The sequence below is a fragment of the Pan paniscus genome, chromosome 12 (assembly GCF_029289425.2).
Source record: "Pan paniscus chromosome 12, NHGRI_mPanPan1-v2.0_pri, whole genome shotgun sequence".
Lineage (NCBI taxonomy): Eukaryota > Metazoa > Chordata > Mammalia > Primates > Hominidae > Pan > Pan paniscus.
In genome coordinates, this window is record NC_073261.2 from 48,299,324 (window position 1) to 48,371,412 (window position 72,089).

A 72,089-nucleotide genomic window follows, 5' to 3' on the forward strand; every position below is an offset into this window, starting at 1 on the left:
TTTGGGCTGACACCAGGTCTGTACCTCTCTGGGACAAAACTCCCAGAGGGAGAGACAGGCTGTCATCTTTGCTGTTTCACTGTCTTCACTGATAACAGTTCTATGTTCTGGGAAATCCAAGCTGACTAGGGACTGGAGCAGTCCCCAAGCATAGGAGGCCTGTGGAAAATTGGCCAGACAGTTGTGTGGGTGCCCATTCCCATATCTTATCACTGGGCAGGTCCTCCAGGCCTGGGCCTCCAGCACCTCTCACACCAGAGCTATTGAGCCGGTACCAACTAGGCAATGCCCCGGACAGAGCATCCAGGGGGAACTGAAAGATTTTCTGCCACTGCCTCTTCCACCCTCACCACCCTTGGACTAACAAAGGAGAAAAGACCCTAAATGCCTTATTTATACCTCCAACAAGCTGCAATTCACCCAAGAAGAGGAAGCCAGTCCATCTCCCACAGGTCCCACACACCCGCTCACAGCTCATCACCAGACCGGGAACCCCTGGTTTGGGTCTATAGGACAAACTCTCCATCTTGAGCTGACTGCACTGAGTGACTGCTGCCCTGAATCTCTCTGGGGTGGAGCCCCCAGGAGTCAAGAACATAACCCTTGGCCACAACCACTACTAAAATCTCTTCGTCTGCTGCCTCTAAGCTGGGGAAGAAACATAAAAACTGAGATTGCCCAGTACTGCAGTGGCCAGCCCAGGAGTGCCAAGTCATATATCATGGCCAGCACTCAAGGGGGAATGGAACACACATTTTCAGAGCACTGAGAGGGAACACAACAGTAATTGTGAGGAAACATAGGGGAGCCACACAACTAAGCAAGAGTCTACTGACTGACCAAGAAGCTTAAGTGTTACCAGCTGGGTTACACCCCAAAGCCTGAACACCAAAAATACCTCACTAACATACTCTTTTCTGAAATCAGAGACAAAAAATCAGCTTTAAAGAAAGAACTTCCACAAATCGTTGGCCTGGTGAAAACATCCAGAAAATAAGTCTATTGACTGTATTCAATCTACAATGCAGTTAAACCAGCACTCACATGCAGAGATGAGAAAGAAGCAACACAAGAACTCCAGTAAATCAAATGGCCAAAGTGTCATATGTCCTTCATATGACTGCACCAGTTCTCCAACAAGAATTTTAACAAGAATGAACTGGCTGGAATGACAGAAATATTATTTGGATTATAGATAGAAACAAAGATCATCAAGATTCAGGAGGATGGCAAAACCCAATACAAGGAAAATAAGAATCACAATAAAGTGATAAGGAGATGAAGGACTAAATAACTGGTGTAATAAAGAACCTAACGAGTCTGACAGAACTGAATAGCACAACAAAAGGATTGCACAATACAATCACAAGTATTAACAGCAGAATAAATCATGCTGAGGAATGAATCTCAGAACCTGAAGTCTGGTTCTCTGTAATAAGATAGTCAGATGAAAATGAAGAAAAAAGAATAAATACAAATGAACAAAACCTCTGAGAATTATGGAATTATGTAAAGAGTCCAAATCTGTGAATCATTGGAATCCCTGAAAGGGAAAGAGAGGAATCAAAGAACTTGGTAAATATATTTCAGGATATTGTCCATAAAAACTTCCCCAACCTTGCTAGAGAGGCCAGCAGTCAAATTCAGAAAATACAGAGAACTCCTGCAAGATTCTACACAAGGTCATCCCCAAGACACATAATCATCAGATCTTCCAAGGCCAAAATAAAATAAATTATGTTAAAGTCAGCTAGAGAGAAAGGGCAGGTCATCTACAAAGGGATCCCCATCAGACTAACAGCAGACTTGTTAGCTAAAACACTAAAGCCTGAATAGACTGGGGACCTATATTCAACATTCTTAAAGAAAAAAATAGATTTACCCAAGAATTTTATATCCAGCCAAACTAAGCTCCCTAAACGAAGTAGAAATAAGATTCTTCTCTGATTAGCAAATGTTGAGGGACTTCATTACCACCAGATCTGCCTTAAAAGAGATCTTGAAAAGAGCATTAAAATAGAAAAGAAAGACTGCTACTAGCTAAGACCAAAACAAACAAACAAACAAACAAAAAACAAACACAAAAACAAGTGTCACTGTAAGACAGCTCACTTCTATTCAACGTATATTGAAAGTAATAACCAGAGCAATCAGGCAAGAGAAGAAAATAAAGGGCACCTAAATAAGAAAAGGGAAAGTCACACTATTTCTGTTTGCAGGCAATGATTCTTTATCTAGAAAACACAATAGTCTTTGGCCAAAAGCTCCTTCAGCTAATAAATTACTTCAGCAAATCTGCAGGATAAAAAATCAATGTACAAAAATCACAAGCATTCCTAGACACCAATAAAAGGCAAACCAAGTGCCAAATGAGAAAGCTGTCCCATTCACATTGCCACAAAAAGAATAAAATACCTATGAATACTGCCAAGTACAAAGGTGAAATATCACTATAATGAGAATTACAAAATATTGTTCAAAAAAATCAGAGAAGACACAAACAAATGGTAAATACTCCATACTCAAGAATAGAAAGAATCAATGTCATAAAAATGACTATACTCCCCAAAGCAATTTATGGATTCAATGCTATTCCTATCAAACTACCAATGACATTCTTCACAGAACTAGAAAAAATATTTCAAAATTTACATGGAACCAAACTATAGCCCAAATAGGCAAGGCAATTCTAAGCAAAAAGAACAAAGCTGAAAGAATCACATTGCCTGGCTTCAAACTATAGTGCAAGGCTACAGTGACCAAAACAGCATGGTAGTGCTACAAAAACAGGCACATAGGCCAATGTAACAGAATAAAGAGCCAAGATATAAGGCTGCACATCTATTACCACCTTATCTTTTACAAAGCTGACAAAAATAAGCAATGGGGAAAAGACTCCCTATTCAATAAATGGTGTGGGATAACTGGCTAGCCATATGCAGAAGATTCACACGGGACCTCTTCTTTACAACATATACAAAAATCAACTCAAGATAGATTAAAGACTTAAATGTAAAACCCAAAACTATAAAAACCCTGAAAGATAACCTATGTAATACCATCCTGGATCTAGGGACAGGCAAAAATTTTATGACAAGGACACCGAAAGCAATCACAACAAAAGCAAAAATTGACAAGTGGGATCTAATTAAAGAGCTTCCACACGGCAAAATAAACTATCAACAGAGAAAAAGACAACATACAGAATGGGAGAAAATACTTGCAAACTATGCATCTGACAAAGGTCTAATATCCAGCATCTCTAAGGAACTTAAAGAAATTTACAAGAGAAAAACAAACAACCCCATTAAAAAGTAGGCAAAGAGCATGAATAGACACTTCTCAAAAGAAGATATACATGCAGCCAACAAGCAAATGAGAAAAGCTCAATATCACTGATCATTAGAGAAATGAAAATAAAAAACACTATGAGATACCATCTCACACCAGTCAGGATGGCTACTCAAAAGTCAAAAAATAATAGACGCTGGTGAGGTTGAGGAGAAAAGGGAGCACTTATACATTATTGGTGAAAGTGTAAATTAGTTCAAACATTGTGAAAAGCAGTATGGTGATTCCTCAAATACCTAAAAGCAGAACTATCATTCGACCCAGCAATCCCATTACTGGGTATATAATAAGAAATAAAAAACATCTACCCTAAAGACACATGTACATGAATATTTATTTCATCACTGTTCACAATCGCAAACACATGGAATAAACCTAAATGTCCATCCATGACAGCCCAGATAAAAATAAATGTGTGGTACCTATATACCATGAAATATTATGCAGCCATAAAAAAGAATGAGATCCTGTCTTTTGTGGGAACAGGGATAGAGCTGGAGGCTATCATCCTTAGCAAACTAATGCAGGAACAGAAAACCAAATACCACATATTATTATAAGTGGGAGCTAAATGATAAATTATGAATACAAAAAAAGGAAACTACAGACACTGGGGTCCATTTGATGAGAGAGAGTGGGAGAAGGGAGAGAAGCAGAAAAGATGACTAGCCAACCTCCTGTTGACTTCTATTTTTATTGTGCTGTGACCTGAGAGTGAGCTTAATACCTTGATGATGTAATAATATGTACAACAAATCCCCATGACCCATGTTTATCTATCTAACAAACCTTCACATGTACCCCCAACCCTAAAATAAAAATTAAAAAAAAGAACTAAAAGTAGAACTACCATTCCACCCAGCAATTCCGCTACTGGGTATCTCCCCAAAGGAAAATAAATCATTATATGAAAAAAAAAAACTCTTGCACACACATGTTTATAGCAGCAAAATTTGAGGTTGCAAAAATATAAAACCAGCCTAAATGCCCATCAGCCAACAAGTGGATAAAGAAAATGTGGTATATATACACCATGGAATACTCCTCAGCCATAAAAAAGAACAAAATAGTGGCATCTGGAGCAACCTGGATGGAGTTGGGAACCATTATTGTATATGAAATAACTTAGGAATGAAAACCCAAATATTGTATGTTCTCACTTACAAACAGGAGCTAAACTATGAGAAGGCAAAGGCATAAGAATGATATAACAGACTTTGGGATTATTCAGGGGAAAGGGTGAGAGGTGGGTGAGGGATATAAGACTGCACATTGGATACAGTGCACACTGCTTGGGGGATGGGTACACCAAAATCTCAGAAATCACCAGTAAGGAACTTAATCATGTAACAAAAATACACCTGTTCCCCAAAAACAATAGAAAAAAATAAAATTAAATAAAAAATACATGCTGGTGAGATTGCAGGGAAAAAGGAATCCTTGTACACTGTTGGTGGGAGTGTAAATTAGTTTATCCGTTGTGAAAAACAATGTGGCAATTACTTTTTTTTTTTTTTTGAGATGGAGTCTTGCTCTGTCATCCAGGCTGAGTGCAATGGTGTGATCTCAGCTCACGGCAACCTCTGCCTTCCAGGTTCAAGCACTTCTCCTGCCTCAGCCTGCAAAAGTAGCTGCGATTACAGGCACCCACCATCATGCCTGGCTAATTTTTGTATTTTTTGTAGAGACAGGGTTTCACCATGTTGGCCAAGCTGGTCTCAAACTCCTGACCTCAAATGATCCTCCCACCTCAGCCTCCGTGCTGTAGTCTCAGCACCAAGTGCTGGGATTACAGGCATAAGCCAGCACACCTGGCTGACAATTTATCAAAGACCTAAAAAACCCTAAAAAGACCTAAAAGACCTAAGCACAGAACTACCATTTGACCCAGTAATTCCAAAGAAATATAAATCATTCTGTCATAAAGACACATGCATGCATATGTTCATTGCAGCACTAATCACAATAACAAAGACATAGAGTCAACCTACATGCCCATCAATGATAGATTGAATTTTTAAAATATGGTATATATACACCATAGGAAACTATGCAACCATAACAGAGAATGAGATTATGACCTTTGCAGGCACATGGATGGAGCTGCAGGCCATTATCCTTAGCAAACTGATGCAGCAAAAGAAAACCAAATACCACATATTCTTACTTATAAGTGAGAGCTAAATGATAAGAAAACATGGACACATAGAGAGGAACAGACACTGAGGCCTACCACAAAGTAGAGGATGAGAAGATGGAAAGGATCAGGAAAAATAACTAATGGATACTAGGCTTAATACTTGAGTGATGAAATAATCTGTACAACAAATCCCCATGATAAAAGTTTACCTAAATAACAAACTTGCATATGTACCCCTGAACTCAAAATAAAAGTTAAAAAAAAGGAAGAGAGAGAGGAAAAAAAACTTAATTATAAGAGCCTTAAAAATATATATAACTGTCCTGAGACTTTCTACTCTAAAAGTGTTTTATTAGTCTGTTCTCATGCTGCTAATAAAGATGTACCTGAGACTGGGTAATTTATAAAGGAAAGAGGTTTAATTGACTCACAGCTCCACATGGCTGGGGAGGCCTCACAGTCATGGCTGAAGGCAAATGGGGAGAAAAGTCATGTCTTACATGGTAGCAGGCAAGAGAGCATGTGCAGGGGAACTCCCCTTTATAAAACCAGCAGATCTCATGAGAATTATTTACTATCATGAGAACAGTAAGAGAAAAACCTGCCCCTATGATTCAACTACTTCCCACCACATCCCTCCCATGACCCGTGGGGATTATTACAAGTAAAGGTGAGATTTGGGTGGGGATATGGAGCCAAAACATATCATTCCATCTGTGGCCTCTCCCAAATCTCATGTCCTCACATTTCAAAACCAATCATGCCTTCCAAAAGTCCCCCAAAGTCTTAACTCATTTCAGCATTAACTCATCATCTAAATCCAAAGTCTCATCTGAGACAAAGTACTTTCTGCCTATGAGCCTGTAAAAGCAAAAGCAAATTAGTTACTTTATAGATACAATTGGGGGTAGAGGCATTGGGTCAATTTCTCCCATATGGAAGAAACTGGCCAAAACAGAGGTGCTACATGCCCCACACAAGTCTGAAATCCAGTGGGGCAGCCAAATCTTAAAGCTCCAAAATGAACTCCTTTGACTACAGGTCTCACATCTAGGTCACACTGATGCAAGAGGTGGGCTCCCATGGCCTTGGGCAGCTCCACCCCTGCGGCATTGCAGGGTAAAAGCCCCACTCCCAGCTGCTTTTACAGGTTTTTATTGATTATCTGCAGCTTTTTTAGATGCATGGTGCAAGCTGCTGGTGGATCTACCATTCTGGGGTCTAGAGGATGGTAGCCCTCTTCTCACAGCTCCACTAGGCAGTGCCCCAATGGGGACTCTTTGTGGGGGCTCCAACCCTGCATTTCCCCCTTGCACTGCTTTAGCAGAGGTTCTCTATGTGGGCTCCACCACTGCAGCAGACTTCTGCCTGGACATTCAGGTATTTCCATACATCCTGTGATATCTAGGTGGAGGTTCCCAAAGCTCAACTCTTTTCTTCTGTGTACCTGCAGGCCCAACACCCACGTGGAAGCCATCAAGGCTTGGGGCTTACACTCTCTGAAGCCATGGCCCAAGCTGTATCTTGGCATCTTTTAGCCATGGCTGGAGCAGCTTGGACACAGAGCACCAAGTCCCTAGGCTGTACACAGCAGGGGGACCCTGGGCTCAGCCCAAGAAATTATTTTTTTTCTTTTAGGCCTCCAGGTCTGTTATGGGAGGGGCTGCCATAAAGATCTTTGACCTTCTCTGGAGGCATTTTCCCCATTGTCTTAGTGATTAACATTAGGCTCCTCATTACTTATGCAAATTTCTGCAGCCAGATTGAATTCCTCCTCAGAAAATATGTCTTTCTTTTTTATCACATCAGCAGGCTGCTAATTTTTTGAACTTCTGTGCTCTGCTTCCCTTTTAAACATAAGTTCCAATTCTAAACCACATCTTTTTGAATACATAAAACTGAATGCTTTTAACAGCACCCAAGTCACTTCTTGAACACTTTGCTGCTTAGAAATTTCTTCTGCCAGATGCCCTAAATCATCTCTTAAGTTCAAAGTTCCACAAGTCTATCGGGCAGGGGCAAAATGCTGCCAGTCCTCTTTGCTAACATATAATAAGAGTCACCTTTGCTCCAGTTCCCAACAAGTTCCCCATCTCTGTCTGAGACCACCTCAGCCTGGAATTTATTCTCCATGTCACTATCAACATTTTGGTCAAAGCCATTCACAAGTCTCTAGGAAGTTCCAAATTTTCCGACATTTTCCTGTCTTCTGAGTCCTCCAAGTCCCTAGGAAGTTCTAAACTTTTCCACATATCCCTGTTTTCTTCTGAGCATTCCAAACTATTCCAGTTTCTGCTTGTTACCCAACTCCAAAGGTGTTTCCACATTTTCAGGTATCTTTACAGCAGCACCCCACTACCTGGTACCAACTTACTGTATTAGCCTGTTCTCACACTGCTAATAAAGATTTACCCAAGACTGGGTAATTTCTAAAGGAAAGAGGTTTAATTGACTCACAGTTCCACATGGCTGGGGAGGCCTCATAATTATGGCAGAAGGTGAAGGAGGAGCAAACTCATGTCTTACATGGTGGCATGCAAGAGAGCATGTGCAGGGGAACTCCCTTTTATAAAACCATCAGCTCTCACAAGACTTAGTCACTCTTACAAGAACAGCATGGGAAAAACCTGCTCCCATGATTCAATTAATTCCCACAGGGTCCCTCCCATGACATATGGGGATTGTTACAAGTCAAGGAGAAAGTTGGGTGGGGACACAGAGCCAAACCATGTCAAGTGTCATCTTAGATATAAAATTTTACATATATTATTTTAGCTCATTGTTTCTTTAATGGTAAGACTGAATATGTAAAACAAAAATAGAAAAAAATACAGAATTAAAAATTTTATTTACGGTTTGTTGCTAAAATGGAATACTATGTGGCTATTAAAGTCAAGTAGTCAAATGACATTCAAGAACATGTCACAAATACTTGAAAAATGATGTTATTGGGAGTAAGAGAAACTCTAACAATACAGTCCTATATTTTAACATATATTTATTACCTATATTTATGTATTTATTTTCATATATTTATCTGAGTTTAACAATTAAACCATGTCTTTTTCCTCCTAGTAACACAAGGCTAATAAAAGTAAGTTGGAGAAGAGATGGAAATCCACATTTTCTGAGCACTTAGAACATGCATATGTCACAATGTGCTTTATACAATCAATCTCATTAAATCTTTATAAAGCTTTTTAGTTATTATTGCTATCAGAACATTTCAAGGGTTCAGAAAAGTTAGAAAAGCTACTAAACCTGGATGAAGTAGTTTTAGAGTTCAAATCTGGAGTTTTCTAGCAGTTAACCCCTTCCTTTTTCATTAGACTAATCCATTATGCAAGTGGTACCCATTATCAACTGGCAGCATGTCGTGCAAGATGGGCTGTCACATAAGACAATCTAAATCTAGAAATTGCAGTAGAAGAGCTTAATCCTTCTCAGTACTCCTTGAAGCCTGGTGGGATTCCTTAGAGCCTCCCAACTGTTACTGCTTCCTTCTACTACAGACCCAGACAAATGAAAACAAAATGAAGTGCAAAAGCAAAGAAAGGATAGGCTGAACTATGTGATATTTAGGAACATTGGACTATTGGGAAAATATTTCTCAAAAAAAGATTATAGATGCCACACAGAGAAACATCATCTCATTGCTAGAATTAAAACCCTTTGATTTAGCAGCATTTCTTTTACAGTGCAAATGCTTTACCTTTTTATGACTTAATCACCAGTAATGTAGCTAAGAAGGTCCATTTCAATGATAAATAAGGATCAACTGTGAAGGAAAGGAAGAGTAAAGTTAATGGACTGATGAGCAGAAAGAGATAATTTTAGAATATTGAAGTGAAGGGTTTGAATATGGGAAATTATGAAAGCTACAGACAGAACGGAGAGAGGTAGGGAAGCACAAACTGGGGCATTTTCAATATGTTTGTTCCAGTGCCCAAAGCATCCTGTCTTATTCACAGTACCATGAAGAGTCTAACAGAGCCTGACTGAGTTTGAGGAAGCTCTCTTTAGCATAAAATCTTATTTCTTCTGCAACTTTTTCACATATTCATACTAGTAAGAAAGTTGTCATTTCAGTAGGAAGAATTCAAAGCCAGAAAGAGGGAGATCTTTGTGGTACATTGACAAATAAGTTGGTAATTGGCTATACTGCTGCTTTTTATTTTTTCTTCAGTCCTTTATTTATTCCTTTGTTTGTTTCCTCCTCACTTCTTAAATTTCTTCCTTTCTTCTATTTTTTTTCCTCCTTTGGTCTCTCCCTTCGCAAATATTTACTTCCCTTGTGAAGTATGGTAGATCCTTTACAAGGTGCTGAATATGAAGAAGAAAACGAGACATTGTTCTTATGCCAAAGGAATTCACAGTCTAGTGTTTTTATTACTATAAATAAGTACTAGGAAGAAAAGCCATTTTCACCATATATTAAAAATAAAAGTTCTCAAGTTGGGTCTATTTTAAATTAAGTGAGAAATAAAATTATATGCATTTATTTTGGATTTTAACTTTTTAATGAAGAGTTTAAAGATGGAAATAAAAATCATCTAATTTTTAACTTTCACTCTGTATCCTTGGACCAGTGTCTCCCATTTCCTCCATCCCCCAGCCCCTGCAACCTCCAAAAATTATTTTTAATTAAATAGTACAGATGTTGTTTTCAGGATGTTTTCACTCTTCTTAATCTAATTCTGCTGTGTATTATTGTTTGGACTTATTATTGTTTATCTGCATAATATAATTTATATGCCAATAACACTTGCTACCTGAAGTCATGGAGGGGATCATACTCTAAGGCAAGGTTCACCAGAATCCTTGGCCTAGATGGAAGGATGGGAGTGGGAGGTGTTGTGGAAGGGAGGATCAAGGGAAATTAAAGGGTTGTAGTAGAAATGTGTGCTGTTTTTATTTGCATTTGCATTTTTTCCTATGGATAATATTTATGTTTTTCTTTAGATCATCAGAAAGGTCTGTGATTTCCCTAAGTTTAAAAACCATAGGTTTAAATTCAAATATAAATTAAATATGCTGCTTTTTATTTCATTGACCCTTTTACATATTTTTTTCAGATTGTTCCATTAACAGAGAACTTTGGCAAACACACCAAAAACAGAACAAAACAAAACAACTGTATTTAAATAAACACTTTTCTTCCCCTTTCAAACGCTTGCCTTAGCTTAGTTCTCTGTATAATATAGTTCTCTGTATACATTGTTTTCTAAAAATTAATTTTACATAATATCTGAAATCTACTTTGTACCAATACAATTATAGACATTAACATCTTTGTTTCTTTACAGGAAAATATTACCTTGAATATCTTATCCTACAGAGACATTTGACTTCTTACGGCTGAGAAAATGAGAATATCACATTGTTTGTTATCACCACCCCAACCCAAACACATTTTTGCCCAAAATCTGCAATTATGTCCACTTTTTAGTTCATGATATTATACCCATATCTACATTATCTAGTAAAAACGACCATGGCAGCAGCAGTAGTAGAAGAAAATTAGCTGGGTTGAAGAGAAATTAATTCTCCATGATTATTTAAATTTATTTCCTTAAAAAAAATTGGCACTTGTTTTTCAGTGTAAGCTTCAGAGCTGTAAGGAAATGCACAGGGCTGATTACTTAGGAATAGAAAAGCTATTTTGGATCTGAAGCTAATAGATTGCAAATAATCTAGATGCTGCTATATGTACTTCAGATAGATTATTGAAGTCCCTAGTGACACTACTTTCCTAGTTAGAGAAATGTTTTATTTTTTTAAACTGGGTAGATACTGCATTTTGAGAATATTCCTTCAATATAATTAAAGAATTATAGGGAAGAAATATCTACTGAGAGATTTTTTTTTTTCAATCTCAGAAATGCTGCTTGAAATTTAAAATCATGTAGAGTCAATTCTGCTCCTTGGAGTCTAAGAATCTGACACTAGGTTTTCATACATATTGTATTAGAATAAGATACTCTCTATATAGTGTGAACTGAGTATTAAAATTGACTCTTACACATAAAATGTTGTTCCTGCTATTTCACCACTACTCTGGTTTCCCACTTCTTAAGGCTTTGTCTTCAAAATATTTAAAGGTATGTTACTTGAGGAGAAACAGCTTTGGAAAATTTGGTGGGTTAATCTATCACTACATTTTTATCTAGAAAAACAAGGCAATTGCCCTACAGAACTAAAAAAAAAAAGAAGAAAAATAAATTTTAATTAAGCCACATGGGAGTATGGCAAAGGTATTAAATTTATTTATTTATTAAATAATTCTTTTTAGTTTCTTTCTTTATTATATTTACCAAGTATATAAAAGTGACAACTTAGTTCAAAACACTGTGCTAAAATTACAAGTGTCGTTAGGATAAAAACAACAGTTTCAGAACTCTTTAAGCATACGTACTGATTGATGAGACACACAAAAACAATTACCATTCTTTGATTCTAAAAGTAATATATGGTAATTGGGAAAACTACATGTAAGATATTTTTTAAATGTAAAAGCACATGCATACACAAATAAATACATGACACAAATAGTCACACCCATTCCTTAATTCCAATTTCCTAAAGTAATTTTAAAAAATATTTTTGTGCGCTAATTGTAATTATTAACATATCTCTAACAGTCTTCTTCTTTCTCTCTTCTTTATCTCGAACTTGAGCTCTCTATTTCTATATTTCTGACCATTATTAAGGAAGAGAGCAACGGGGCTCTGTAAGTCCTGGTCAATGGGGAAATCTAACCAATGCAAGAGAATCATGAGTATCTCCCTGGATAAAAAGACATTTCATATGGACTTGAAAATGGAGATTAAGTAACTCAAGCTTGGGAAGGATCATGAAAGTATGGCGGGCCGGGCGCGGCGGCTCACGCCTGTAATCCCAGCACCTTGGGAGGCAGAGGCGGGCAGATCACGAGGTGAGGAGATAGAGACCATCCTGGCTAACACGGTGAAACCCTGTCTCTACTAAAAAATACAAAAAATTAGCCGGGCGTGGTGTCGGGCGCCTGTAGTCCCAGCTATTCAGGAGGCTGAGGCAGGAGAATGGCGTGAACCCGGGTGGCAGAGCTTGCAGTGAGCCGAGATCGCGCCACTGCACTCCAGACTGGGTGACAGAACGAGACTCCGTCTCAGAAAAAAAAAGAAAAAAAAGAAAGTATGGCTTTCAGGATTTTTGAGTGCTTGGAGGTGAGAAAGAACTATGTGATTTCTGGTATAGAAATAAGGCCAATCTAGTTGATATGAAAAGCTAACGTTCCTGGTTTATGATGCAGCTAGGCCAGTAGGCAGCAGTTAGCTCGAACAGCTACTTTTGGACAGTTTATGCTAAAGACAGCCTTCTCAGCTATGGAAAGTTACTGAAGGGTTTTAAGCAAGTTCCTAGCATGATCAGATTTGAATTTCTGAATTATAACCCAGGATGCAAATCACAGGAAAACGGTAGTGGAAAAACATGGATGGAAGTAAAATAGTCAGAAAGCTATTACAGCAATCATAGGGATCAGAGATGGTATTATAGACAAAAGTCACAGCAAAAGAAATGGAGATCTATTATCGAGGTACAGTCTCAGTAGTTCAGTATGAGGTTCTAGTGAGGATGATGAAGACTTCTAAGTTTTAAATTTTACCTAAAAATAAAATATACCTATACTTAAAAAAAAAAAAACAAACTTGAACATCTATGAAACCAGGAGAAAAAACTTAGTCACCCATAAAGACTAAGGCAGAGGAACCCCCAGAGAGATAGCACTTAAAGTCGAGTTACCTGCTTTCTAACTTTGCCAGACCCAGGTAAACCCCATGTGTCATGTGAATAGCACTTTCCACTTTATCCTTCATTAAAGATGTGAGGTATATACATTAAATCTGGGATAAAAGACCTATTTGCCTCTAAAATCTGTGATTCCATTTCTGATTTACCTACAAAACTCAGATAGTGAATTTTTCACCTCTCGCTAAAATACTTAGAAAAGCATAGACATGGATAAAATTTTAAAATAACCCATGAAAAGTGAGAATGACAGCCCCTTGTCAGAACCTGAAAGAACTTTCCAATTAATTAAAAAGTGACAGTTGACTGGTAAATCACTACCCAGTCTTCATCTTAAGCTTATCCCTACTTCACCTTATGAAATAGGGTGCACGCCAACAAAATGATAGTGATCAAACTTCCCACACAGTCTCAGATTGGTTCTCTACCAACCAAAAGAGCAAGCCACTGTCTACCTTGCATTCAAGTGAGAAATGTGAGAAATGTGAAGGGACCCTGAGACATATCTTTCCCACCCTGGTTTTGTTCAAAATCTGATCTTTATCTATTCAGCAAATATTTATATATTCCTTAATGGCATAGAGCTAGGATCTGAAGATACAGTGGTGAAGGTTCACGATGACCCTGTCTTCCTAGGATTTACAGTTTTTAAGAGTGCAAATTTAACACTAATAGGATAAGATAGTAATTCACAGGTGCACTTTGGGTCTCAGTTCAATGTTACTGAATGGTCTTCCCTGAATCTCTCAACTTACAGGTTGCATTATAGTGGCCTGTATTCTTCTGGAGTCCTTTTCAATCAGGTGTAAGTTTTGTGAGCTCTGTCAACGTGTAGACATTATCAGCATCACTCATCACCTACCACTGTAACTCTGATACTAACAGGAATCAACAAATGTCCTATGTATGGCTTTTGAACTAATAACAGTTTTCACTTTTTCAAAGGGTGGTAGAAAAATTACAGGAAGAAGAAGTAGGAGGAGGAAGAAAAGGGTGAGGACACCACGGAAAGCAAAATGTGTGTGGTCCACAAAGTCTAAAATATTTACTGTCTGTCCATTTACAGAAAATTTGCTCACCCTCTTAGCATATAGTAAAATCCCAAGTAATATGTGTTAAATAAGTGCATAAATGACATTTCAGAGCATTGGGCACTCAAAAGTACAGTGACACAGATAGTACCAGATACTCACATCCACACAAATAATTACCAATAGTACATACTAGGAATTGTGGTTTCTATGAGCTTGATTAGTTCAGAGTAAAAAATAAGAGCTGGAATAAATAAGTTTTACTTATCAAAAGAACAAATGTTCACAATGAAAGTCCACTAAAATGACACAATTAAACTATAAGATAGCATATTGTCTTAGCATATATCTGAGAAGATTAATTTTATTTGTCAACTTGATGGGGCTAAGAGATGCTCAGTTAACTGGCTAAAAATACTTCTGGGCATGTCATTCTGAAAGAAATTGCCATTTGGATCAGTAAAGAAGATTCACTCTTCCCAATGTGGCCAGACATTGTCCAATTCATTGGGGCCCTGAATAGAACAAAAAGGTTGAAGAAGGACAAATTATCTGTATCTTTACTTGAGCTGGGACACACATCTTCCCCTCAGGCAAAGGAAATCCTGGTTCTCAGGCCTTTCGACTCCAGGGCAGAGGAACTTACAGGAGTTCTCCCCACCCCTGCCATGTTTTCAGGTCTTCAGCCTTGAACTGAATTACATCATTTGGTTTCCTAGTTCACTGATTTTCACTAGTTTCCAGCATCCATATGACAGATGGTGGGACTTGTCAGCCTCTATAATTGTGTGAGTTAGTTTCCATAATAAATCTTCTATATCTATATACTAATAGCTCTGTTTCTTTGGAGAAAACTAATACAATACCAACAAAATAATTCATGACGTTCAGAATACACAATTAAAATGAAGTGAAGAAACTTGTCCCTAAAGAGTACTTGCCTGTTAAGAAACATCTCATTTTAATTATGTAGTAATGGAGATGGGGATCACCTTCTTGTTTTGTTTTGAGATGAGTCTCACTATGTTGCCCAGGTTGGACTCAAATTCCTAGGTCAAGAGATCTTCCACCTTGGCCTCCTGAGTGGCTGGGACTACAGGAGATCACCTTTTCAAAGCTGAATATCAAAGTCAGAAAATCAACTAAATGAAAGGTAGGTTTATCTATAAAAATCAAAATGTTATTTATCATAAAATGCCATAAATACCTTTGGATAAAAAGACATTATAAATAATGACTGCCACATTCAATCATTCATGACAAATTTATTCATTCATGTCATATTCAAGTATTTTCAAGATTTAGGCTTTTTTCTATTAAGATGCAATAAAGAACTAAAGCTTGAAAGTACATTTCAATCAGGAATGACTACACAAAACAATATGTTTCATCTCAAGCAGAGAAGTGCTCAAACATTGAGGTTAATAGTATGAACTCTAACAATTATGATCATATTCAAATAAACATCAACTCTAATGGTCCCTGTTGTGAGGACAAAGTTATTTAATCACTTTTTGTGACTATTACCTTATCCACAAATGAACATATTAATAGTACCTACTTCAGAGCTATATGAGAAATAAATGTGTTAATACAGATAAGGAAATTAAATGAATTTAATATAGGTAAAGCCTTAGAACAAAAAAATCGCACATATTCATTATCACTGTATTTCAGTAATGGTGTTACCAATCCGTAAAATAAAATCTAAAACAATGGTGAGTATATCATCTTGTTACACCATTTAGATTTACAAAGATTAAAAAAAAAAAGGCCAAACATGGTTACTCACGCCTGTAATCTCAGCATCTTGGGAGGCTGAAGAAGGAGGATCATTTGAGTTCAGCAGCTCAAAATCAACTTCTTCATCTTATTTTCTCTTTTCATTTTAGTTTGAATTTATACTCATGCATCCTCAAGATCACTAATTATTTCCTGAGCCATATCCAGTCAGCTGATGAGTCCATTAAAGATATTTTTAATTGTTATTAGCTTTTTATTTCCAGCATTTTCTTTGAATCCTTTTTTAGTTTCCATCTCTCTGCTTACATTACCCACCTATCCTTGAATGTTGTCTAATTCTACCTGTAACATACTATTATAAATATACATATGTGTGTGTGATAATTTCAATTTATGTGTTACTTCTGAGTCATATTCAGATGCTTGCTTTGTCTCTTCAGACTGTTATTTCCTGAGTTGTTCAATGTCTTACAATTTTTTTGTTGAAAGGTGAGCATATTGTTATCAGATAATAGGAACTGATGCAAACACACTTTTACTGTGAGGCTTTATGTTAATCTGACTGTGAGTTGTATTGTGTTTCATCTTTGTCACAGCTGTAGGTGTCAGTAGTTTCAAATTCTGCTAGCATCTACTTTCTTTACTCTGTTGCTTTTGTGTTCTCCTATGAACTTCTTAAAGTCTGAGACTTGCAGCTCTTTCAACTGTAATCCACGGTTATTAAGCTGAAATCTTGTTGATTTGGTGGTTTTGTGGGGGAAGGGAAGCTTTCTATAATATTATAATTGAATCAATCTTTTAGTGGCCTTGCATCTCTTGGCTGTGACCTTCACAAGTGTTTCTTTCTCCAATTGGTGAGACAGAAAGGCCAGAGGATGCTATTGTTAGATAATTGCCCTATTCCTGGATGTGATAATGATCTGATAAGGTCTTTTCTCCTACCTGCCAGCCAGGTTTTTGTTATGGAGAATGCTCTGGGTATATTTCAAGTTGGTTTCTCTACTGCTCCCCAGGCCAGAAGCACCAGGGAATTTCCTGGCTCTTTATCATGAGAGCTTACAGGAGGTAAAACCCATAAACACGCGAGGGACTTCGAAGACTGCAAACCTCAGGAGTTTATTCCTCGTGGTATTTCACACTCCACTTCCAGCCATTTGTCAAAATTACTCTTTAGGTGCTTCTACCAGTTCATGGCTTCAGCAGCTTCTGTTCCAGGTTAGCTGATCTCAGTTTTTTGTGAGATCAGTGATTCTGTTTAGGGCAGTGTCTCCAGATTTCAGGGTACCAGTTTACTCCACTATCTCAATTATTTGATTGGTCCTAGAAAATCCATTGATATTTAGGGTGTTCTGGTTTTCTCATTAAAAAAAATAGTTAGTGACCACTATGCCCTTTACCTATTAGAGCTATAGCTCAAGTCAAATGCTTACAATATAATGTTTGAAGAAAACCATGTTTTATTTTTAAAGAAAGAAAACAGATCAAAATGCAGAATGTACAGAAATTATCTCAACCCTGTTAAATCTATTAGCAGTTTAAAATGCTTTTCTTTCAGTGGGAGGGTTACAGTTGGTTGTCTGCTTTTTACCATTCTGTATTTTCTAAATTGTGTTCAGTGACCATATTTTACTTTTATAATTACAAATATATTTGGAAACATTCTAGAACTCAAAGCAGAGACATAGTGTAGTTATCTAATGACTTTGGAGAAAATCTGCTTCATTTTGATTCTTGGCTTACCTCATATTCTGAGTGATCCTGAGTGACTTTCTTAATTATTCAGTGTCTCAGATTTCTCATCTATAAGAATACTAGTATTGGTACCCCCCAAAACCATCATCAGAATTAAGAGATTAATATATGTAAGCTGCTTACTATCTTCAAAAACCTTTATTATTTGAAATAAGCAATTGAGAATTTTTTAATTGTTAAAACAGATGTAATCTATTTTTCATTTCCCTTGACAAAGCCATAGTCTGAGTAACTCATCGTCTTCTCAAGTGAGCCAATTAACTATTCCTCACCATCTGTTTGGCCAGTGATCTAGTCCCTTGCTCCCAGTCATATGCAACGGACTTTAAGAGTGTAGAGGTCTAAGAATGCTGGAAGGGCACCAGATTGAAGAGTATTTGGCTATGAGAAATCACCAGAGGGGGAAAAAATATATACATACGTGTGTGTGTTGTGTGTGTGTGTATAAATATTTAGATGAAATAAAATATGCCACTTTAAAAAATTGTTTTTGCAATCTTATCTTGGCTGGCAACTCTGACATCAGTACAATAAACGTGAATATAATGTTTATCCACTTGACAGTCATTCCTCTGTAAAATCAATGTGTCATTTGTGTGAGGGATTTTAGTGGAGTTGGCAGGGATCATATTTGATCTTCCTTGTTTATGATACCTTTTGCTAATATTTGTTTTATTCTTCTTTATAAGAACAAACATATTTCTTTCTGACCCTTAAAAAATGAAATATTTTAGTGGGATTGGATCTATCAGCAGCATGACTTGATGTATTTGATTAACCCATTCTTGAGAAAATGGGTAAACTTTAATTGTTAATGGTAAAAAATAAAATGTATAACAATACTGCATTATAGAAAGGTTCTTAAACTATGCCTGTCATCACCTAATATTTTTCATACTTGTCTTTAATCCACATAGAGCTTTAATTGACACTACTATTTTTAACATGAAAGACAGTAGAATTTTTCATTCTGAAACTGTAATTTTAAATATGATTTTGAAAGTAGATTCTAGAAAATTACAAGGAATATTAAAAATGTTGGGCAGTATTCAAAAAGAGTTCGTTCAAAATCCTTATTTACAGTTTATCTTGTATTCAATATAGAAAAGGCAAACAATGCAGAGATACACAATAATTTGAACCTAATATGGAGATATATGAAAACTGTGTTTTTTTCTATGATCAATAAAATATATCTATTAACTTTAAAGAAAAACAAATTTAAAATGCAATGTTAAATGCTGATAAAAATAATTTTTAAGCTCTTGTACACAGTGTTGTATACTTTAAATCTAATATCCCTTTTGATCTTCACAATTGCCAATGAAGTAGATGCTCCTGTCACTATCACTTTATATGTGTAAAGTCCTTGGGACTTTACATTGAATAAAGTCCTTGGGAAATCTAGAAGTGTTTTGTTATCAGAGAAATATATGATGATACATAACAGTTTGCAACAATTCTGAACAAAGTCACAGGATCATTAGGTTTCTACACAAGAAGACCACAATCTTTGCATATATAAGTCATAAAATTTTGATAACTAAAAATGCATATCACAAAAAAAAGAATGAGAAGTGAATTTTGCAGGTGGTATTAATAAAACTTTTTTTTTGGGGGGGCGGGGGATGGAGTCTCGCCCTGTCACCTAGGCTGGAGTGCAGTGGCGCCATCTCGGCTCACTGGAACCTCTGCCTCCCAGGTTCAAGCCATTATCCTTCCTCAACCTCCTGAGTAGCTGGGACTACAGGCATGCACCACCACGTCTGACTTTTTTTTTTTTTTTTTTTGTATTTTTAGTAGAGACAGGGTTTCACCCTCTTGGCCAGGCCGGTCTTGGACTCCTGACCTCAAATGATCTGCCTGCCTCGGCCTCTCAAAGTACTGGGATTACAGGCATGAGCCAATAAAACATATAATACTTTTCATTTCATACTTCCCCCTTAAACTAGAATGACATTCAAATTGAAAAGATAGTTGTAAACAAGCATGTTAAAATCTGTAAATTCAAATGAATTCTATTTGTCCAATACTTGGAGAAGCACTGTTGGTAAATATTTGAAACTGAAAAAATAAGAACAGTGTAACAAATTTGGTTCTGGGCAAAATTTTCAAAGGAGGAGGAGAAATCTGGTAGTAGATGGTATTATATTGACAATAGAAAATTTATTTAAATAGCATTAAAAATAAACCAAATTTAGAAACTTTCATTTCCTGAAGACATGGCATAAAAAATAATAGGTCCCTATTTTTCTCCTTCCTGGAAGTCATGCCTAAAGATAACACAAAAATGAGTTCAAAAATGAAATATCTGAAAACCTAAGACCAGAATTCTGAGAAACCCCTGATGCGAGAGATGGTATTTTGTCTCCAGATGTGAATGGAGAAGTGGTAAGGAGGGAGGAAGAGAAAGGACAATAAACTGTAGGCAAAAAAAATGCTGGTGTTTTCAGAATATCATATAGTTGGAATAATGCAGTATGTAGCATTTTCAAATGGCCTTCTTTCACTTCGTGTTATTCATTTAAGTTTCCTTTATGTCTTTTCATTGGCTTGAGGGTTCACTTCTTTTCAGTACTGAAGAATATTCCATTGTCTGGATGAGCCACAGTTTATTTATTCATTCATCCTGAAGGACATTTTGATTGCTGCAAAGTTTTGGCAATTGTGTATAAAACTGTTATAAACATCTTTGTGCAGAATTTCGTGTGGAAATAAGCTTTTAATTCATTTGGATAAATGCCAAAAAGCACAATTGTTGGATTGTAACAACAGCATGTTTAGGTAAATGCCAACTGTCTTCTCAAGTAGTTGCTATGGACTCAACTTTGTCCCCCCAAAATTCATATACTGAAGGGCTAAACCCCAATATGATGGTATTTAGAGGTGCGGTCTTTGATAGATAATTATGTTTAGATGATGGCATAAGGGTAGGACCCTCATGATGGGATTAGTGCCCTTATAAGAAGAGACACAAAAAAATCTTGCTTGCTTTCTGTCCACCATTTAAGAACAAATGGTTCTTAAAACAAGAACCATTCTATATTCCCACCAGCAATGAATGAGAGTTCATGTTGCTCTACATCCTTAACCACCATTGGTTGTCGTTAGTGCTTTAGATTGTGCCTGTTCTAATATATGTGTAGTGGATCTCATTCTTGTCTTAAGTTGCATTTCCATGATGACATAGGATGTGGAGCATCTTTTCATATGCTTACTTTCCTTCTATATATATTTTCTGGTGAGGTGTCTGTTCAGGTATTTTGTGCATTTTTTATTCATTTGTTTGTGTTCTTATTGTTGCTATTTAAAGTTTCTGTATGTATTTGGTATAACAATCCTTTATCACATATATCTTTTGCAAATATTTTCTTTGAGTTTGTGGCTTGTCTTCTCATTTCCTTGGCACTGTCTTTCACAAAGCAGAAGATTTTAATTTTAATGAATTTCAGCTTATTGATAATTTATTCCTTGGATTGTGGTTTTGGAGTTATATCTGAAAAGGCATCAGCATACCCATTCTTCTATGTTACCTTCAAGTATTTGTAAAATTTTATGTTTTAGAATTAGGTCTATGATTAATTTTGCATTTATTTTTGAGAAGTGTGTAAGGTCTAGTTTTTTTTTTTTCCTCTCTCTCCGTCTTTTTTTTTTCCTTCCTTCCTTCCTTCCTTCCTCTGGTTTCTTTCTCTCTCCTTCCTTTCTTCTTTTCTTCTCTTCCCCCTCCCCTCCCCTTCCCTCCTCTCCCCTTCTCTTCCCTTCTGTTTTATTTTCTTTTGCATATGGCTGTTGATTTGTCCCAGGATCACTTGTAAAGAAGAACACCTTTTATCCATTGCATTGCCTTTGTTCCTTGTCAAAGATTGGTTAACTAAATTAACGTTAGTCTATTTCTGGGCTCACTATTACATTCTATTAATATATATGTCTATTATTTCACCAGTACCACACTGTCTTCACTACTACAGTCCTATATTAAGTCTTGAAGACAGGTAATGTCAGTCCTTTAACTTTTCCTTCTCGTTCAATATTATATTGGCTAATTTGAGTCTTTTCCCTTTCCATATAAACCTCAAAATTAGTTTGCCAATATCCACAAAATAATTTGCTAAAACATTGGTTGGAATTTAGTTAAATTTATAGATTAAAATGGGATGAACTGACATCTTGGTGATATTGAATCTTTATTCATGAACTTGAAATATCTCACTATGCATTTTTTCTTTGATTTCTTTCATCAGAATTTCATAGTGTTCTTTATATAGATCTTGTACATCTTTTGTTAGATTTATAACTATTTTATTTCTTAGGGTGCCAATGTAAATGATATTTTGTTTTTAATTTCAAATTCTACTTGTTTATTACTGGTATAGAGAAAAGAGATTGGCTTTTTTTTAATACATTAACCTTGTATTCTGCAACTTACTATAATTGCTTCATAGTTTCACAATTTTTTTGTCAATCCTTTTTAGATTTTCTACATAGATAATCATATCATCTGCAAACAAAGACAGCATTATTTCTTCTTTTTCAATCAGTATTCATTTAATTTCCTTTCTTATCTAATTGTTAGCTAAGACTTTAAGTATATGTTGAGAATAAGTGGTGAGAGAACATCCTTGTCGTGTTTCTGAGTTTAGGGAGAAATATTTTAGTTTCTCACCATTAATTATAATGTTAACTGTGGGTTTTTTTTGTAGATGTGCTTATCAACTTGAGGAATTCACCCTCTATTTCTAATTTGCTAATTGTTTTTATCAGAAATTGGTTTTGAATTTTGTTAAGTGCTTTTTCTGGTTCTGTTGATATGATCATGTGACATTTCTTTTTCACTCTGTTGATGTGACGGATTACATTAATCAAATTTTCAATGTTGAACTAGCCTTAAATGCCTCGAATAAGTCTCATTTGGTAATGGTGTTGAGGCAGGAAATTAAAGAAAGAAAGAAAAATACATTTTTTTAAAAAAAGGAAAACAAGTTTTCTATATTAGGCTGACTCATACCAAAGGCAGTAACAGGCAAAGCCTGGACCCAGGTGACATCTTGATAACATTATCTAAGAAGCTAAGGCTCAAAAGAATGTGCTCTGGAGACTCTCCCAGCACTCCCACAACATAAGGATAAGAAAAAAATAAAACTTCCTCACTCCTTTAGTAAGTTCCCATTCGAATCCCATCCCCCTCTGTGTGATTGTCCCTTGCTTTGCAAGTTTTATAAGGTTATAGATTCCTGTTTTCTGTAATTAGTAACTCCAAGTATTCTGTTTTTATCTGAGTAGTACAGTGAAGGTTACAAGACATGCCTGAGCAGGCCTGGATTGCAGCCATATAGGTGCCATGGCAAAGGTTATAAGATAAGCCCTTGCAAGGCAGTAGAGCAAGCCTAGATAGCAGCCATCTGGGCCACATAGCAAGAGTCACATGTAATCCTGAGTTATGCACCTTTTACAATTTGATTCTGCCTCTGTATCCTTACTGTCATGCTGCTATGCTTTGCGCTACTGTAAGCTTCTTTCAAGCTAGCCCACCCCCTTGAGAAGTGTGTATAAAAGTCAAGTGCCGTCTTTGTTCTGGGCCCAGTGTTTGGATGTTAATCTGCTGGATCTGAGTGCACTCAGTGAAGTCCTCCTGTCCTACCTATCGGTCTCTCTGGTCTCCTGATTCCTGCAACAGTGTATAATTCTTTTTCTAAATTGTTGAATTCAATTTGCTAATATCTTGTTAAGAATTTTGTGTCTTAACAGATACTGAAAGACACTGGTATGTAGTTTTTTTTTGTTTTTCTTTTCTTTTAAGGTCTTTGTCCAGTTTTGTTATTGGGGCAATGCTGGCCTCATAGAATCAGTTAGAAATAATCCCTCTGCTTCTATACTATAAAAGAGATTATAGAGGATTTTTATAATTTCTTCATTAAATGTTTTGTAGGATTCACCAGTGACCCATCTGTTCTGGTGCTTTCTGGTTTAGCAGGTTAATAAATATTGATTTAATTACTCTAATAGATATAGCCCTGTATTAGTCTGTTTTCACATCGCTATAAAGATACTACTCGAGACTGGGTAATTTATAAACAAAAAAGGCTTAATTGACTCACTGTTCTGCATGGCCAGGGAGGCCTCAGGAAACTTACAATCATGGCAGAAGGAGAAGCACTCACCTTCTTTACCAGGAGACAGCAGAGTGAGTGCTTGTGAAGGAGAAACTGTCAAACACTTATAAAACCATCAGATTTTGTGAGAGCTCACTATAATGAGAATAGCATGAGAGAAACTACCCCTATGATTCAATCATCACCTCCCACCAGGTCTCTCCCTCAACATGTGGGGATTACAATTCAAAATGAGATTTGGGTGGGGACACAGAGCCAAACCATATCAAGCCCTATTCACATTCTCTATTTCTTACTTTGTATTAGCAGATTGTGTCTTTTAAGAAATGGGTCAATTTCATCAAGGTTATTGAACGTGTAGGCATTAAGTTGTTCATACTATTTCTCTATTTTCCTTTTGATATCCATAGGATCTGTAATGATGTTCCCTCTTTCATTTCTGTTATTAGTAATTGTCTCTTCTCTCTGAGTTAGCTTGGATAGAGGCTTATCTATTTTATTTGTCTTTTCAAAAAACCAGCTTTTGGTTCTTTTGATTTTTCCTACTAATTTTCTGTTTTTGATGTCATTGATTTATGTTCTAATTATTATCATTATTTTATCCTGCTTATTTTGAATGTAATTTGCTTTTCTTTTCCTGGTTTTAAAGGGAGACAATAAGATTATTGAAATTAGACTTTTTTACTTTCAATGCTAAACATTTTTCAGTAAGCACTGCTTTCACTGCATTCCACAAATTTACTGTCATATTTCTGTTTTAACTTACTTTAAAGAACTAAAAAAAAAATTCTCTTGAGATTTCATCTTTGGTCCATGCATTACTTAGAAGCATGTTGTTTAGTCTCTATGTAGTTTGCAGTTTTTCTAGTTTAATTCCATTGGTGTGTAAGAGCATACACTGTATTATTTCTATTCTATAATTATATTTTTACTACATATACTTTATCACATATCTGTCTATTTATCTATACCTCTATATATCCATCAATCATGTTTGTTTTTTTAAATAAAAATGCATTTCAGAGTAACTTTCTGACTTCATACATTTCTTCCTAAAATATTACTATGCACATTTTAAAATATAATGTTTTCTTACAAAATTTCTTTTGTAGGAAAATTTGCTTATTGGAAAATTTATAAATCTTTATTGCACCACTTTATGAATTTGATAGTACGTACACTTGTGTAAAGCAAACTCATCCAAATAAAGAACTTTATTATCATCCCAGAACATTTCCTTACGCTTATTCTCATTCAAATACTTTTTCTCATACTATAAATATAAACAATGTCCTCATTATTTTCCGACCAGAGATTAATGTAACTTCCCCTAAATATTCATACTAATTGAATCATAATTATGTACTATTTGTATCTTATTTGTTTTACTCAGGATAAGCTTCTTTTTTTGTTTTGTTTTTGTTTTTGAGTTAGGGCCCAACTTTGTCTCCCAGGCTGGAGTGTAGTAGCACAATCATGGCTCACTATAGCCTCAATCTCCTAGGCTCAAGCCCTCCTCCCACCTCAGCCTCTTGAGTACATAGGACTACAGGCATGTGCCACAAAGTCCAGCTAATTTTTTAATTATTATTATTATTTTTAGGAGAGATGAGGTCTTGCTATGTTGCCCAGGCTTGTCTCAAACTCCTGAGCTCAAGGAAGCCTCCCGCCTTGACCACCCAAATGCTGGGATTATAGGCATGAGCCACTGTACTTTGCCCAGGTTAAGCATCTTGAAATTAATCCACTTCATATTGCAGATCAGAAATTCACTCCATTATGTTACTAAGAAATATTCCACAGCGTGAATTTATCTTACAGTTTGTATATATTCCTTGGGTCATGGACACTTTTTCCAGGTTTAAGATATCACTAATTGAGCTACGATTTCCATTTTATTGGCAGCGTTTTTATTGATCTCGGTGTGACACTGCTATGTTATAGAATAGGTACGTGTTTAGCTTTATAAGAAACTGAAAGACTGTCTTTCCTTAGTGCCTGTGGTACTTTACACACATCAAAAGTGTTCTGGTTGCTCCACTCCTCAACATGAAGTTTCCTGGTGGCTATAGAGTGATATTTCACTCTAGATTTAATTTGCAATTACCTAATGGCAAATGTCTTTAAGTACTCTCTAATGTGTGTATTGGTCATTCATGTTTTTTCCTGTTAAGTGCCTGTTTAAATCATTACCCCACTCAAAATATGTTTTTTTGGTCTTTTTAATGTTGAGGTATAATTTTTCTTTATTACCAATGTACTAGTGTTTTTCAGATATGTTTGTGAATATTTTCTCCCTCATTATTCCATGCCTATTTATTTTTGACAAAGTTTTATATAAGCAGAATTTTAATCAGGTAAAATTTATTGATGGCTGATGCTTTCTGTGTACTGCCTAAATAACTTTAATCTCAGGTCATAAAAATATAGTCCTTATTTTCTTTTGGAAAGCTCTTTAGTTTGGATTTTAAGCTAAGATCAATCTCCAATAGAGGGTCAAGGTATGTGTGTGTGTGTATGTATATATATACACATACATATATATATTTGTGTATATATGTATATATATGTATATACACATGTTTGTGTATATATATACATATATGTATATACATATATGTTTGTGTATATGTGTATATATGTATATACATATATGTTTGTGTATATATACACATATATGTATATACATATATGTATGTGTATATATAGACACATATATGTACGTGTATGTATACATATATGTATGTGCGTATATACATATATGTATGTGCATATATACATATGTATATATATGCCATGTGGCTCTCCATTTGCTCAATGTTACTTTTGTTTTTTCTATATTTTATCTATCCATATGGCCCCACAGTCCAGTTACTATATATGCTCTGTGTTTTCTCCATATAACTATCCAGTTGTTATAAAATATTTTACGAAAAGACTTTCATCATCCATTGAATTGTTTTGTGCTTTTTGCTTTGATTTTATTTCTTGGATGTATATTCTGTTCTGCTAATTGATTGATCTTTATGGCAGTAACCCACTGTCTTGAATCCTGAAGCTTTTTATAGTTCAACTTGAAGTCAGATAGTGAAAGTGCTTCAAATTTGTACTTTGTTTTTTAGGATTGCTTTGGATAATCTATGTCTTGTACATCTACATTTATATTTCTAATAAAAAATGCTAACTGGGGCTTATGATTTGGATTTTGTTGTATCTACATAATGAAGATAATTGAATCTTAACACTACTGAGGTTTCAACAACATGGACATGACATATCTCTCCAATTATTTAAGCCATTTTTACTTATTTCAGAAAATATTTTACCTTCTGATTGTATGTATTTATGCATTTTATATATCTTTGTTAAATTTCTCATTAATACTATCAATATTATTGATACTTGAAAGTGGTATTATTTGTCAGTAGGCAGAATTACAATTCATTTTTAAGTATTATCTTTTAAAAAATTATTTATTTATTTATTTAGAGACACGGTTTCTCTGTCACCCAGGCTGGAATGCAATGGTGTGATTATAGCTCAATGCATCTTCATCTCCCTGGGCTCAAGCAATCTTCCAAGCTCAGCCTCCCGAGTAGCTGGAACTACAGGTAGGAGCCACAATGTCCAGTTAATGTTTAAATTTTTTTTTTTTTTTTTTTTTTGTAGAGATGTGGTCTCACTTTGCTGCCCAGGCTGTCCTGTAACTCCTGGGCTCAAGACTCCTGGGCGCAAACAATCTTTTTACTTTGCCTCTCACAGTGCTGGGATTACAGGCATGGGCAACCATGCCCAGCCAAGTATTGTCTTTTTATAGTGTGGTTTTGCTCAGTTTAATTATTAGTTCAAATAGGTTTTTTGTAGATGCCTCAAGGTTTTCTAACTAAACCCTCATGTCATCTGGAAGTAAAGAAGGTTTTACTCCTTTTCTTTTTTAAACCATTATGCTTTATTTTATTTTTCTGGCCTTATTATAATAGGTAGATCTTCATTAAAATGTGGGAATGAAATGATGACAGTAAAAACCATGCTTTAGTCTCAATTAAGAGGAAAGTATTCAACATGCCATGACTAATGAATTTATTTTCTATTCTTTTTCTAATATATTATTAAACCTGTGTGTTGTATTAAAAAAAATTCCTTCATTTCACTTGTGTTTTCAGTTTGACTTTTTACTCTATTCTCTATTTAAATTTTAATTTTTTTGAAGTTTTCCATTCTCTTTTTAAACTTTCTTTAATATATTAACCATTGCTCTTTTAAAGTCTCCAACTGATTTTTTCCAATGGATTATTTTTTCTTCTGTTGCTTTTTGCTTGCTTTTAGCTTCTCGTCAATTAACTTTGTTTTCTGTTTGTTTATTTTGATTTGTTGTGTTTTACGTTTTTTTTTTCCCATGGCTTACTAATATATTTAGATATCGAGAATCAAAGATGGAATTCTGGTTCAAAATGGCTGACTAGAGACATTGGGCACTCTCCCTCTCCAGAAAAGAACCAAAATTATGAATAGATAATAACACTCCAAATAAAACATCTAAGAAAGAATACTAGTCTAACAGAGAAATCACAGGAAACACCTGAGACACAGAGGAGAAGGGAGCAAGATACCAGCTTAGTGGAGGTGGGCCAGGAACCCACCTCCAGGTTTGGCATTGTGGGGATAGAGTAAGTGAAAGAACTTCATTGGCCCGCATCCCACCATGGACTGCTGAAATCTGAAATACAGGAGAGCTCCTCTGCCCACGTGAATGCTGACAGAAGTGTGAGCAGAGATCTAGAGACTCTATGAGGGCATCACACCAGACAGGGACATTGGCTGGGTCGCTCACACCCTTAAGACCTAAGCATTGCAGCAGGACATCATTTTAAGAACACTGCCGTTATGAAACTGCATCCTGCCTTGGGAACCACAGCCCCCATATCTCCACATCCCAGGAACGCCCCCTCCCCCCAACAAACCCTTGTGTCTATCTAGAGAGCTACAGCAGCACAGCACTAACTAGAGCCAAAGTACTGTGGGTCCCCAATACTGAAGTCTACTTCCTGAGGAAAGGATGGTGCAACACACCCAAAAGGTAGCCCAGGGACAAAGGAACCCAAAGGTTGCATTTTTCCAGAGCTGTAAGAAGCAACCATGCCCCTAGTAGTGGCACAAATTCTGTGTTTGGTCTCCTGAGAAGAAAGTGAGACCTCCTACAAATACTGCTTCAGCAGTTGCTGCCACCGGTGAGCCTGACCACAGACTGTCGGGTTGGGTAGAGTGACCCCATCCCCACCAGTGGAGCAACCTCTGTGCTCAGGCTCACATAAAGATCATAGAGCACAAGACACCTTTCCCCCATCTGCACAGTGCTGCAGCTGTAGCCACTGCTGCTGCCACCAGGGGCTGGGGCAGGTGAGCAGAAGGCTGCCAGTCTGGGGCTGTCAGTAGCAACCTTGTCTCCTCTGTCAGCATGATCTCCAACCTCAGGCTCAAGTGTGAAGGGCAAGATCCCTCCCTCCCTTGCATGGTGCTGTTGCACTACTGCCACTAAGGGCTGGTAAGTCTAAATGCTGCCTAGGGTTCTCTGGGGCCGTGGGTAGTAATCCCACATCACAGCCACTGCCAACACCAGCACACACTGCTGAGGACCCAAAGAAATAAAAGGCACCCAAATTGGAAAAGAGGAAGTCAGATTGTTTCTTTCTGCAAACTGACTTGATCTCATGTCTAGAAAAAAAAAACAATCCATCAAAAAACTCTTGGAACTGATAAAAACATTCAGTGAAGTTGCAAGATACAAAATCAACATACAAAATCCAGTAGCTTTTCTATACATCAATAATGAAATGGCTGAGAAAGAAATCAGGAAAGAAGCTCCATTTACAATAGCTACAAAAAATTACCTAGGAATAAATTTAACCAAGGAAGTGAAAGATATCTAGAGGGAAAAGTGCTATACACTAATGAGAGAAATTAAAGGGGACACAAACAAATGGAAAGACATCCCATGCTCATGGATTGGAAGAATCAGTATTGTGAAAATGACCATACTGCCCAAAGAAATCTACAGATTCAATGCAATACCTAACAAAATAGCAATGCCATTTTCTCACAGAATTAGAAAAAATAATTCTAAAATTTTTCTGAAAGAAGAAAGAGCCTGAATAGCCAAAGAAATCCTAAGAACAAGAACAAAGCTGTAGGCATCACATTACCTGACTTAAAAACATATTGCAAGGCTATAGTAACCAAAACAGCATGTTATTGGTATAAAAATACACAACCAGACCAATGGAACAGAATGGAGAACCCAGAAATAAATCTACATGTTTACAGCTAACTGATCTTTCACAAAGCCACCAAGAACATACTTTGGAAAAAGGGTACCCTCGTTAGTAAATGGTGCTGGGAAAACTGAGTAACTATATGTAGAAGAATGAAAATGGACCCCTATCTCTCACCACATACAAAAGTCAACTAAAGAGGGATTCAAGAGTTAAACATAATACTCAAAACTATAAACCTACTAGAGGAAAACGTGGAGAAAATTCTTCAAGACATTAATCTTGACAAAGATTATATGGTTAAGATCTCAAACGCACAGGCAACAAAAACAAAAATAGACAAATGGAGCTATATTAAACTGTAAAGCTTCTGCACAGAAACAGAAACAATCAATAGAATGAAGAGATAACCTCTTGAATGGGAGAAATTACTTGTGAATTACTAATTTGACAGAGGACTAATATTCAGAATATGCAAGGAACTCAAACAATTCAATAATAAGTAAATAATGACATTAAAAGCAGGCAAAGGACATGAATAGACATTTCTCAAAAGAAGACATATAAATGACCAACAAACATATGAAAAACTGCCCAACATCACTAATCATAAGTCAAATACAAATCAAAACTACAATGAGATATAATCTCACCCCAGTTAGAATGACTTATTAAAAAGACAAACAATAGCAGATGCTGGTGAGGATACAGAGAAAGGAGAACATTTACACACTGTTGAATTACTTCTATCACTATCATAATCTCAACTGTATATGGCAACTAAATATATATTATAATATAGTACAATCTAGTACATAGAAATATATTCTACTCATGTCATTTTGAATATTTTGAATATTTTTATTGCATTGATCAAATAAATATGTAACTATAAATTGAAGTCTATTCTTCCTTTACAGTATTATATAAAGGAAGTCCTGTGCATTGGAAAAATATACTGGACTAGAATAAGAAATAACTGAATTTTTTAATTAACTCAACAAATTTTATGATATTTGACAGATAGTCAATTGGTTTTATGTTGTTAGATAAGAAATATAGGTAAAATAAAGTAAGTATGAATGACAAAGGGGACCAATACAGGATAAAGCAAGTTATTTGTTCAACTAAGTCCATTTTAAAAATTAACATGAAACCTAATCCCTATTACCATCATTTTATAAGAGAAAGAATATATTCCAATGAAAATATAAAAATAACACAATCTTAAGAGTTAAAAGACACATCAATTAATAGAATAAATTTGGTTGTAGGACAAATTCATCAAGCAATCACTTTCCAAAATTAATCTTGCTTTAAGTTGTTGAAAACTTTACCATGAAATTTCATTACAAAAAAATAAATAAATAAATGAAATTTTACCATGAATCTTTTTTTTTTTTTTTTTTTTTTTTTTTGAGACGGAGTCTCGCTCTGTCGCCCAGGCTGGAGTGCAGTGGCGCGATCTCGGCTCACTGCAAGCTCCGCCTCCCGGGTTCACGCCATTCTCCTGCCTCAGCCTCCCGAGTAGCTGGGACTACAGGCGCCCGCTACCACGCCCGGCTAATTTTTTGTATTTTTAGTAGAGACGGGGTTTCACCGTGTTAGCCAGGATGGTCTCGATCTCCTGACCTCGTGATCCGCCCGCCTCGGCCTCCCAAAGTGCTGGGATTACAGGCGTGAGCCACCGCGCCCGGCCACCATGAATCTTTACTTAGGATTAGATCAACTGCACTAAACCTATTTTCTCTCCAATTTTCCTTTAGTAAATTAGAAATATTTTAAGTTTTACCAAATAATATCCAAGAGGATTAATAAGTAACAAGGGGAAAATATAAGGCAAAGAAAAAGATTTCAGAAAAGTACATAGTTTAAATTTTAAGAATATATGAAACTTAAATAATTCCTTCCTGAAAAGCAGTGTGCCCTAAACAATTGAAAAATATTTTGTTTTCTTTCATTTTTATACATTAATAGATTTGCCCATCCACTTTTCCAGTCAGCCACAATGGTTTATATGTAAATTTACTTAGTAATTTTTATCAGTTCTCATGCATTTGGACAGACACAAAAGAGGGGTAGAACTGTTAGACAGGTGGTCAGATATTTAATCTGCCTTGGAATACTTATGTAAATATGCTCTAAAGCAATTTGCATGTACTTATTTACATACATATTTTAGTGAACCCCTCATGATAGAGCATGTGCCACCTAACGTTATGAAGAACTAAGAACATTTAATTGTGTGTAACATGTAAGATTTGTTTTGATCTTTTGCTAAGGACTCTGACAAGTAAATGTTTGTGAATCAATCATCTGGCAGATTAGTACAGTCAACTTGATGACATAAAAATACGACTTTAAGTAGAGCAGCTCCCAGGAGCAGATGGGAGAGCAGTAAGACTTCAAAATCACCCGTCATTTTTTATGGGTCTTTTTGGGACTACCTACGCGATAGAATATAGTTGGTCAAGCCACACAGACTACATTAACAAAGACTCTTGGATGAAACCTTTTCAGTAAGGTGGAGATTCTTGTCCAAACGTAGGAGAGACACAGTTCCATATCTGAATGTGCAGGAAAGGTTAATAAAGTATATGTTCAGCTGCATGGATTAATTTACATACAAATGCCTTTGCTTCTAAATGAAACTAGTTTGGTGCTTCTAAAACTAGCCAATATAATGCACAAAATATGCTTGTGTATAAATTATTTTTTTAGCTTTTACTTTTTTCTTTTCTTTTCTTCATATCCTCCTCCTTCCATTACTTCTGCCTTACCTCTGAACTGCCTATCGCAGATATCAAACATATTGTATGATGCATTAGGTTATAACCAACCCTCATTAGATATGCAGAGCTATTAAGCAAAGAAGAGGTAAACAAAGTCCTAATGCTCCACAAGTTGACTATGTATTAAGAAAATAAATATCTCTACATTTATAAACAATTTGTAGTTTTTAAATAAAAAGATTCAGGGCTTATAATTATGTTTATATGTATAAATATCCCTGCTTTTATATTTCATATTTTTGCTCTTAGGTATATGTGGTATTAAAATTGCCTCTTTGCTATTTTGCTTACATTTTCTCAGAAATATATGTAGTCTGTTTTTCCTTATAATGATTTGAGGCCCTACATCTTTTTATATTGGATTATCCCTTAAAAAATCAACAGATATTAATACTGGAAAAATAAAATTTAGTTCTGGAACCAACAGAAAATATTTTCTTAAGAGACTGAACTCCCTTTATTGTAGCACATAAGATCTATATAAAACATTTTGATCTAGGCCACTTCAGGATAGAAGTGTCACAGTTCAACTGCTATGCATACTAAATATTGGCAATTATGAAAATTAGAGGAAGCAGAACAAGAAAAGGAAAGAGAGATTAAAGATTTGTGAATAAAAAAGAGAGAATAATACACATGATAACAGGTTTGAGTCTAATTATAAGAGTCAAGCAGTAAATTCTCTTACAGGGCAAATGGCTAACAATTAATTTTAAATTCTTGCTAGAATATGTTTTGTCATTTTTCCCCAATCCTCTTTCTCAAATCTGTTGCATACTATATTGAAGTGATTGTTTGGCGAATGAAAGGGGTAGGATGCTATTCAATAGGTCAGCATTCCTAGAGAAGGGATATCCTATTCAGATCGTAGAACTACAGATATAGTTGACAATTCATTAGTAAGAAAATCTCTGTGTTAGAGGTGCCTAGAAAACTAGGAAAAGCACTTGACACTCATGAATGCCATATACAGATTCTCATTGCATTAAGAGTGGGATTTGAGATATTCATACTAAAAAGTCAGAGTATAGGTTAATCCCTGTGAGATTCCCAGCTAAGATTAAAATAAATATTAATCATTAATAAATAATATTATTAAGCATTAATGTCTCTATAACCTCTCCAGTCATCACCCGTAATGTGAAATTTCCTCTTGTCCATAGCCCCCTTCACTTTCTAGGACTTGTGCAGTAAAATAAAATGTGTTTTCAGATACATTTTTTCATATTATATCTGATTTTTAGAAATCTATAGAATACATAATAATCAAGAATTATTTAGATTTAACTGCCATCCACCTTCTGCTACTGATAATCATTGCCTCTCATAAGTTATACCTTTCTTTATTGAATTCTGCATGCTAGTTTATTTTTCATTTTTGTCTGATAAGTCATTAAATATGAGAACTATTGTCTTACACAACCCAATACTTTCTTAAAATTTAGCTGTGCTCTGCAGACCCAACTTAGTAGAATATTTAATCATAGGAGTCAATCATCACAAGAGCCAGGACACCTGCTTGACACTTTTGGTAAAGATGTACAATTTCTTACAAGAAGGACCAACTCCACTTTGAACTAGGTCCTGTTGAAAAGGCTGTTCATAAACCTTACCAGCCAGTAGCTCCTGCCCTTTCTTGATGGATGCAGAAGATGAAACATCCTGGCTAGAAAACAAAATGGCCATGATTTTGAAGAGATGAAGTTTCAGGACAACTCTGCACTCTGAAACATTCTGAAACAGAAATGGAAGGTGTGTGTGCTGCATCAGACCAATGAGCTAGAGCAACATTAGAGAATTAGCAACATAGAGAAGTGAGGTGAGGTGTAAAGGAAGGATAGTCATCTTTGATCAGCTGTTCTTGGCCCAAACCTGCCATATCCTAACCTCTGGTTTTCATAAATGTGTGAAGTTTGCAGGCATTTTGGCAAAAATCTCAACTCCCATAATCACATGAAATGCTGCTTCTTCTCCAAGGGCAGGAAATTCAAAGGCTACATATGTAGGGTTGCCCAGTGGGAATCTGAGACTCTAGAAACTACATCCTGCTTTTGCATATATCAAGATTATTTTGGTGCCAAAAAGTAGGTACTAAATAATAAATTGAATTAATTGTAAGTAAAACAAAGTTAATTTTGATGTTTGGCATGACCATTGAACCAAAAAAAAAAAAAAAAAAGCAAGAATGACTGATACCATGTTTATCTTAAAAACTATTTGGCAATCTTTGGGAAATGAAATAAAATTTTAAATCTTGGAAAAATTATTAATAAGAAAAATGCTATTTAAGGAGATTTAGGATCAAAAAGCATCACTTAAAATCCTAGCTCTAACATAAAGTAAATAGCTTTAGTGCTTGAGTATGTTACTTAACCTCATTAATCATCATTTTCCTCTTCTGCAAAAGTAATATAATATTGATACACACCTAAGTACTGATCACAATTCCTAATACAAAATAAACACAAATAAAAACAGCTACTATTATTTTATTATTTCAGTATAGAATAAAATGAGAAAATATGAGAAGCTTTTTCTGGCATAGAGTCAGTATTCCATAATATTAGTAATTATTTTATTATCATTATTATAATTACTAAAGGGCCATAATAAAGAGGCTATCAGGGATAATATACAAAATAAATATTTTTCTATAAAACAATTATAAATCCATTTCTGATAAATCAAATCCATAGACTGCCTTGGAATAAATTTTGAAAGATATGTGCAAAATTCTTGTGATCGCAAATGAAATTTTATTAAGTAATATACAAAATGAATAAACAAAGACATATAATGACTAGCTTACAGAGAGCTTATTCTATTCCAATCCTTTTAGCCTATGAGTGGAGAAAAAAAAGTTGCTCATGTGTTAATGTCTTTCCATAATTTCTGTCTGGAATTGCCCATATGTACTGAAATCCTCTCCTTGTTTGTCTGCTCCTTAAGTCTGCAGACTCTGAGGATGGAAAAGGAACAATAAAGAAAAACCAAGTGACTGGCACTGTGAACAAGAAGTTGAGTGAAGAAGCAGAACAGACCCTGCAGGAAAGGCATTTGGTTTAAAAGCTAAAGTAACTATACCCAAGAGAGGGGAAGAAGAGGTCAGAGAAGGGAGACTCTCGGGTCTCTTCTAAGGTGGACCTCTTGTGCTTGGATAAGTGGTTCTAGCAGAAAAGTAAAAAATAATTCTGTACCACATCTGACCTCTGTGTGTCAAAATGTAAGATTGCTGGTAGTGGACTTTGGCTAAATTAGTTGCATAATAAAGAATATCTATCTATGTATCTATCTATCTATCTATACTTTTTTATATATACATATATATCATTATTGTGATAAAATTATAGTCTTGATTTTCTTGAACAAAGTTGCTGCAAGTAAGAGAGAAAATATAAACAAATTTCTAACTTGTATTTTCAATAAGATTTAAGAGGATATAACGACTATGGTAAAAAAAATCAGGAAATGATAAACTGGATTAATATCTTAGGAGGCAAGTACATAGTAGATAGAGAAGTATGGGTTAAAAAAAAATAGAACATCATTTTCCAGAGGTAAATAAAACCTGAGTCTTCAGATAGCAAGAATTCATTAAGTATTACGTAAAATAACAATAATAATACTGCCATCAAATTAGAATACCTCAAACCCATAAACATCCTTATGATTTCTCAGATTAATTCAGTTATACATATAAAAGTAGAACTTACAAACATAAAAGAGATTACTTGCAGACTTCTTTCCAATAATAAATATTTATTGGTAGTTGGTATAAATTTAATTTTGTTCCCCACCCCAAATTCATATGTTAAAATCAGAACCCCCAGTCCCTCAGAATGTGACCTTATTTGAAAATAAGCTCTTTATAGAGACAATTCAGTTAAAGTCATTGGTGTGGACCCTAATCCAATACGACCGCTACCTTTATAAAAAGGAGACAGTGACACAGACAGGCATATAGAGAAAATGCCATATGAACATGAAAGCCGCCATCTATAAGCCAAGGAGAGAGGCCTGGAACACATCGTGACCTGATAGCCAGAAGAAGGAACAGTGTCAACACCTTCGTTTCAGACTTCTAATCTCCAGAAATGAGAGACAATTGCATTTTATTATTTAAGCCATACAACTTGCATAGGTATTTTTTTTAACTGTGCTTCTCTTTATGGCACTTTGCAGATACTGTATTTTTAACAAAATGAAGGTTGTGGCAACCCTGAATCAAACAAGTCTATTGGTGCTATTTTTCCAACAGCACGTGCTCACTTGCTGTCTTGATATCACATTTTGGTAATTCTTACAATGTTTCAAACATTTTCATGATTACTATATTTGTTGTGGTGATCAGTGATCTTTATGTTACTATTGTAATGGTTTGGGGACACCACAATCTGCACCCATATAAGAGGGCAAATTTGATCAATAAATGCTATGTGTGTTCTGACTGCTCTACCAGCTGGCTATTTCTCCAATCTATTTCCATCTCTTCAGGCTTCTCTGTTCCCTGAGAAACAAGAATATTGAAATCAGGTCAGTTGACAACCCTACAAGGATCTCTAACTGTTCCCACATCTCTTTAAATCAGAAGCTAGGAATGATTAAGCATAGTGAGGAAGACATGTTAAAGGCTAAGATAGGCCAAAAGTTAGGCCTCTTGCCCCAAGCTGTTAGCCAACTAGTGAATGCAAACAAATAGTTCTTGAAGAGTATTAAAAGTGCTACTTCAATGAAAATATGACTGATTAAACAAGCAAAACAGACTTACTGCAAATATGAAGAAAGCTTTTGTGGGCTGGATAGAAGACCAAACCGGCCACAACAGTCCCTCAAGCCAAAGCCTAATCCAGAGCGAGACCTCTAACTCTCTTTAATTCTGTGAAGACTGGGAGACGTGAATAAGCTATAGAAGAAAAGTTTGAAGCTAGCAGGGGTTGGTTCATGAGGTTTAAGGAAAGAAGCTGTCTTTGTCATATAAAAGCACAAGGTGAAGCAGCAAGTGCTGATATTGAAGCTGCAGCAAGTTATCCAGAAGATCTAAACAAGATAATGGATGAAGATGGCTACACTACACAATGGATTTTCAATGCAGACAAAACATCTGTTTATGGACAAAGATGCCACCTAGGACTTTCATAGCTAGAGAGAAATCAATGACTAGCTTCCAAGCTTCAAAGGGCAGGCTGAATCTCCTGTTAGGGGCTAATACCGCTGGTCATTTTAAGTTGAAGCCAATGCTCATTTATCTTTCTCAAAATCCTAGGGCCCTTAATAATTATGCTAAATCTATTCTGCCTGTGTTCTATAAATGGAAAAACAAAACCTGAATGACAGCCTGTCTGTTTATAGCATGGGTTACTGTACAGCATGTACAGCATGGGTTACTCAATAATGGGTTAAGCCCATTATTGAGATCTGCTCAAAAATATTCTTTTCAAAATATTACTGCTCATTAACAATGCACCTACTCACCCAAGAACTCCAATAAAGATGTGCAAGAAGTTTAATTTTGTTTCCATACCTGATATCACAACATCTATTCTGCATCCCATGGGTCACAAGTAATTTTGACTTTCAAGTCTTATAATTTAAGAAATACCTTTTGTAAGGATATGGCTGCCATAGATAGTGACTCTTCTGATGGATCTGAGCAACATAAATTTAAAGCCTTATGGAAAAGATTCATTATTCTAGATGTCATTAAGGACATTCATGATTCATGGGAGGAGGTCAAAATATCAACATGTACAGGGGTTTGAAGGAAGTTGATTCCAATCCACATGGGTGACTTTGAGTGTTTAGAGACTTCAGTGAAGGGAAGAACTACAGATGTGGTAGAAATAGCAAGAGAACTATAATGGAATTGGAGCCTTAACATGTGACTGAATTGCTGCAATTTTATGATAAAATGTGAATGAACAAGGAGTTGCTTCTTATGGATGAGCAAAGAAAGTGGTTTCTTGAGATGGAATCTTATCCTGGTGAAGAAGCTGTGAAAAAATTTTTAAACAACAACACAGAATTTAGAATAGTGCAAAAACTTGTTGATATATCAGCAGCAGAATTTAAGAGGATTGATTTTAATTTTCAAAGGGTTCTATTGTGTGTAAAATGTTATCAACAGCATCACATGGTATAGATAAATCATTTATGAGAGGAAGAGTCAAATGATGTGGCAAACACCATTGCTGTCTTATTTTAAGATATTGTCACAGCCACTCCAACCTTCCACAACCACCACCCTGATCAGTCAGAAGCCATTAACACAGAAGCAAGAACCTCCACCAGCAAAAAGATTACTACTGTGTAAGGCTCAGCTAATTGTTAACATTTTTGGCCTTTTATGTTGGGCCAATTCTCCCAGAGAGCAACAATTTAGACACCTATGTACAAAGGCTGCAGGCCTACTAGCCCGTTTAGAGCCAAGTAGAAGAAGGGAGCTGAGATGCCACTATTCACAATGTAGACATTACTTAATTTTCTTAATATCACCATGAGACCTTTATGATACATTTTCCATCAGCTACATCTAGTGTCACAAGACCAGATTTTCTCTGGTCCACCATTGCAAGGAAGTAGACATCTATTACTGTGCCTAAGAGATTGGGTCAATAATTAAGGTGTACAACCTAGGGCATGAAATAGAGGACAGGCTTTAAAAAGTACTTCTGAGTTCCAGTTCAATTACATCACCACATTCATGGGCACCTAGTTTCACAGATCTGAGCCCTTCTGAGATGCTACGGTGTGATTGAGTTTACTTCTTGGTTTGGCTTTCGGCTCTTTTAGCCCTACTAATTTAGCTACCGTACATTCATGTGTTTTCTAGCTCCTAATGCTGTTTTAACCTCCTAACTTCTTTTTGTCATGGCCTCCTGTCTTCTTGTATGCTTGTAGTTTTGTGTCATGTTAATTTGTTATCGCATTGTAGTAACTTTTCAGAATAAAGTGGTGAGAAATAAGTAAGTAATAAATAAATAAGAAATAAGTATGTTTAATCCACCAGTTTCCTTTATACAATTTAAAAATACTTTTTTCCTGAATGTCATAAGTAGAGCTATCTTATTATTTTCACTTCTGCATCATTTACTTAGCAATTTTTCAATTGTCTCTGAAAAACCATTATTTCTTTGTGTCCTCACACTCAATACAAACATACTTTATTGCTTAGACTTTGGTAAGATGATTTTGGCTTAGATATAGACATTTATCTTCCACTATATTTTTTTCTACTTGGGAAAATCATCTAAAAATACAGATGGTATCCTCTAGTTGTTAAGACTGTGAACTCTAGCACTAGACTCCCTAAATTAAAACCCAAGCCTTACCATCTTGTAATTGCGGACCACTAGCAAATTACTTGATCATCCCACAGGTTAGTTCAACATTATATGAATTGATTCCATGTATTACAGCAATGCAAATACATAGTAAGCACTAAAGTAGTTATTAAGATAAAATGATAAAATCTGATGTACCAATGCCATTGCCAAGCTATGTGTATTTTTCCATCGGATGAGAGGCAAACAAGAAGAGGAGACTCCTAATGTTCATCACTAAGAAACATCAAAGTCTCCAAGCTTAGTCCAAAAAACTTTTGTCCATATTTAGTAAGAAAAACAAATTAAGGCAATAAGTAAAGTACTTTGTTAAGGTTTTATTCCTCCCAAAAGGCCAGCTTCTGTTTGAGCCTAATGCTTACTTGCTATCTGGCTTGTTAGATGACAATGTTACAAAAAGTTAGCAAAGCTTAAAATACAGCATATCAAAGAAAATAATTTTTTCTTTGGATATTTCCACAAGTCCCGTGTTTTGCCCTTTGTGAAAAAAGTAAGTGGGAATCACCCCTTCTCCTCATTTTCCTTTTTCAAACAATCTTCTGGCCTCGCTTGCTTATAAAAGTAGAGCTATAAGTCACAGGGAAAACTTTTATTGGAATGGAAGGACTTCTCTTCCAGAATGATTATAAGGGGTTCCTTTGATTGTAGAAGCCCAACTTAAAGGGCAAAAAGCTATATCAGAAACATCTGAATAAAAACAAGTCTTGTGATTAATTAGGGGTATGGAGAGAATAAATATGTAGATTGTTTTATGTATTTCAGTATTCTCCAATTTCTGTTTTATGCTGTTCAGAATATCAAAGCCTAGATTTGCCTAGAGAGCAGACTTTCCTAAGTTTTGACATATTCGACTTTTATTTTGTATTTTTTCTTTATATTTTTCACATTCACTGTCAGTATTTTGGTTATATTTACAAAACTGTAACATTTTATTTTAAAAAACTACGTTCAAATCTCTTTTCAACAGTTTTATGCCTCAGTCCCTATTGCAAGCTATGTTCCCCTTTGGCGAGTTCTTCTCATCAGCTTCTTTGTTTATTTCTTAGACTGAAAAAATGTATGCTTTTAAGTACTTATTTTTAAGAAGTTTTTTCAAGTTTTATTTTTCAACCCTTGTTACTGATAATGATGAACATTGAATTGAGCTATTTCTGTGTTCCTCATACTTCCGAACATTCTTAGATCCACATCTTAATTAATCTGCTCATTAAACCTCCAAGGTAGATATTATAATGAAGAAGCTCAGATAAATAGATTGCCAAAGATACAAAGATAGAAGATGAGAGAGCTCAGTTTCAAACCTAAGTCTGAAGCCTAGAAAACCCAAGCTATTAAACACAGTGCTATACAACTGTATGCAAATTAATAACTGTGAATGTCTTTGTTTTTCCCTCACAGAGGCTACTTAGTTAGATAAAAATGGTGAGTGTTAGTGATGAGGGAAAGAGACTGAGGATTTCTTTTTTTATTGGTTTACGTTTATATGGGGAGATATGCTCATTAATGTAACATTCTTATCCTGTCTCCACTTTCTCACTTATATTTCTCATATGTGAAGTAGTGGAGTGATGTAATAGAGTAACATCTTGGGGTTGAAATACAATCAGGGTAGCTGAGCCTCTTCCTTCTCTTTTCTCTTTAGAGTCAGACAGTTCTGAAAAGTGTGCAATTCTTGCCTACTTTTTGGTATTTAAATGTGCAGGGTCAGACACCCACTGAGGAAGGCTTGCAATTGGTTCAGCCCTTCTTGGGTTTGGATTAGTAAATCCAATTTTTAGATTCACTTTCAAGAAACCCATTTTTCCTGCATATCTAAGGACTGTGCCCAAACTCAAGCTTTTATCGGTATAAAGGTAACATTTTGTATCTGTATACCTGAATAAATTGTCTATTTCTCCATTTTTTTCTAAATTCAAATGTGTGTTTAACTTATGGCTCTTTAATTAAAGCTCTCAAAAGATGTTGCAGTCCTTTTACCTTAAAAATATCTAAAATAGAATTTATATCCATTCCCTTTTGTCTTATTTTCATTGTTACAGTCAGTGACTCTATGTCTGTTTTCTTTGTAGGTAGCCTATTTTATGGGTTAACATTTAATAATTGTTTAAGGTTTCAGAAAATTTGCTATTAGTTATATTAGTATTCTAAGTTTCATTGATTTGACCCTACAGCAGATACTACTATTGAAATGCTCATGAAAGTCTCTAGCTCAGGAAAGATATTTATTACAACTTTATTATTACTTCTATTTATAATTAATACTTCAAAAATACCATTTATACATTAGTTGAAAGTATTATATTGTATTTTTCTATCCTCTTGTCATATTATCTCTCACAGACTCATTTTGTTATCACTTCATAATTTTCTGTGAATTCTAGAAAAGATTATTTCTATTTCATCCTAAATGTTTACTGACTCCAACGCAAATTGTATTTTTTCTGAAGTGCTTTTAGTTTCTTTTAAGTACTTATATTACATTTTTTCATTTTTCTGCTTTTTTGAGATCATCATGTTCCTTTTGTTCCCATTTTATTGTTTTTTTCTCTTGTTCTTATTTTAATTTTGTCAAACATGTATGTGCATACTTTAGAAAAATTTATTTCTACAAGGTTTGTCACTATAATATATCTTGTGCAGCCCAATTCACCTACAACTTCATAGTCTCCAGGTAATGTAGATAATTATTTAGGTATTTAATTCTATTTCTAGGAAAACATGGCATATTTTTATATTTATAACTACTTTCACTTTTACTTATGCCTGTTACTATCATTGTTATTATTATAATTACAATGATTAAGTTTCAGGCATTTTAAAAGGTAATATTTTCACTTTATTTCTTTCTCTTTCCTTTCGGCCACTCAACCTTTTTTTTCCTGTCTGCAATTTTATATAATAGTCCCTTCTTAGTCACAGAGGATATGTTCCAAGATGGCCAGTAGATGCCTGAGACCATGGATAGTATCAAGCCCTATATATACTGTTTTATTCTATATGTACATACCTAAGATAAAGTTTAATTTATAAATTAGGCATAGTAAGAGATTACAAACAATAACTAATAATATAATAGAATAATTATAACAATATGCCAGCATCACTACTCTTGTTCTTTGGGACCATTGTTAAGTAACATAGGGTTACTTGAACACAACTACTGCAATACTGTGACAGTTGATCTGATAATGGAGCTGGCTACTAAGTAACTAAAAGGTAGGTATTGGCAAGAAGAGATTGAGGATTTCTTTTCTTATTGATTTATGTTTGTATCCAGAGATATGCTCATTAATATAAAACTCTTATCCTATCACCACTTTCCCACTCATGTTTCTCATGGTTGGTGGGGTGATGTAATATTCCAGGTGGGATAATTAATATATTAATTATATAATAAATATTAATTATATATTACTATGTATTAAATATTAATAAATTTAAACCTTTAATATTGAGTGAAGCATTATTATATAACTATATAATACAGTTATATAATGTAGTTATATAAGTATATAATACAGTTATATAATATAGTTATATAACTATATAATACAGTTATATAATATAGTTATATAACTATATAATACAGTTATATAATATAGTTATATAACTATATAATACAGTTATATAATATAGTTATATAACTATATAATACAGTTATATAATATAGTTATATAACTATATAATACAGTTATATAATATAGTTATATAACTATATAATAGTTATATAATATAGTTATATAACTATATAATAGTTATATAATATAGTTATATAACTATATAATATAGTTATATAACTATATAATATAGTTATATAATATAGTTATATAACTATATAATACAGTTATATAATAGTTATATAACTATATAATACAGTTATATAATAGTTATATAACTATATATAGTATATATAGTATAGCTATATAATATAGTATATGTAGTATAACTATATAATATAGTATATATAGTTATTATAACTATATTATATAATAACTATATAACTATATTATATTAATATTAAGTTTCAGGCATTTTAAAGGGTAAGATTTTCACTTTATTTCTTTCTCTTTCCTTTTGGCCACTCAGTCTTTTTTAATATTATATTAATATAGTTATACAGTTATTATATAATACAGTTATATAGCAATGTTTCACTCAATATTAAAGGTTTAAAAAGAACTATGTATGATAATCAGAGATAAGCTACATAACAAATTATAACTACTTCTATCCTATTTGCACAAATATCAGTTTTCCATAGACTCAAAATTAAGATTTTTAGTTTTTAGCCTTTTTTGGCATAGATTTTGGGCACTTGTCAGTAATTTTATAATTTGCCACAATCTGAAGTGTTTGCATTTTATGGATAGTGTTCAACTGCCTCTTTGGGAATTCTCTTTATATAGGGCTTGATACTATCTGTGGTTTCAGGAATCTCTTTTGTTTGGCACCTCCTATTTCCTTTTTAGTTTCTCCCTCATTCGACTGAGAAACATTTCTAATGGGCTCTTGAAAAAAGGCATAGGGAAAATAAATGTATTGAACCATTCCATGTCTGAAAATATCTTCATTCTGTGCTCACCCTTAAGTGATGATTTTGTTGGACAGAGAATAATAGTCTGGTACAGTTTTGCTTCATAATTGAAAAGGTATATTTAATTGTTTAGACCATTCAGCATTTAATTAGAAATTTAAATGAATAATAATTTCTCATTGTTTGTATGTGAATGATTTTATCTCTTTTATGAAATTTCACAAGTGACTTGAATGAGTGTATTATCAACTACTTTGCTCAATATTCTTTGCAGGCTTTTCATTTGTGTTGTTTTTTTGAAGGAGGAAACTATTATTTTTTAAATTTCTTCTTATTATTGAAATTTTAAAAAATAATTTAAATATTTTAATATTTTTAAACTTTTATTATTTTTTAAATTTTTTTCTACTTTTTTTCCTTCTGTAATAGTTCTGAACCTCCTTTTTTATTTGTAAAAACCTCTTGGACTGGTCATCTAATTTTTAAAAGCCTGTTTTCAGTAAACTTTGTGTTTTTCATATTTTCTCAGAAAATTCTTCAACTCTGTCTTATAAAATTTATATTAAATTTTTAATATCTTTTTTATTTTTTATACTTATAGATTCCAAGAGCGCTTTTCATTTTCTAAAAAAGCTCATTTTAAAAAAGGTTATTCAGGGAGCACATCAGCAAGATGGCAGAATAGGAGTTTCAAGTTTCCAAATACTTGGAAATAAGCCTGAGATACCTCTGTGAAACATAGAACTGAATAAAACCTGCTTTATATGGATAGGAGACCATTCCTCTCACTTTGAACACACAGTCCCTTCCCATCCCCCAAGTTTGCACAGTGTCACACAGAGAGGATTCATTTTGAGGCCCTTAGTTCTTATAGATGAAAAATAAAACCAGAGATGGACATCTATTTCCCGAGCATTCCAAGACACTTCTCAGGAAGTCTAATTTGGATTCACCTCATAGGGAGTACAGAGGGTAACAGCGTTGCTAGACCACCTGGGTGAGACAGAAACAAAGGAAGGAAGCATTTCTCATAGAAACCAGGATCTTGATTGTAGTTCTCTGTTACTACTGCCCATGAAGTACCCAGTAAGAGGCACCGGTGACATTACTCACCAGTAAAGCCAAATTGGTCACTTCTAGAAGCCTCCTGGAAATTTAATGTGGCTTAAGTCCTGAGACAGCTAACCTCCAAACCCAACCTTAGACACCATCCCAAGGCCTGTAAGGGAGATACCTGTGAGGGAGATACTTTTATTTCAGAAAAGCACAGGTGCTATACTTGTGCCACCAGACATTCAAATAGCAGATGAACCTTAAAGCCAATCTGAAGACCTGACTTAGAGAGAGAGAGATGTCCATCAAAGTATCTTTCAGCAAGACACAGCGTCTAGATGTACACCACCTGGGAGTTCAAAGAGTGGCTAAGCTCAACCTCAAAGCTCACCTCAAGAGCTCACTCAAAGGGAAAGTCACCCACCACAGTGCATTTGGCAAAGTGCAGAGGCTAGACTTCAGCCACCTGATCATTCAAACAGCATATTGACTCAATCTCAAGCCCACTCAACACCTTTCCCAAGGAAGGAAATGCCCACCACAGCACCTTTTGGCAAAGCGCAGGGACTGGGCTTGAGCCAATTGGCTTTCTGACAGTGCCTCAATTCAGCCTCAAACCCTACCCCTATGCTTCACCAAGGCAGGAGGCTAAGCATCAACCATGTATTTCTACTAAGCATAGTACCTGGTTCCAAGCATCCTGAGCAAGGACTTTATCTAACCCCAGGACCCAATATGCAATACCGTTCAATTCCAGAATTCAAGTAATGGTACCTTCTGTGAAGGTCTATCACTGTCAAAGAATACCTGTAAAGATGAAAAAAGTGGCTGTGTTCTTAAATGCACAGACACCAATGTACAGACACAAGGATTATGAAGAATTATGACACCTCCAAAAGAAACGAATAAAGCTCTAACAATGGACTTAAAGAAATAGAGATCTGACAAAGAATTCAGAATAGCCCTCTTAAAGAAGTTCAGTGAACTACAAGAATGTATGAAAGAAAATTAAATGAAATTGAAAAATAATACATGAAGTCATTGAGAAATTTGACCAAGAAATAGAAATAATAAAAAATAGAAATCCTAGAGATCAAGAACACAATGATTTAACTAAAAAATTCAGTAGAGAGCTTCAGAAGCAGAGTGGATCAAGCAAAAGAAAGAATGAGCTTGAAAACAAAACATGAAATTATTTAGTCAGAAATGAAAAAAGTCAAACAATTAAAAAGGAAGAAAGCCTTCAGGTATTATCAGACATCATCAAGATAACTAATATTCACAGAATAGGAGTTTCTGGAAAAAAAAAAAAAAAAGATGGGGGCTGGGGAAAGAGCCAGGAAGTATATGTAAAGAAATAATGGCTGGAAACTTCCCAAATCTGAGGAAAGATGCCAACATCCAGATAAAAGATGTGCACAGATCTACTATTATATTCAACCTGAAGTTAATTCACCAAGACACATAACAGTGAAACTATCAAAAATAAAAGACAAAGAACTCTGAAAGCCACAAAAGTTTAAAACATATCATGTGTGTGGGAGTTCTAAAACAATTATTAAAGATTTATTAGCAAGAGCTCTGCAGGCCGGGAAAATGTAGGATCATATATTTAAAGTTCTGAAGGGAAAAAAAATGTCAATCAATATTACTTTACCCAGCAAAGCTGTGTTTCAGAAATAAGGGAGAAATAAAATCATTCTTAGACAAACAAGAGCTAAGGAAGTTCATCACCACTAGGCTTGTGTTAGAGAAATTACTAAAGGGAGTTATTGAAGCTAAAACCAAAGGCCACTAATTAATAACATTAAGACACATTCACAGTGCATTGTCAAATATTAAGCAATAAATTACAAAGAGACTTGATATGGTGAAGTGTGAATTATTTGCATCATCTTTATAATTTCCTTTAACATTTGGTAGTAGATGACTAAAGAGTTAATCATACTCTCCAAGTAAATAAATGGGTGTATCAATTGTGAGCTTTCCTGGCCATTTGTTGGAGGAGGCCTTATGTCATCGCCTTTTGATCTTTCCCCTCAAACTGTTTTTCACATTTCCTAAAGAAACCATTTTAAATTTCTTACCAAGAGATTGAAGACCTGGCTCCAGCCCTCACCTGTGCCTGGTTTCCTCTAGTCAGGAGGACTGGAAGGAGTTCTTTCCAATGTGTCTGGAAAAGGAGAGTGAATTAGTTGTTGAGAACATAAGGTGCAGAGGGGAATTTATGGATCTAACTGTTTCTAAACAGCTTATATTAGTCTATTATATGAGCTTATAATAGTTCATAGTATTTTAGGTCTTCTTCCCACTGTCACCCTAATTTTGAGGTACATGGCACTGCCAAAATCTAAGTCATTTGATAATTCTATGGAGTAAGTTGAGTTGTTTCTTGGATTTTCCTTCTGTTCAAATAGTATTTGGCTTTCTTAGTGCTGTTATGTAAATTATTACTATTCCATCTGAATTCCCTCATTATGTTGCTGTTGCTTCTTTTTTTATTTTCATTACACTCATGAAATTTATGCCTATTTAGGAGATAATTGCTTTACTATAGCATTAGTGGGAGTTTATGAAGAGCAAAATTGGATCAGAAACCATCTTCACCTGGAATTCACCTAGTGTTCTTGGTCTCAAATTGTTTTTCACCTTATAATATTTCTTTTCTCTTTCTAAAAGGCTATATTTGCTTCTAATATATTTGAAGGTGCTAATCAATTTTCTGCTATTTACAACAGTGTTATAACTCCTGAGATTCCCAAATGCTCTTCCTCTTTCCCCATTCTACATTTTCTCTCTATTGGCTTCATGTTATCATTCTCTTTGCATTTCCGCTAATGTATTCATTTTTTGAACAAAATGATATTTGTCTAGAGCCAGAGTTTTCCATTTTTTAAAGTCCCTATATAATAGTATTTCACCAACTTAAAAAAATCTATAACACAGAAAGGGGCAGATGCCCTGTGTCCTGTTTACTAATGTCCTAGCGGAAAAAAAAAAAAAAAAAAAAAAGGTAGATAGGTGGGTCTCAGGCATCATCTCTTTAATAAAGCTCACTTGCAATATTAAAAAAAAAACTCGCTGGGCCAGTCATAATGGCCCATGACTGTAATCCCAGCTTTGAAAAGTTAAACTGACAGATTGCCTGAACTCAGGAGTTCTAGAGAAGCCTAGGCAACATGGAGAAACCCTGTCTCTACAAAAAAATACAAAAATTAGCTGAGCATGGTGGCATGTGCCTGTAGTCTCAGCAACTTGGAGGTCTAAGTTGGGAGGATCGCTTGGGCCCATGAGGTTGAGGCTGCAGTGAGCCATGCTCACACCACTGTACTCCATCCTGGATGGCAAAGCGAGACCCCGTCTCAATTAAAAAAAAGAAAGACATAAAAACCAGCAAGTTTGCTTATTAATCTGACTCCTTCTACATTAAAATTATTATTAATACTTCCCAGATGTTGCCTTTTTCATGGTTAGTTTTTTTTTATGTTTACTTCTCTATTTTTGTGTATTCATTAATTATTTTCCTGCGAACTTCTGAAAGGCTGCTTTGAAGGCTACTGATACTGTTTTTTGTTGGAGTTTTTTTTGTTTTTGTTTTTGTTTTGTTTTGTTTTTTGAGGCAGAGTCTCAATCTGTCGCCAGGCTGGAGTGCAGTGGTGTGATCTTGCTCACTGCAAGCTCTGCCTCTAGAGTTCAAGTGATTCTCCTGCCTCAGCCTCCCAATTAGCTAGGATTACAGGCACGCATCACTCCACCCTGCTAATTTTTGTATTTTTTTTAGTAGAGACAGGGTTTTGCCATGTTGGCCGTGCTGGTCTCGAACTCCCGACCTCAGGTGATCCACCTGCCTCGGCCTCCAAAAGTGCTGGGATTACATGTGTGAGCCACCACGCCTGGCCGCAGATATATTTTTTAAATTTTATGTGTATTAATATATCCGGCACTAGCTTAGAGCTTTGAAATTCATTTCTGTTTTATTTCTTCTCCAAGACAACCCTCAAACCAAAAATTCACAGTAAATCCTTTTGAGGCCTGTGATCATTTTTACGATAATATTATCAGCAACCTCAAAAACCAACAGGGAAATGACAATCTTTATTTTCTAGCTGTAAATAATGATAGGAAAAAAATCTGAGCAAATTTTTATCTTACATTCTGGCTTTCTCATAACCACATTGGCAAAGTTCTGTTTATTTATAAAAGAAGAGATGCATGTTTAGTATTCACTAAAAATTATAGCAACTTAGCAATTTTATGAGACAATACAGAGTTTTGTTTTGCTTTATTTATGTTTTAAACCAATGTTTTATAAAATGATTCATTTCCTTATAAAATGGAATTTGACCTAAATTACACTGTCTTGTTTTCATTTAACTTTGAGAAACCACAGTAGTCATAATTCTCTGAATTACATTTTTGAGAAGTCATAAATTCTGATTTTGTTTTTACATCTCAAATGATTGTATTTGATTGAGTCATTTTACTCTTAGATGGTTCAGATTACACTGACACGGCATAAAATAGCTAGTTGACAACACAAACTCGCTGTAATCAACATCCCTTTACCTGCCTCCAATCTTCTTTCAATAGTGAAAAACTCACTGAAAACTCAGAGTATAATACTGTGTAAACTTAAGTAAAAATTTCATGGAAGGCATAAAAAATAAGTGTTATCTCGAAATTTCTAAATCTTTATAAATTTGGGTTACAAAAAAGTATCAAGTATCAATATTTTAGGCTAAAATATTACTCAAAGACACAGCATACATAATTTGTCTTTTTGATTTTTAGAGACGGAGTTTGGCTGTGTTGCCCAGGCTGGAGTGTAGTGGTGTGAGCTCTGCTTACTGTAAACTCTGCGCCCAACCCCAGGTTCAAGCAATTCTCTTGCCTTAGCCTCTCAAGTAGCTGGGATTACAGGTATGTGCCACCATGCCCAGCTAATTTTTGTATTTTAAGTACAGATGGGGTTTTATCATATTGGCCAGACTGGTCTTGAACTCTTGGCCTCAAGTGATCAGCCTAACTTGGCCTCTCATAATGTTGGGATTACAAACGTGAGCTACTGTGCCCAGTGAAATTTGCCTTTGTATAAAAAGACTAGACCCAAATATGGAATGAAATCATTCAGTATAGGTATTCATTTTTCTTTTAGCACAGGTTCTCCTCTTCTGAGAATAAACAGATATTTTAGCTTACAGAATCTGTGTGTTATTGAGTGAGTTTGTGGAGGTCCTATCATATGATTAAGCAACAATAGCACATACAAACATATCTTTTAATTATTTCATCTTCTTAAATATTAATGACCTGATAATTAAGTGCCACTAATAGTTCCAAGAGTCAACGATTTAATTACTTTCAGGTAAATAGTCACAATAAAAAATGTTGATGTGTCCACTCTTTAACTATTTTATGATAGTTGTTAGAGTTGTCAAAAGTTATGAAGATACTTTTTAAATAATCTATATTCAATAATATTTAAAATTATTTTAATTGATCTTTAACACAGAGAGTTATTTAATTTTTTTCTTTATGGGAAAACTTCTCTCTTTACTATACTGAGAAAGTGTATGTAGGTATGTGTGGTTGGGAGGGAAAGAAAAAGGCATCAGCCTACCTAGTGAATGCTGACTAATCAAGACAAATAATGATGGCAAGACATCTGCAAACAAATGACCCTCACAACCTGTTGGTGTAAATTGATATGTTTAATTGGCTGTTATCTTCAAATAAATAGTAAATTCTGTAAATTGTTGATAGAATGTGGTTTACATAGAAGTATGAAGTATCTACTATATACTGAGATATTAATGTATCAAATTATTTTGAAATAATTTGTAGTACAGTTTAGTTTCTCACATTAAAACTGATGAGCTCTCTTCATTTATTTCAGATATATATACTATCACATATTTAATATAATCATTATTCTCCATCATAATCATAATTCTCTATTATTTTGATTTGTGTTTGGAATTCAATGCCTTCTGTGTTCTTTCCACAGTTTTTACATTTACTAAAAAATGGACATCATATTAAACACTATCTTTCTTTTTTTTGATATGTGTAAATTAATTGGTTTTCTTTGAAATTCTTCCATATACCCATTTGAGAAAATAACTCACTCTGTTTGGTTTCTTTTTTTAATTTTTTAAATAAAGTCAGAATCAATAATACCTTGGTCTAAGAAGACAAATAGAACAGCAGATTCACCTCATCTCTTCAAATCGTGATAAAATTGTCTATTCATAAATTACCAAAAAAAGTTTTCAAGTGATTATTTTTTAGAAAAATGATTACATTAGTTTTTCTTACCAAATTGTGATGAGAACCAGTTTTAAACAGGAATAAAAAACTTTGTAAAAGTTTATATAGATAGAGTTTTTTTTTTTCATTTTTGCTTTCTTTCTTAGAAAGTATTCCCTGGTTCAGATGTTCTTATACTATTTTTAAGGCATACATTTTGTAGACATTCCCTCTGATTTTTAGTACCAAAAGTTAGGGCAAACAATGAATTAAAATTATAATTATCTGCAGTTAATAAAGGGAATGAATAACTTACTATATAATATGCTATCTTCAATGAAAACATTAATTCGAGTTGTAGATAAAATGTTTTTCTAATATTTGTGAATGACAGAAAAATAAATTGAAAATAGAATGTCTGAAGTCAAAAATGAATATGACTTACTCAATTTTGCAGCTGGTAATTGGGCCCTGGAGGATTTATCACACAGCGTTACTCTCTTTACCTGTGGTACCTGTCTCTTCCATCTTTTTCTCTTAGCAGTCTCATAGTCAGGTTTTTTGACAGGAACCCTGAGGACAAACACCTAAAAAAAGAAAATAAAGCTAGCTTTTGGGGTCAAATTAAAAGGATCTGGGCTTCATTCAGTTAAGCTATCCTCTCAGGAAGTGAATCATACATAATATGAAAGAAATTACTATTTTGGTCTGAAGGGGAAAAGTCAAATTTGAACTTAGGCAGTCATCTTCTGTAACTGCAGTACCATGTTTTGTTTAGAGAACAGTTTAATACTTTCTCTTAATATTCTACTGAAATTATACCATGCCTTTTAACCTGACTGCTATCTTCATGAATTTATTGTGGTTTGGAATATATTCACTGAAATTAGAATGGTTTTGAGCATTATATTTAAGGACATAGAGCCTGGTGGTTAACAGCTGGATTTCTAAAACCATGAGACACCCCCAAGAATGACTAAAATTAAAAAGACTGAAAACACGAAAATTGGAGGAAAATGTGGGACAATCATAACTCACTTATTGCTAATGGGAGTGTGCAATGGTATAACCATTTGCAGAACTGTTTGCCAGTTTCTTGAAAAGTTGGCATCTACCTTCTGACTCAGCAATTCTACTCCAAGTTATTTACTTTCTAAAGAGAAACATAGGTCCACAAAAAGAGACCTGTAAAATAATAGTTAGAGTTTTATGAATTATCCTCCTTCCCCCAAAGTAGAAACTACTCACATGTTTATCAGTACAAGACTGGATGAGGAGTCTGTGGCATATTATACAAGGGAATACTAGTTCACAATAAAAAATAGGCAATTAAATAGGCCACAATATAGATAAAACTTTAAAACTTTATGTTGCGTGAAAGATGCCAAGACAAAATATTATGTACCATGTTTTCATTTATGTGAAATTCAAGAATAGGCAAAGCTAGGTAAGAACATTGGTTATTTTCTCAGGAATAGGGATTGACTGTGGAAAGCCTCTGAGATGTTAAGAGCTGTTCTATAATGTGGATGGAGCAGTGTTTACCCTAGTGTATATAACTGTCAAAGCTCATTGAACAGTTCGGATCTGTACATTTTAATGTTTGCAGTTATGTTCCAATTTGAAAATTCTTCTTTAAGGTAGAAATCTACCACCTGAAAGGATTAGAATGCATGCTCCTCATCTTGATAGCTGTATCTCTGTGGTAAGTTTACTTAACTTGCCTGTGCTTCTGTAAAGGAAGTGTCAGGATTATAGTACCTCTATCGGGAAGAAACCAGTAGTGACATATGGTGAACTCAATATATTTTAGCTATTATCATGTTTTCATGGCCTATTTTTGGTATTTTTTTCAATTACAACCACTTTAATAATAACTATAATTATATTTTATTGGCCAAAATTTAGTGTATATTTGATTTTAATATATCATTTTGTCTTTTATAACATGAACTATTTTTGTGTGTGTATGTATATGTACAGAGAAAATTTAATATATTCAGAATTAAATGTACACACCTATGGATAAAGAAACAATATTCAATGTATTTAAATTATTTGCCAACAATCACAAAGCTAGATTTGACAAAGATATTAACTCAGATCTCTCTTCTCTCTGATTTCTTCACTTAGGATCTTTCACAGGAATTCTCAAAAGGAAAATAATGCATAGGATAGGACTTCTAAGTTGACTAATTGGTTGGTTGATTCATTTGAAAATTTATTCAATTTTTGTGCTGTGTATGTAATTATTATTCCTTAACCAGAAATTAAGGAAATTTTGCACTCTCTGATTGCATGACTTCTTCAGAGTAAATGTTTATTTTATTTTATTAATTGCTATAATATGGCCTCATTTTGTATTTAAATTGGCCTCTCAACTTTGAATTTTGTTTCTTTAAACATGTCTTATTAAAAACCATTTGATGAATATATCTAATCAAATCATGTCTACATCAATTATAGTATCATTACTAATATAATTATTATATTAAAAGTTATACCATATAATTTAAAAATTCATTTAACATAACTTGTTCATCATCTCTATTTTTGCCTAGTTCAACATGGCTGCCATAAACTGGATATTGATATCTATGAGTAAGTTATCGACATTTCCTTAGAACCCTATCTACTTTGTATTTTTCTTGCATGTCTAATTTATGCCTATGTAATATAGATATCAAGTAATGAAACCATATCATTCATTCTATAAATATGCTTTTTCCTTATCAATTTCTGTTTTCCTTGGGATTTTAATTACAATTATGTTGAATCTGTATATTCAATTGAGAAAATTCTATACCTTACAATATTGAGTATTTCTTTAAATCATTCATTAAGAAATCACTTTGTCCCAGCAATATTTGCTTGTTTTAATTTATAGGTTTTTATATATTTTTGTTACATAGTTAATGTATTGAGAGTTAATGTAATGATTTCCATTAATAATGCTACTGTTGTTTTACCTTAGTTTTTATTTTCTGTTGTTGCTGACTTGTAAATATACATTTTATTTTTTAACAAGCGGGGACTCATTAGGTTGGTGCAAAAGTAGTTGCGTTTTTTGCCATTAAAGTAATAGCAAAGACCACAATTACTTTTGCACTAACCTAATATGTTGCCTACACTGGTCTTGAACTCCTGGGCTCATGCAATCCACCGACCTTTGGCCTGCCAAAGTGCTGAAATTATAGGTGTGATCCACTGCACCTAGCCTACAATTATTTTTTCTAAATATTAAACTTGAACCCAGCAATGATAATTTCCTATTGATTTTAGTAGTTTGCCTATAAATTATTCTGGATTTTCTACATACATGAATATTTTGACATTTCACTATTTTTCAATAATAGCCTTAGAACAAATACTGCTACCTGAGGCTTGTTTATTGTTGTTATTATTGGAAATATAATTTTAAAAGAATGTATTTCTTAAATTCACAGTTTTTTATCTTGGTTTATATTGTCGATTCTTTTGAAAGACCCACGTTATTTATATCCTGAGAGAGAATAGTTCTAACATTTTTTCCATATATGTATATATATATATATATATGCACACACATACATACACACACGTTTACATGTTATATATTTTTAAGTGTATGTAAATGTATTAGATATTTGTTATATGTATGTGGTTTTCTCAGCATTAAAGAAATATAACAATCACACTGAGGAATTTTGAAAGGCTGAGATGAGACCCAGATGCATGTTATGTTACCTTCTTTCTAAACCTCTTCTCAGATTTCTACTTTTCCAATATGTATTTCTCTTGGTTAATGTTTGTAGATTTTATTTTGAGACTAATATAGGAAATTTTAATTTTGATTGATGCCAAGATCGTGAGAACATGGAGGGAAATAGAACACTGACATGGATCTATTTCCTATTAGGAACCTGACTTTAATTGAGTTGAATGAGTAGTGGAGAAAGGACCAGGAACCAATACATTTATAAATCTGTTTCACAAGTAGCTTGATAAAAATTTGATCAAATTGTGCTCATTAGTAGTTAAAATATATGTTAAAATAAGACTTTGTGACAATTGAGGAAAAAGAAAGGCTTCTTAGGAATCCAGGTGAAAAAGTTTCATATAGATTTTGGGAGGAGCAGTTATTACCGTGTATGTCTATAACGCAGCAATGCTCTGGCATCATGAATGTTGGAAGCAATATGGGCATTCCGAAATTGCACCCTTTCCATGTCAGAGGTATTTTCATAGCAGCTAGTAGCAGCAGTATGGTTTCTCTGAGTTGTTCTCTAGGCAGTGAATCCAATGGACAAGTTGAAGGTAGAACAGATAGAAAGGACAGGGTGACGTCAATGCATTTGTATACATAATGGCAAGTATTTAGCTATGCCTCAAGTAATAGGAGAGAATTTCATCACTGCAAAGCATTCAAATATTCAATAATGTTACTATATCTAAAATAATACAAGGGCTCCAGATTCATTCATTAATGTACCAAATGATATTAAGAGTCCAGTTGCATATCCATGTGCTTAGTGTTTGATTCATATAGTAGTTAAAATTGGGAACAGAAATCATTTAACAATACAATAATTTTATGACAACAGATTAATGATTAATTTTAAAGAACTAAATCTCTATCAAAATAATTATAAAATATGATTCAGCAGGTTTATATGATTTTAAAAAATAAAATCATAGAAGTAGAAACACAAATATTTTTCTAAACAAGGTAAAAGCTCCATGTAGTTATTTTTCCATATACTATATGATAATGTATTCAGATATTCTTGTGAAATATTTTAAACTATGGAAATATGTTTAGTAAAATATAAATATCTCCATTTGTATTCACCCTAGAAGTTATCATTGTCAAAACTTTCTTTGCAAATTTTGTCACCTTTTATGTAGTTATAGATCTGTATCTATATTTAAACATATTTATATATAGACACATTCACAAGCATAAACATACACACATAAAATAGACATAAAACATAAAAATAGACATATTTTATCCTTTGTATATGCTGTGGATAGTACTATTTGTATTTTTAATTTTTTTCTTAATAAGCTTCAATGTATTTATAAGCTATATTGAAAACACTTATACATGTGCATAAAATATAAAACTTCTACATTAAAATAATAAAAAGCCAACTCTGGTTTCATCAGTAACAAAATAATAGATCAGTTGATGATACTGTTATGAGAAACGTAATTTCCTCATTTGGAATGGAATGGAGTATCCGCCAGAGTTAGAGTAGCAATGAGCATATTTAATTCTACCCTTGGGAAAGCTTAGAATAAAACTAACTAATATACAGTAAGGTTGAGATGAATAGGAGTTTTAATGAATTTGCTTAGATACAATATTTTTATACTGAATCTATGTTTCTTGGAAATTTTGTAGGTCTTAAAGTCATAATGAATTCCCAGGTTGCAAAGTACAGTCTCTGTAAATGATGAAATAAAGATTTATGAATTTATATAGAATCAGTTATCTGTCTAATGGCATTATTGAATGGAAGCAATCCCCACTGTAATAATAAAAACACAAAACAAAATAGGTAAGCAAGTTAACAATTAGCTTTGACTCAAACAGCATTCTTTGCGGGAATTATCTGAGGATGCTCATTTTTGAGTGAGAAAATTTGGCACCAGTTAAATATATTTTTCATGCCTAGTTTAATGTTTCATTTTTTTACAAGGTGATTGATGATCACTATGGTAAGTGGAATTCTCCCATCTGTATTGGATAGTCAAAAATCAATCAATTATTTAATCAATGAAGGCTCTATTACATTTTTTATACTGTTAGCTCTGCAGCAGGAGTTAAGAGTAATCTAGAATAAATAAAAATTATGACCTTCACCAGCAAGGAGGGAATATGAAATTGAAAATTTAAGATCAGTACACTATAAATATTTACATCATCTAAATCACAATATTTGCAATACATTTATCATAAAATATATGTCAGTAATTTGAAGAATAATTCTAGTTAGTTCAATAGTATTATCAAAGAAAAGGAAGTTTACTGTGTATTTTATTAGAAATAGAAGAATTCCTAAGGGTGTATGAGTGGAATATTGGGTAACATTTGTATTAACAAACAGGAAACAGAGATCATTCCAACAAAATAAATACACATGAAGACAGTATTAAGAATGATATGATCGGGAGGCCAAGGCGGATGGAGCACCTGAGGTCAGGAGTTTGAGACCAACCTGACCAAAATGTTCCCCCTCTCTACTAAAAATACAAAAATTAGCCGAGTTTGGTGACACATACCTGTAATCCCAGCTACTCGGGAGGCTGAGGCAGGAGAATTGCTTGAACCCAGGAGGTGGAGGTTGCAGTGAGCCGAGACTGTGCCATTGTACTCCAGCCTGAGCCACAAGAGTGAAACTCCATCTCAAAAAACAAACAAAAAAAAAAACAAAAAACACAAAGAATGATATGTTCATGGGTGTTTAAGAAGATTTGGTGGACTAATGGACTACCCAATCTTAATGAGTCAAACCGAAAGATAACGCGAGTGAGCAAAATCAGCCTCATCTCCTGCACACCCTTCTTATATCACCATTTGCAGGGGGTTGTTATTCATCATTAAGTGAGGGAAAAAGGGATATTCTGTTTGAGTGTAAAAGTTGACTTATGTACATTAAATCATGCTTCCTAAGTGAAAATAATTCTATACCAATTTTTAAATTTAGGCTTTAAATGGGAAAATGAAATGATGCAATCATAGTATTTAGTGACAGGATTAAAAATGATATACCTTTGGTATGTGTCATAATATTGTAAAAATCTATTTATTATTGATTTTAAAAATTAGCATCCAACATTGTACAGATGATAAGGATAATTGCCTACATTTTATCATCCAGGTAGTTTTATAAGTATATTTTTCTCACTTATGGTTACAGAGCAATTTGTTTGGTTGTCTAGTTTGGTAAGTTTCATGGGAGGATATAGAATATGACTCAAAATAAAAACAGCTTGCTCATTTTTGATCTATTCCTGGTAAGCAGCCAGTTTATGGACACAACAGAATTTAAGAATAAAGATGAAAATATTACTTCAAAGGTGGAAATACCTACTAGTGCATGGTTAGATTGTAGTGATTCCTGGAAGGGAATGCCACAGCCTTACACAATCTTGAATGATATTGTTCCTGAAATAAATCATGGGTGTCACTGGACTTTGAATAAAAATGTCCTCACAAATAAAGAATGTGGTAATAAAAGAAAAGGAAAATAAAAAGTATGAAAGCTAGCCTGGGAAATTTTCATGGGCCAGACTTTGGAAGAAGATAGTGAGTGGAGTATGTAAAAATTATTACAGGCCAGGATTCATCACTTTTTTCCACACAATATTGGTATATTGTTTCCCTAAATAGAAAGAATCCTGGAAAATATAGTGGAGCTTTGTGACTAGGATAGGATGGAGACAGAATTTGGTAACATAAAGCAGTCTTTAATTATCCTTCCTGAGATCAAAAAGTAGCTTAAGATAATGTCAGAAATGAGTAATACAAATAGAATATGTCTTATTCCAGTTTGTTTGGATAAAATCACAAAGCTATGTGTCTTAATATAATGGACACAATACATAAACTATCCAGGGCTTGAGAATAATTCACTATGAAATGCAGCCATTTACCATCAACCATATGTTTATATGATAAAACCTTTGGCATAAAGCAAATATACATTTTCAACAATTTTATTTACATATCAAATCTTCAAAAGTAGTCATTTGGTTCACTTTTAAATGAACTTCATTAAAATTAAGGTATAATTTATTATTAATCTTAAAATCTATGACAGGAGTATACTTCCTCCAGGAGGTTGCATATAAATGTAAAATTCAAAGGATTCACTCTCCTGTGAGAAGAAAACTTTAAGTATCCAATCTTAAACCAGGTAAATCAAGGATCAATTATTTGTATTAAGAAAGTCTCATGGTAGGCATCCTTTAATGATGGCTCTTCCAACTTAGATTTTAATTGTGAATTATTTATAACACGCAACTTAAATAATTTACATTTGGACTTTTGAACATTCTTATGAAAAAATGAGACTTGCCACCACAGATTTAATTATTGAAGCATTAATTTTCTCATATTTATCATCATATAAATAAACACAAAACAAAACTAAATAGACACAGTAAAAGAATGTAAAACTGTAATCAAAATTGTCCTGTAAAAATAAATTCTAAAATACTAAATAAAATATTAGCACATTGAATCAAGCATAATATGTATATATATGCATAAAGTTGGATTTTTCAAAAATACAAGGTGGTTTACCTGTATAAACTAAATCAACATAGTTCCTTACATTAATAGATTACAGGAATATAAGGAAAAATATTGATCAATATAGAATTTCCAGAGAATACATGTGAAAAAATTCAATACTATTTCTGATTTTAAAACACTCTTGACAAACGGTGCATAGAAAGGAACTTCCTTATCCTAATAAAGAGCATCTGGAAAAATCAAAAAGTAGATATCAGTATCATTAATACTGAAATGTAAAAATTTTATTTTTAAAATCAGAAGCAAGATTAAAATAGGCGCTATGACTACTTCCATTCATCATTATATGGGAGGTCCTAAAGTGCTTAGGAAGAATTAAAATCAAATGTAACACTTTTAAGAATCAGAAAGGAATAAACCAAGGTATTAAAGTTAAATAAAATAACAAATAGAGATAAAAAGGTCAGTATACAAACATTCAAATATCAATTATGTCTCTATGCTTACAGACAAAGCGTTAAAAAATGGAATAAAAGAATAAAATTTTTAACCACATAAATAAGAACTCAAGGAATTCATCAAATAAAACACTTGCAACCTATCAGAGGAAAATATTTAACTGTAGGAATACATTACATAGCGCATAGGTAAACAGAAATATAATTTCTTCATAAATATAAAAACCTAATATTTTAACACAGTAAAAAACATCAAAATGACACACAAATTTATGCTATATCATTGAATTCTGGTGGAGTTTTGAATGGAATTCAACATAAAATTTATGTGGCAGGAAAAAAGGCCAATAATCATGAAGACCGTCGTGAAAGAAGATTGAGTAAATGTAAATTTCAGACCTAGACAAATTGACCAGTGGCACTCAGTAGGGAGCCTAGACGCACACTCATACATGTGGAACTTTAATGATCATAAAGGTACCATCTGAGAAGATGAAAAAAAATGACGGTTCAATATAAATATATTTTTTCATATCTAAAAAATGTTTTAAAAATTGACTCATACCCAATGCCACAAAAATAATTCTAAAACAATGAAATATTTGAAGTCAAATAAAATAATTATTTACAAGAAAATGTAGAAAGCTATTGTGTAATTCAGGATAGAAAATAATTTCTTAACTAAAAAAATAGGATAACCATAAATAAAATGATGCATTATAATTATAAAATGTTCAAATGCAACAGACACTGTGGCCTACTTAAGGGGGCCCCCTTAAGAATGGAGGGTGGGAGGAGGGAGAGAATCAGAAAAGAGAACTATTGGGTACTAGGCTTAGTTCCTGGGTGACAAAATAATCTGTACAATAAATCCCTGTGACAGGATAAAGAACAAACCTGCACATGTACCCCTGATCCTAAAATAAAGGTTAAAAGAATAAATAAATAAAATTTTCTATAATGCAAATAAAATAAAATAAAAATAAAATGTTCTAATGTTTCAAATATTCCATAAGAAAACACCAAATAATGCCATTGGCAGTTTACACCTGCCACACGTATAATTACCAAAGTGTTATTATTTAAAACATGCAGACATATAACTACATACTTACATGCATATAATCTCCTACAAAAAAAAAATACAATGTACAAATTTGTAGGCAAAAGAAATAAACAGGCATTTCAGAAGATATGAACCACCCATAATGAAAAAATGTGAAATGATTAGTAATGTTAGTGAAAATGTAACTGACATTAAATAATTAAGTAAATAAAAAAACACAAAAATACAATTCACACCCATTAAGATGGCAAATTTAACTCTGAAAACTTAATTTTTGAATTATTTAAAAAACAAAAGAAGCTCATATTGTTGGGAGTAAAAGTTGAAAAAAACTGATTTGTGGAAAAATTGTCATATTCTTGTAAATGTGTACAGACCCTAAATCCCAACAATCTTTCTCCTAAAATACCTTTAACCTTCCCTTGCCTGCATCCAGTATGCACCAGAAGGAAGACACGAGTATCCACTGTTGGATACAAGTGTCCACTATTTGGAGAACAGATAAATGGAGTATCCACTTGTATTGGATAACAGTGTCCACTCTTTGGAGAACAGATAAATGGAGTAGTGTCTAAGTATCCTAATGGGCACATAAAAAGTAGAATTAATAAGATCTACTATTTGATAGCACAACAGGGTGACTATAGTCAATAATAACTTAATTACACATTTTAAAATAACTTAAAAAGTATAATTGGATTCTTTGTAACTCAAAGGATAAATACTTGATGGGATGGATACCTGATTTTCCATGATGTGCTTATTTCACATTGCATGTCTTTATCAAAACATCTTCTATGCCGGATTAATATATACACCTACTATGTACCCACAAAAAATTAAAATAAAAATAAAAATAATAAAAATGCAACTAAAAAACTAGTGTATATATATATATACATATACTATATAAACCTATATACATAGTATATATATAAACCAATACCTATATATAGTGTGTGTGAATAGTTTTGTACAAGAAAATGAATCAAACCTAAAAACAAAAGTTTACATTAAAAAGAAAGATTCAGAGGAAAATACACAGACAGAAAACATGCACAAATGTAAAAAAGTAACAAAACATATATAATATAGTTTTATAGATACATGCATGTGTTCAAGACATTATTAAAAAACAAACAGGGTAATAATTTTGAAAATGTCAGTATACCTGTTTAGTGAAGAGGAAGAAGTGAATAGGATCAGAAAGACAAGCACTTTAGGGATTCAAATAACAATGAACAAGTTATACTTACTTTTTAAAAAGATTGTTCCTAATGAGAACACTGGGACACAGGATGGGGAACGCCACACGCCGGGGCCTGTCGTCGGGTGAGGGGAGGGCGGAGGTATAGCTTTAGGAGATATACCTAATATAAATGACGAGTTAATGGGTGCAGCACACCAACATGGCACAGGTATACATATGTAACAAACCTGCACGTTGTGCACATGTACCCTAGAACTTAAAGTATAATAATAATAATAATAATAAAAGAATGTTCCTAAATTTCAATTAGGCAGGGAATTGTCCGTTTTTTTAAAGTTTTATCTTATTTATTTAGTTTTATAATGATATTATAATTTCAACATTTTGAGGTTTGTGGAAATTTATTTTGTGACTTATTACATGGTTATTTTTTGTCATTGCTCTTTGTGTGTTTAAAACACGTGTCTTCCAAGGAGTACAAATTGTTAGAGAAGGTTGCGAATTCAGTCTGAAAATCCCCTGTATGCTTTGTTAGTTTTTTCTAAATCATCTGAAGTTTTGAGAGATTTGTTGTTGTTGTTCTTATTGAATTCTCTCATTTGCATTACAAGGTTTTAAATTTCCAGACATTTGTATGTCTTTCATATATGTCTTCATAATTTGAATAGGATTTATTTATTATTTATTTATTTTTATTTATTTTTTGAAGCAACAAAAGCAGATATTTATTGAAAATGAAAGCACACTCCACTGGGTGTGAGCAAGCCTGAGCAAGCAGCTCAAGAGCGTGGTTAAAGAATTTTCTGGGGTTTAAATACCCTCTAGAGGTTTCCATTGGTTACTTGGTGTATGCCCTATGTAAATGAAGAGGATATTTCCTGTCATAGCTGGCGTGTTAACATTTGATTGAGTTCTAGGAAGTCCTTAGGTTTTCTGCCTCCAGGTCCTATTCTCCTGCCTCACTAAGTCTCTCTTTTCAGGGTTCTCCTCTGTCCCAGGACAGGTCCAGAAATGTCATCAAGGAGCGAAGACCCCAGTGTGGCTGAGCTGTTAACCCAAGCTCAAGAGAAAGTTTCCTTTACTCTTCTCTCTCCTTTGCCCAAGTGGAAGGGGTCTCTCCCCATAGGCACCGCAGCTGGCTATGTGCTGGTTCACACTTGAAGTCAGTATGGTTTTGAGTGTCACCCAAGGCCCACAGTGAATACTGCCCAGCTACCATTGCTGCTTGTTGAGGGCCCAAGGGCACTTTAGTTAGCTCATGATGAATTCTGCAAAAATTGGGTCCTTTCCTTGAAGGCAGTGAGTTCCATTCTGGCCCAGGATGTATTTCAAAATGTCCTCCAGGATTTGTTTTTAGAGCAGTTTTAGGTTTACAGCAAAAGTGAGCAGAAGGTTCAGGGATTTGCAGTATAGCCCCCGCCTGTCCCACATGTGCATGCACGGCCTCTCCCACCACCTACATCTGGTGCCACAGTGGTACATTTATTACATTGACAATACATCATCATCACCAAATACCATAGTTTACATTAGGCTTCACTCTTGATGTTGTACATTCTATGTGTTTGGAATGACATGTATCCATCATCATAATATCATACAGAATAGTTCCACTGTCCTAAAAATCTCTGTAATCCACCAAGTCAGCCTTCCCTTTCCATTAACACTAGGCAACCGTTGATCTTTATATGGTCTCCATAGTTTTGCCTTTTTCAGAATGACCCTATAGTTGAAATCATATATTACGTAGCTTTTTCAGGTTGGCTTTTTTCACTTAATAATATATATTTAAGGATTGTTTGTCTTTTCATGGATTGATAGGGCATTTCTATTTAATGCTGAAAAAATATTCTGTAGTTTAAACGTACGACAATTTATTTTACTGTTCACTTACTGAAGGACGTCTTGGCTGCTTCCAAGTTTTGACAACCATGAATAAAGCTGCTATAAACATCAATGTACAGGTTTTTGTGTGAACATAAGTTTTGAACTCATTTAGGTAAATTGCAAGAGGTACAATTTATGGACCATATGCTAAGAGTATCTTCAGCTTTCGAAGAAACTGCCAAACTGTCTTCCGAAGTGGCTACACAATTTGCATTTCCACCAGCATTGTGTGATAGTTCTTGTTCCACATCGTTGCCAGCATTTGGTGTTTCCAGTGTTTTGCATTTTGGTGATCCTAACAGGTACATTGTAGGGGTACCTCATTGTTTTAATTTGCATTTCCCTAATGACACATGATGTGAGATTTTCTTATGCTTATTTACCAAATGTATATCTTCTTTGGTGAGATATGTGTTTGGGTGTTTTGCACATTTTGTTAATCAACTTATTTTTTTATTGTTGCTTTTGAACAAATTTTTGTTTATTTTGGATAACAGTTTTTATCAGACATATATTTTGCAAATATATTCTCTCAGTGGCTTGTCTTCTTATTCCTTTGACAATGTCTTTCATAAAGCAAAAAATTTAATTTTAATAAAGTACAGCTTATCGGTTATTTCTTTCCTGGATCATATCTTGGTGTTGTATTAAAAATCTCACCAAATCTAGATTTTCTCCTATGTTATATTCTATGATTTTGTAGTTCCGTGTTTTACATTTAAGTGTATGATCCATTTTGAGTTAATTTTTGTGAAGTAGCATTTGTTAACCATTATATATTTTGAAACCTGATTTTTAGGATATAACAGGTTCATGTTTATTACATAATCTTGGTTTAAAGTAACTTTTTTCATCATCAAATTAAACACAAGTTTCAAGATTTGTCTAATATTTCAGAGTAATAAACAAAGTTAGAAGAGAGACTGGATATCTATTAAATAATAGGAAAATATTTTCTGGAAATGAAGCAAATAAACATACCTGCAACAAAAAGCAGAAAAACAAAAAGAACATCTTGTTGATATGTTGCAATAAATTTACAATGTCAAAGATATACCAATAATTAATAAAAACAGAAAAATAGCTGCTAACAACAAATAAACAGATTTTTATTAGCTAACATATTGGCAAAACGGGGTTTAAGAGGACTACAGAGCAAAATCTTTTTTTTTTTTTTTTTGCAGAAAAAAATCATTTTGAATTTCAAATCTACAAACGGTCAAAATATCATCCAAACAGGAAAAAATAAAATTATGCTCAATGATTTAAATACTGAAGAATTTTAACACTTGTAGAACACATCTGAAAGAAAACAAAATAAAATCAGTCAGCAAAATAAAACTAAATCCACAAAGTAATATGTAGGATACAAGAAAGGAGTCATAAAAAATAATTCAATAATATATATAGGTAAGTTTAAATTGAGTCTATTTTTATATTAAATGCAATGTGTTTAATTTCCCTACAAAAGACGTAAATTCTCAGATTAGATTTTGGGGAAAATATTACCAAAATTATTGAAAATGAAAACATGGAAAATACCAGAAAGAAATAATTACTACAAAAAGTAGTAGTGTCAGTTATAATTTTAAGCAACATAAAGAAGTAAGAATAAATATTTTAGAAGTGCGATGTTATATTTCTTGGTTTAAGTGGTAGATTGATATATGTTTTCTATCATACTAATAAACAACTTGTAAATATCAAATGTTTCATAATTTAGAAATGTAAAACATGATAATCAAATCCAAAAGTAATCTAACACATTTAAAAACTAAACATATTTAGGCCAGGTGCAGTGGCTCAAGCCTGTAATCCCAGCCCTTTGGGAGACCAAGGCAGGTGGATCACCTGAGGTCAGGAGTTCGAGACCAGTCTGACCAACATGGAGAAACCCTGTCTCTACTAAAACTACAAAATTAGCCAGGCGTGGTCGCTCATGCCTGTAATCCCAGCTACTCGGGAGGCTGAGACAGGAGAATCACTTGAACCTGGGAGGTGGAGGTTGTGGTGAGCCAAGATTGTACCATTGCACTCCAGCCTGGGCAACAAGAGTGAAACTCCATCTCAAAAAAAAACAACAACCAAAAAACTAAACATATTTACATATATAGTTCCCAGGTTTGCATACATATGTGTATGCACACGCTTTTGTTTTAGGATCAAATTGTGCTTCATAAATGTGTTCTGTGAACTTTAGACATGTTGAGAATTCCCCATATTCCCTATATTGATAATTCCCTATAGATGTAAAGATTTTTAATAAAATTATTAATAACAAAGTAACTTTCCTTATATTTGAGAAAGCTATAAGTAATGTTATTACCTAACTACCTTGAGGCCATTGCATTGTCTTATTTTTAATGATTTATACCTGACTTTTTTATTAGAACTGTCTCTTTTATTGTACTTTTTATTGAAATATCACAGTTGTACATATTTCGGGTGTACCTGTGGTATCTTGGTATATTCATAGAATGGACTTCAAGTTCCATTCATGTTACTGCCACTGACAGGATTTCATTCTTCTTTATAGCTGAATAATATTTCATTGTGTATATATACCACATTTTATTTACCCATTCATTCATTGATGGATGCTTAAGGTGATTTCATACCATGGCTAGTGTGAATAGTGCTGCTGCAACAGTGCAAATATCTCTTTGATATACTGATTTCCTTTCTTTTGGTTGTATATCCAGCAGTGGGATTGCTACATCAAACGGTAGTTCTATTTTTAGTTTTTTTAGGAATCTACATACTTTTTTCCATAATGGCTGTACTGTTTTACATTTCCATCAACAGTGTACAACACAACAGTGTTCTCCACATTCTTGACACAATTGTCTATTTTTTTGTCTTCTAACTGGGATGAGATGATATCTCATTGTAGTTTTGATTTGCATTTCCCTGATGATTAATTATTTTGAGTATTTTTTATATACCTGTTAGCCACTTACATATCTTCTTTGGAGAAATGACTCTTCAGATGATTTGCACATTTTTTAATCAGATTATTTGTGGTTTTGCTATTGAGTTACTGATTGATTCTGTTGGGTATTATTGCCTTCTCAGATGGAGAGTTTGCAAGTATTTTCTTTAATTCCATAGGTTCTCTCTTCACTCTGTCGATTGTTTCCTTTGTTGTGCACAAGTTTTTAGATGTATATAATCTCACTTACCAATTATACTTTTGCTGTCTGTGCTTTTGAGGTGTTACACAATAGGTCTTTGTCTAGACCCATGTTCTGAAGCATTTCTCCAATGTTTTCTTCCAGTAGTTTCAAGGTTTCAGATCTTACATGCAAGTTTTTAATAGATTTTATTTGATTTTTTTATATGATGAGAGATAGTAGTCTAGTTTTATTCTTCTGCATATGGATATTTAGTCTATCCAGCACCATTTATTGAACACACTATCATCTACCCAGTGTTACATTCTTGGTAACTTTGTCAAAAATTAGTTGGCTGTAAATATTTCAATTTATTTTTGAGTTCTCCTTTCAATTCTGTTGGTCTATGTGTCTGTTTAGATGCCAGTACCATGTTGTTTTGGTAATCATAGCTTTGTAGTATATTTTGAATTCGGGTAGTATAATGCTTCCAGCTTTATTCTTTTTAAAATGTTTTTTAACTTTTATTTTAGGTTCAGGGAACATGTGTAGGTTTGTTATACAGGTAAACTGCATGTCTCGGGGGTTTGGTGTTCAGATTATCTCATCACCTAGGTAATAAGCATAGCACTCAACAGATAGATTTTTGATCCTCTCTCTTTTCCCACCCTCCACACTCAAGTAAATCCCCAATATCTATTGACCCCCTCTTTGAGTCCATGTGTTCTCGTTGTTCAGCTCCCACTTATAAGTGAGAAATTTCAGTATTTGTTTTCCTGTTTCTACATGAGTTTGCTTTTTATATTATCATTTAGCATCATTCATGTTGCTGCAAAGGACATTCTCTTTCTTTTATATTGCTGAATTGCATTCCATGATGTATATGTACCATATTTTCTTTATCCAGTCTGTCATTGATGGGCATTTAGGTTGATTTCATGCATTTGCTATTGTGAATAGTGCTGTAATAAACACACATGTGCATGTGTTTTTATAGTAGAATGATTTATATTCCTTTAGGTATATACCCAATAATAGGATTGCTGAGTTAAATGGTAATTCTGTTTTAAGTTCTTTAAGAAATAATCACATTGCTTTCCACAATGGCTGAACTATCTCACATTTCCATTAGCAGTGTATAAGAGTTCTTGTTTACCAGTAACCTTGCTAGCACATGTTATTTTTTGACTTCTTAGTAGTAGCCATTCTGACTGGTATGAATAGTAGCCATTCTGATTGTGATAATATCTCATTGCGGTTTTGAATTGCATTTCTCTAATGATTAGTGATTTTGAGCATTTTTTTCATATGCTTGTTGGGCATGTGTCTGTCTTCTTTTGAAAAGTATCTGTTCATGTTCTTTGTCCACATTTTAATGTAATTGTTTGGTTTTTGCTTGTTAATTTGTTTAAATTCCTTCTAGATTCTAGACATTAGACCTTTATTGGATGCATAGTTTACAAATATTTTCTCCCATTTGGTAGTGTTTGTCTGTTTACTCTGTTGGTAGTTTCTTTTGTCGTGCAGAAGCTCTTTAGTTTAATTAGGTCCCATTCATCAATTTTTATTTTTGTTGAAATTGCTGTTGGCATTTTTGTCATGAAATTTTTGCCAGGTCTTTTGTCCAGAATAATATTGCCTAATTTGTCTTCCAGAGTTTTTATAGCTTTAGGTTTTACATTTAATTCTTTAAATCCATCTTCAGTTGATTTTTGTATATGGTATAAGGAAAGGGACCAGTTTCAATCTTCAGCATATGGCTAGACAGATAGCAAATGACCATTTATTGAATAGGGATTCCTTTCCTCATTGCTTCTTTTTTAAAACTTTGTCAAAGCCAGTTGGTTGTAGTATGTGGCATTATTTCTGAGCTCTCTTGCTTCTTTGGTCTATGTGTCTGTTTTTGTGCCAAAACCATGCTGTTTTGGTTACTGTAGCCTTGCAGTTAGTTTGAAGTCAGGTAATGTGATGCCTCTAGCTTTGTTCTCTTTGTTTAGGTTTGCCTTGGCTATTTAGGCTCTTTTTTGTTTTCATATGAATTTTAAAACAGTTGTTCCTAAGTCTGTGAAGAATATTATAGGTAGTTTGACAGGAATACCATTGAATCTGTAAATTGCTTTTGGATGTATGACTGTTTTAACAATATAGATTCAGCTGGTCATAGTTGCTCACACCTGTAATCCCAGCACTTTTGGAGGCCAAGGCAGGTGGATCACTTGAGCTCAGGAGTTTGAGACCAGCCTGGGCAACATGGCGAATCCCTGTCTCTATAAATAATACAAAATATTAGCTGGGCATGGTGATGCATATTTGTGGTCCCAGCTACTGTGGAGGCTACAGTGGCAGGATGACTTGAGCCCAGGAGTTTGAGACTGCAGTGAGTTGAAACTGCAACACTGCGCTCCAGCATAAACAACAGAGTGAGACCCTGTTTCACAATTTAAAGAAAGGAAACTCACACACATAAAATAGTTTTTTTTTTAATCCATGAGCATGGAATATTTTTCCATATGTTGTGTGTCATCTCCAATTTATTTGAGCAGTGTTTTGTAATTCTTGTTGTAGAGATCTTTCAACTCTGATTAGCTGTATTTCTATGTATTTCATTCTTCTGGTGTTAATTGTGAATGAAATTACATTCTTGATTTGGCTCATAGCTTGGATATTCTTGGTGTAGAGGAATGCTACTGATTTTTGTCCATTTATTTTGTACCTTGAAATTTTGCTGAAGTTTTTTAGTTGTTGTTGTTGTTGTTTTGCTTGTTTGTTTGTTTGGTTTTTGTTTTTTTTATTGGGTCGAGGAGCTCTGGGGCAGAGATCATGGGGTTTTCTAGGTATAAAATTATATCATCTGTGAACAGGGATAGTTTGACTTTCTCTCTTCTTATTTAGATGCTTTTTATTTATTTATTTTGCCTGACTTCTCTGGCCAGGATTTCAATTACTGTGTTGAATAGTAGTGGTGAGAGAAGACACCCTTGTCTTGCTCTGGTTTTCAAAGGGAATGCTTCCACCTTTTGCCCATTTAGTACAATGTTGGCTGTGATTTTGTCATAGATAGCTCTTATTATTTTGAAGAATGTTCCTTCAATGCCTAGTTTGTTGAGGGTTTTTAACATGAAGGAATGTTGAATTTTATCAAAAGCCTTTTCTGCATCTATTGAGATAATCATGTGGTTTCTGTTTTTAGTTCTGTTTGAGGATGAATCATTTTTTACTAATTTGCATATGTTCAACCAGCCTTGCATTCAGTGGATGAAGCCTACTTGATTGTATTGAGTTAGCTTTCTGATGTGCTGCTCGATTTGGTTTGCTAGTATTTTCTTGAGGATTTGTGCATCTGCGTTCATCAAGGATGTTGGCCTGAAGTTTTCTTTTGTTGAGTCTCTTCCAGTTTTTAGTAACAAGATGATGCTGGTCTCATAGAATGAGTTAGGAAGGAGTCCCTCTTCCTCAAACTTTTGGAATAGTTTCTGTGAGAATGGTACCCACTGTTCTTTATATATCTCATAGAAATTGGCTGTGAATCCATCAGGTCCTAGAATTTTTTTTCTGGTTGTTAGGCCTTTTTTTTTTTTTTTTTTTTTTTTTTTTACCAATTTAACTTCAGAACTTGTAATTGGTCTGTTCAGGGATTCAATTTATTCCTGGTTCAATCCTGGGAGTTTAAATGTGTCCAGGAATTTACCTATTTCTCCTGGGTTTCTAGTTTGTGTGCACAGAGGTATTTGTAGTTAGCTTTGAGGTGGTTTTTTCACCCCACCCGTGTGGGGTCAGCGATAACATCCTCTTTGTCATTTCTGATTGTGTTTATTTAAACCATCTCTCAGTTTTTCTTTATAAATCTTGGTAGTGGTCTTTTGGTCTTTTTATTTTTTTCAAAATACCATCTCCTACATTCATTCTTTTTTATGTTTTTTAATCTCAATTTTCTTCAGTTCAGCTTGATTTTGGT

The 72,089-nt window shown here is 34.1% G+C and overlaps 1 long non-coding RNA gene across 2 annotated transcripts; it reads left to right on the forward strand.

Moving 5' to 3' along the window:
* The first annotated feature begins 27,348 nt into the window (after positions 1-27,348).
* LOC129397148 (uncharacterized) lies at positions 27,349-54,758 on the forward strand. Of its 2 annotated transcripts, none has more exons than XR_008624327.1 (4): positions 27,349-27,526; positions 50,695-50,823; positions 53,793-53,857; positions 54,714-54,758. It is a non-coding gene; the product is annotated as an uncharacterized LOC129397148 (long non-coding RNA). The 2 variants fall into 2 exon arrangements; XR_010109196.1 differs by lacking the exon at positions 54,714-54,758 and adding an exon at positions 54,286-54,351.
* Positions 54,759-72,089: the final 17,331 nt, after the last annotated feature.